At 37.9% G+C, this 72,089-nt stretch overlaps 1 protein-coding gene across 1 annotated transcript; it reads left to right on the forward strand.

The window, feature by feature from the left end:
- Positions 1–42,257: 42,257 nt before the first annotated feature.
- LOC102847477 (liprin-beta-1-like) lies at positions 42,258–57,394 on the forward strand. The gene is made up of 2 exons (XM_006889530.1): positions 42,258–42,273; positions 56,862–57,394. Exons 1-2 carry the CDS (start codon positions 42,258–42,260, stop codon positions 57,392–57,394), a joined length of 549 nt encoding a protein of 182 aa, XP_006889592.1.
- The last annotated feature ends 14,695 nt before the right edge of the window (positions 57,395–72,089 follow it).

Consider the following 72,089-nt stretch of genomic DNA (forward strand, 5'->3'; position numbering starts at 1 on the left):
GCAGTTGGTTTGAATCCACCAGCTGCTTCATGGGAGAAAGATGGGCAATCTGTCATGTGATTTAAAGCTTTGAAAACTTGTTGGAGGGTCAGCTATGAGCAACACTACACAATAACAAACAGGACATATTTTGTTGTTGTTGTTTGCCATTGAGTCACCTATAATTCATAGTGACGCTATGTACGGCAGCTCTAAAGCCTGCTCTGTCCTGAGCCAGTCTCACTGATTCCAACACATCTACCTCCATTGTCCCAGTTACTGTAATCAATACATCCCATCAGGGTCTTTCTCTTCTACACTGTCCCTCCATTTCAAGCATGATTTCCTTCTCCACAGATGGGGGTACCTACCGGCCACCTGCCCAAAGTATGAGACAGAGTAAGACAGACCTATTTGTTTTCTTGGTGGCCCATGGGTCAAGACTCTTTTCCAGGAGCACAACTAGAAGGCATCGATTCTTCTTCTATCATTCTTAGTCATTGTTCAGCTGTCTGATGCATAGGAAGTAATTGTGAAGACCATAGCATCTTAGTCTTTAGACTGACATCATTGCTTTTTAGGACTCTGGAGAGGGCCCTGACAGAAAATTTTTCCAGTGCAATTCATTTTTTGGACTTCCTGACTGTTGGTGCCAAGAGTATTGATTATGGAGCCAACCAAGCTGTTATCAACCTCAATATCTTCTCTGTCTATCATGGTACTGCCAACTGGCCCATTGGTGAGAATCTTTGTCTTTCCAATGGACATGTCATAATTCCTATAAAAGTCACAAACAATAACATCTTGATAGATATAACAAATTGTTATTCTGATTGATCACTTTATAATTAATTTTATTACAGTATATATATAAAAAGAAAACCATTTTGTGTTTTTCAAATAAATCTACCTCGATGGAATAAATTAGTATGTCACACACTTGAGAATTAAATTATTTTCATTTTAAAATTAGGTACATTTCAACTGATAACTACTAAGTAGTCTATTTTCCATACATATTCTTGAAATTTTTCCTTGTATAAAGTCATATATATGTAAAAGAGCTAATGAACTATTATTGATGCCTAAGGGTAGAAAAAGTGCAACGAGTTTAAATAAGAAACATTAAAACCTATCCTAGGCAATTTCTTCTAAAATGAAGGACTATACTAAGAGTAGCATATAATCACAAAGTTTTCAATCTAAAAATTAGTATTCCTGTGAGGTTCTGCAATCTAGTTTTGTTGATTTGATATTGGAATTCTGAGTACTAGGAGAAAATGTTAGAATAGGAACTTTTAAAACATACTGCTTTCCATTGCACCTTGAGAAGAAACAGTGTGATGGTGCTGGTGCTTCTCCAGGCAATGCATTTTGGTAAAAGGGAAGAAACAGCATGATTCTTGACAAGTCTAAGCATTCAGTTAAAAAGTAAACTTGTGTTATTTATTCCCACAGAAATTATTTTCTGATGATATATACTACAATACGCTGCCTTAGAAACTGGATAATGCATGGTTTATAGCTTCAGCAAAATGTAATAAAAAAAACAAACAAATACAACTATTTAAACTCCACTTTCACTGTTGCAGAACATATTAACTTCCCAGTAACATTTCAATCAAATTCTCTTTTCAACAAAATGTTTTCAACTCTAACGAAGAATTCTCAATGCAAAATCAAAATGTATAGGTGAAATACAAAATCAAATATGTTTATTATTAGAATTGTGCTTGAAGACAGCATATCACAACTTGTAGAAACAATGTGAAATAATTTTATATTATATTTTATCTCACAATATTGCAAACATCACATTCCTGTTGTGAGGTGTTGTCGGGTAGAGTACAGCTCACAAGGACCCTATGAAAAACAAACAGATCTGAATCCTATCCTATTCTGTGTCATCCTCATAATACCTAACACACTTGAGACCATTGCTGCAGTCATTGTCAATTCATTTTGTCCTGGGCATTCCTCTTTTTCACTGACCCTTAACCTTTCCAAACATGATGTCCCTTTCCAAGGAATATCCTCACTTAGCAACATGCTCAAAGTACGTGATACAAAGCTTTGCCATTCTTGCCTCCAAAAAGCACTCTAGCTTCACTTTTTCCAAGATGTATCTGTTCTTTTGGCAGTCCACAGGATATTCAGTTCTCTTTCCTAACACCACAAGTCAAGGACATCAGTTCTTCTGTCGTCATTATTATCCAGCTCTCAGATGCATAGCAAGTGGTGAGAAAGACCACCGCCTAAATTAAGTGCATCTTCATCTTTAAACTGACATCATTGCACCTCAGAAATTTGAAGAGATCCTAGACAAGCAGACTTTCCCAGTACGTCTCCTGATCCCCTTACTGCCAGTACCAAGGATATTGATTGTTGATCCAAATAAGACAAAGTTGTTGACAATTTCAATTTTTCTCTCTCCATCAATCATGATATCACTTATCAATCTGGTGAGAATTTTTGTCTTCTAGATGTAGAGATGTAATCCATATTGTAGGCTGTCATCACTGATCATCTTCAGCAAGCATTTCAAGTCCTCCTCACTTTCAGCAAGCAAGGTATTATTGATAAGTCTTCCTCAGATCCTAGTGCCATGTTTCACAGAATCTAGCTTCTTGATTGATTTTTTTGGGGGCTACAGAGTGAATAGGTATGGAGAAAGGCTACAATCCTGACACACTCTTTTCCTAATTTTATACCATGCAGTATTGTTGTGCTCAGAAAACAACTTGGAGTGGGTATTGGTTTTATATGAGCATAATTAAGTGTTCTGGGATTCCCATTCTTTACAATGTTAGCCATAATTTTTTATTATTCACACACTCAAGTGTTTTTTGCATATGCAGTGAAACACAAATAGACATTCTTCTACTGTTTTCTGCTTTTAGGCAGAATCCATCTGACATCAGCAATAATATCCCTGATCTCGTTGTTGCTGTTATGTGCTGTCAAGTTGTTCATAACTCATAGTGTGACCTATGTACATAGTGACCCTATGTACAAAAGCCCTAAATCCTGTTCTGTCCTGTGCCAACCTCACTGTCTCCGACACAACTACTCCCACTACCTAAATCATTGAATCAATCCAACTCACCAAGGATCTTCCTCTCCTTAGCCGCCCCTCACTCTCCCAAACATGATGTCCCTCTCCAAGGACTGATCCCTCCTTGCAACATGCCTAAAGTATGTCAGACAAAGCCTCAGAATCTTTGACTCCAAGGTGCAGCCCAGCTTCACCCTCTCCAAGACAAACCTATTTGTTCTCCTAGCAGTCTATGGTATATTCAACATTCTTCTCCAGCACCACAGCTCAAAGGTGTTGATTCTCTTTCTATCATCCCTAGTCACTGTCCAGTTCTCTGATGCATGACATGCAATTGCGAAGACTATAGCCATGATCAGGCATACCTTAGTCTCCAGCCTGATGTTGTTCTTCAGTACTTTGGAGAGGTTCCTGACAGCTGACTTTCCCAATGCAATTTGTCTCTTGATTTCCTGACTACTGGTACCAAGAGTGTTGACTCTGGAGCCAAGCAAACTAAAACTGTTAACTATCTCAATCTCTTGACCATCCATACTGACACTGCCAATTGGCCCAGTGGTGAGAATCTTTGTTTTCTTGATGTTGATCTTCAATCCATAATGAAGGCTGTAGTCCTTGACCTTCTGCAGCAAGCACTTCAGGTCCTACCCAGTTTGCACTTCTGGCAGGTCTCTGTCAATCAATGTATTGTTCTAGTCACTTTGAATTATCTTCAAAAATGTCTTGCTTATGTGTGATATTAATGATATTGTTTGATAATTTCCATAGTTTGTTGACTTGCTCTTTTTAATAATGAGAGCAAGTACGGATCTCTTCAGACAGGCAGCCGAGAAGCTATCCTCCAAATTTCCTGTCATTGGCTGGTGAATACATCTAGGACTGTTGTTATGTGCCATCGAGTCGCGTGTCACTCATACTGAACCTATGTACAAGAACCCTAAATGCCATTCAATCCTATGCCAACCTCACCATCTCAAATACATTCCTTCCCACCACTCCACTCACAGAATCAATCCATCTCATTGATCTAGAACTACATCTGCTATTTAAAACATGTTGGTGGTTATTTTATCAATTCCTAGGACCTTGCTTTTTTATTACATTGTAGATTCTCTTATTTTCCAGTTTGCTATATACTTATTATATGTCCAAATACAGCATTCTTCATTTATAGAACACAAATTTATCTCACAGTTATCAGTGTAAAACAAACTGCTAAAATGTTTTTAAAAATATGATTTATAAATTCTAGATAAAATAAATCCAATCTTAAATAAAATTATGTCAATTCCAAAAGAACAATTTACTTTTCAGTCTGTGAAACACCCTTGGATAAAATTTTGCCAACAAATAAGGTTCATACTCTGATTTATCCATAACAATTCAGTTGTTGTTGTTGTTGTTGTTGTTGTATGCCATCAATTCGTTTGTGATTTATAGAGGCCATATGTACAACAACTCTGAATCCTGCTCTATTCTGGGCTAAACTTACTGTCTCTAGCACACCTATCACCATTACCCCAGTCATTGAACCAATCCATCTAATCAAGGGTCTTCCTCTCCTGCGTTGTCTCTCCATCCTTCCAGGCATGATGTCCCTTTCAAAGGAATGGTCCCTCCTTGCAACATGCTCAAAGTATGTCAGAGAAAGCTTCAGAATCCTTGCCTCCAATGAGCAACCTGGTGTCACCCTCTTTAGAATGAACCTGTTTGTTTTCCTAACAGTCCATGGTATATTCAATACTCTTCTCCAGCACCACAGCTCAAAGGCATCAATTATCCTTCTATCAGCCCTAGTCATTGTCCAGCTTTCTGACACATAGCACGTAATTGCAAGGACCATAGACTGAATCAGGTGTACCTTAGTCTCCAGAGTGACATCATTGCACTTCAGTACTCTAGAAAGGTCCCTGACAGCAGACTTTCCCAAGGCAATTCATCTTTTAATTTGCTGGCTGCTGGTACCAAGAGTGTTGATTGTGGATCTAAGCAAACTAAAGCTGTTAACAATCTCAATCCTATCACCATCTATCATGATGTTGCCAGCTCAGTAAAGAAAAATAAATAAATTTTTAAAAATAAAAAAAAACCCAACCCCACCCACAAAATATATCCCAAAACAACAGATTTGAAAGATTATTTGAAATAAATTTTTAGAACCTACAAATTCAATAACCACTGAGCAAATTTCAATTCATAGCAACCCTGCATTAGATTTCTGAGGCTGTAACTCACAAGTGAAGGAGACTGCCTCTCTTTCTTCTGCCGAGCTGTTGATGGATTGGAACTTCCCTAGGCACAGTCTTTTGGTTAGCTTTGTAAAGACATATACCAATAGATCATGTTGCCTAATAGTTCATTTATTTTCTAGTAAACAATGAAAATATTTTTATAAGTACTTGTTTGCCTAACTTTAATTACCTTCTTCATTCTATTGATGAAATAAAGCACAGAGGTAAAGTTTCCCTGAAATCACTCTGTTGCTAAATGATGCAGTTAAGATTTGAACAATTCAGTGGTGCATAGTTCTTAGTGCGATGTGCTGCTAACAAGAAAGATACTGTGTCTTCTGCTGTTCCCATCAAGGTTTTACAGCTTCAGCAATAAAGCAGAGGGTCGCTATGAATTAGAGTCTATTCAATGGCTGTTAAGTTCGAAAGTGGATTGACTGATGGATGGATGGATGGATGAATGGATGGATGGATGGATGGACTGATTGATGATTTTAGGAAGAGGGAAAAGATCCTGATCCTTTTAGCCACTATGCATCATAGCTTTACTGGGAAGTTTGTGGGTGATTTTCAGTTCAGAACTCTATGTCAGAAGTTGTACCTTTATCTATCTTGGCAGATAAAAACGTGCTTCCTTTATTCAGGCAAAAATTATGTCAATTTTTCTGGCAACATTAAATGTTCACAAACTTGTGATCTAGAGTCTGTGGTAGGAAATACAATAAAAAGAAAACAAAATGTCTTTTATGGTGGCATAGTCTTTTGTGGTGGCTTCTTGTTCTGCTACCCAATGGTCATAGGTTCGAATCCACCAACTACTTTTCAGGATAAAAATGGGCAGTTTTTACTGGTAAAAATGTACAGATTTACAGTTTAGAAATTAGATAGAGGGTCACTCAAAATGTAAACCTATTTGATGGCATTGAATTGAGTCGAGATCATAATTGTAAAAATGTGAAAAATAATGGCATATGCTCAAGGAAACATTTAGCTCATGTAAACAACCAGGGATATCAAGAAGTTTGTGTCTTCTCTATTATTACAAAACCAGCTAGTAAGAAAGCCAAAGCAAAAAAATCTACCTATCGTGTTTTTTTCTTTTAAAAATTCTTGAACCTCCCTTAATCTCCTTAACATAACAGTACATCAGAGTTCCTGCCACATAATATTATATATATATATATACATATATCACTGCACTTCCTCATCATAGCTGAAACCCAGCCATCAAGTATTCAGAGTCAGAAAGTCAAAGGCACAGGAGTTTCCCCCTTCTGATCCCATGCCTCTTCTCCAACACCAAAGCTCAAAGGCATCAATTCTCCTTCTATCCTCCCTAGTCATTGTCCAACTCTCTGATGCATAACAAGTGATTGCAAAGACCATGGCTTGTATCAGATACACCTTAGTCTCCAGAGAGACACCATTGCTCTTCAGTACTTTATAGAGGTCCCTAACAGCAGACTTTGCAATCGCAATATGTCTTTTAATTTCCTGGCTGTTGGAGAAGAGTTTTGAGGGTACCATGGACTGCTAAGAAAACAAACAGATTCATCTTGGAGAGGGTTAAACCAGGCTGCTCCTTGGAGGCAAGGATTCTGAGGCTTCGTCTGACATACTTTAGTCATGTTGTAAGGAGGAGGCCATCATGCTTGGGAGGGAAGAGGGCAGGCACAGGAGGGGAAGCCCTCTAGGAGATGGATTGATTTGGTGACTGGGGTAATCAGGATGAGTGTGTCAGAAACAAAGAGATTGGCACAGGACAGAACAAAGTTTAGGGCTGTTGTACATAGGGTCACTATGAGTTGCAAGAGACTCGATGGCACTTAACAACAACAACAATAATCCCATGCCTTTGGGATTGCAGTGCAGCTTTTTTACTGCCATCCCTTGGGATCTCTAGTTTTGCCAACCCAAAGGCATGCCCTTCAAATCCACCTGAAGGAAAGATGGGTAATTTCTCCCAGGGGATTTACTGCCTCTGAAACTCTGCTGAAGGGTCCAACTATGAGTCAGTTTTGACTCCATGGTTCTACACAACAACAGCAGCAACTCTTTAGAGACCTCCAGACTTTTAATGTGCCATACATGCTCCAAAACTATTAAACAATAAAATATCCACTTTTTTTTTAGCACCTAGTCAGCAGCACCTCCTTTGGTAACATACTTTTTTTCTTCCAACTAATTTGAAGGTGTCCTGTTTCAGTGGTAGATAACAACCTGATAAGGTTTCATTGCAAAATTCGGTCACAGGGCAGGTCAATCTGAAAAAATAATGTTCACATAAATCCACCCTGGATCAAATTTTTTATTGCAGACATGAAAGTAAGCTAGAGTTTGGTTATAAATGAAAGAGCTATAGAAATGTAGCATACTCATAATCTTTCATTTCTGCCCTGGAGAAGCTGTAGACGTTGAAGGCAGGAAATAGAATATGATCAAACAGCTTTGCGTGTATGTGACTAAATTCATAAAAGCCATGAAAACCTACATCTAAATTATGACATAAGTATGCAATGTCCTGCCTGATAAATTGTTTTATTTCAGTACTCTTAAACAGAAATTCTGAACATTGACTAATGGACCGATAAATGCATAAGGAAGGGCTGAATAGTTGGTTCTATTAATCCATGCTCTATCCTTTGTAGGACTTACCCTCACATCTCTGAAATCCATATGAAGCAAAACGTATAATCTATTCTGAGGGATTCATTTGGGAAAGGAAAAGTGCTGTACTATGAGAAAAAGAAATCCTACACATTTTTATTATTGACTAACTCTTTAAAAATATTAATTAAATAACACAAGCCATAAAGGTGTTTCCATTAGTTGATTTCATTAATTAAAATTGTTTAAAAAATTCAAGATGGTTAACAATTTTGATATTTATGTCATTTAGTAGGTTTTAAAATGTCATTTATTGTGTTGAAAAGAATTATTTGAAAATATGAATTACAAAAAGAATGCCCAAGAACATTACCTCATAGTTAAAATTTTTAAAAGTTAGGGATTATATTACATACTGTAAAAAACAAAAAAAATAAACAAAACATAATCTCCTAATTTCATAAATGTAAAATTTTACATAAATGTAAAATTTTACAAGTAATTATGTGGGTAAAAATATGTGCTGGGTAGAAAGAATTCATATTGAAGATTTTAAATTTCAGTATTGACTTGAAAATATTTGCAAGTATCATTCATCTATTATTCTGCACTTTTATGGATTATAGACAGTAAAGGGAAAGATCTTCAAACTTACAATAGCAACCTAAGCTATTTTCAGTTATATCTTTTACATGAGTAAACAAAGCAGTTAGTAAATAGGCATGGAATTTTTATTTCCCTGCAAATGACCTGGTATTATTTGAGACAAAAATTCCATTTTATTGCAACCTTATAAACATGATGTTTAAAAAACTAGAGAAGCAGGTGCACAGCAAAGTGGGTAGGAGAAAGAGAGGGGAGAGAGAGGAAATTATGTAACAATGAATGAATATTTTTTTTTAAAGTGAACTGGAGGAGGAAGGAATGTGCAACAATGAATGAATGAAAATCCAATTTTTCTCTAAACTTTGGTTAAAAAACGCAATATTTAAAAAAAAATAAGAGAGGCATCGATGGTGCAATGGTGTAAACACTGAACTGCTGATTAAAGGTCAGTATCAGCACTCTCAAGTCAAAGAAGAGGCAAGTCTGTTGGCCTAGTGGTAAAAATCTGTGCTATCAACCAAAAAGCACACAATTCGAATCCACCAGCTGCTCTGTAGGAAAAAGATGGGCAATTAACTTCCTCAGGACTTACTGCCTCTAAAAGCCCACTGAGGGGTCAGTGATGAGTCAGCTCGACTCCACAACACATAGCAACAACAGTTAAGAGTTAAAGCCTTGGAACTATAGAATAGTTCTACTTTGCCCATTGTTATTGTTGATGATGTTGTAGTATGGCATTGAGTCGGAATGCACCCATAGCTGACCTTCCAGCAGCCTTTCAGAGGCAATTAAGTGCCTGGGAGGAGATAGCCCATCCTTCTCCTGATGAGTGCTTCTGGATTCAAACTGGGTGCTTTTGGGATTGCAGCATAATTTATTACTATTAGGCTACTGGAGACTAATTCAGAATTAATGCAATAGAAGTGGTTTTGTTTTTAATAAAATACTATAAAAATTAAACACTGGGCAACTGTTATCCTTTAAGAAAAAAACAAGAATATTACTTTAAGGAAGGAAATGAAAGGAGTGAACTAAAAATATTAATGTGTGATGAATTGATGATTTTTTCATAGTTAATATAGAAAGAAATCCTTAACACACATCCCGTTTTTAAAAAAAATATTTCATTTGCACCATTGGCTCTGTGGGAAGTATATGAGTAGTTCTCCCATTCCTTTTACAGCCTCGAAATCTACTGATGGGTCAGCTGTGAGTTCTGATTCAACAGCATTGGGAGACAAAGAGAGAATTCATTCTAATTTAGAAAAATATAAAGAAATAAGGGAATATACATGAAAGTATTATTCCGAAAGGAGAAAAAGTGAGTTTGCAAATTTACATTATGATAATGTAGATGTGTCATGTACACCCAACAGTAATAATACTTTCTTACCTTAATTTCTCTAAATACTTAGTTGTGATCAATAACAGATAATCAAGAATTGGTGAAATGTTGAACAACGTGGATTTAGAATTATGCTACATGACATATTGGAAGCAGGAGTGGCATCCACTTCCTAAACAACATGCTTCTGGAAACTCTATGAACTTAGAGAAACAATGATAGTTATAGAAAGTTTTCATATGTTCATAAGGTTGCTATGAGTCATGCTCGACTTGATGGCAGTCATCAACAACAGCAACACATAGCAACTATTTTATAGTCACTATATGGCCTAGTGGCAAGAAGCTGCCCTGCAATCCCAAAGGCATAACGTTCAAGGCCACCAGCTGCTCCACATTGAGCAATCTCCTCCCATGAGATTAACTGCCTCTGAAAACTCACCTGTCAGCTATGGGAAGTTCTGACTACTACAAACAAACAAACAAAAAATGAACTAAATAATTCAACTGACTTGGTTTTTTTCTTTAAAAAAAAAAAGTCTTTATTTTCAAAGAGAAAAAAACTGGGGGAGGGGTGGGCAGAGAGGAAAATGTACAACTATGAGCTAATAAGAAAAAAATTAAATGGGGAAAAAAGAAAAATATGTTCAAAATGAAGGAATTATTGTATAAATTTACATTTGGGTATAAATTCTTTTCTCATTCCAGAATGGTAATAAACAGTACATGTACCAATGACTCTGAATAACATTAAGCCAGAATGTTGTTATGTGCCCTCAAATCAGAAGTGACTCAAAGCTAACTTTCCACTGGGTTATCATCCAGGAGATAGCCCATCTTTGTCCTGCAGAACAGCTGGTCGATGTGTGAACCTTTGTCTTCAGGTTGGCAGTACAGCTCCTTACCTTTAGGCAATCAAAGCTCTCTTAATCAAAGATTCCTTGTGTTAAAATAGCTGTCAGCAAACTATGATCTGTGGGAAAAGCTAGTCCATCTTATTTTCTTGTAAATAACATTACTTACTGTCTATGACTAAATTTCCCCTAAAGGACAGAATTGATTAGTTGCAACTCTGTTTGGCTTACAAACCCTAAAACATGTATTATTGGGTCATTTACAGAAAAAGTTGGCTTACTGCTGCTATCATGGAAACTATATTACCTCAAAATGTGCGTGTAAAAGAATCTATTACCATGTGAAATTATATGAGAAATGGCATGGCTTCATGAAAACCACAATGTGAATCCAACATAAAATTTGAAAACTGCATGTTCTAACCAGCTCTATGACTTGGACTTTAAAAGTAGTTATGTATTCTTGTGAAGTCATGATCATTGTTCAGGTTTTAACCCGAGCAGTAGTCAATCTAGGAAGTTTACAGATTATAGAGCATTTCTGTTCCCCTTCTGAGTATGAAGAGTAAAGCTTATACCTGGAAGATATCTTTTTAAATTGCAGAGCATATTCCAAAACTATCCTTCAGAGGCCTTAGTTTTTCTCTGTGGGGTTTTTTTTTGTTTGTTTGGTTTTAATTTGTGTGTTTTTAAAAAAAAAAAAAAGAACCAGGAGGCAGTCGTCAGAACAGAGCAAGGAAACACTGCATGGTTCAAAATTGGGAAGGGCGTACGCCAGGGATGTGTCCTGTCTCCATACCGTTTCAACCTCTGTGTAGAACAGATCGTCCGGGAGGCTGGGTTCTATGATGAGAAATGTGGCATCAGGATTGGTGGAAGATCTATCAACAATCCACGTTTTGCAGATGACACAACCCTGCTTGCTGAAACTGAGGAGGACCTGAAGCGCTTGCTACTGAGGGTCAGGGACTGCAGCCTTCAATACGGATTGAGGCTCAATGTCAAAAAGATAAAGATTCTCACCACTGGACCAATTAGCAGCATCAGGATGGATGGTGAAGAGATTGAGATTGTTCAAAGCTTTAGTCTACTTGACTCCACAGTCAACACTTGGCACCAGCAGCCATGAAATTAAAAGACATATTGCCATGGGAAAGTCTGTTGTTAGGAACCTCTCTAAAGTACTGAAGAGCAACGGTGTGTCTCTGGAGACTATGTGTGTCTGGTACAGGCCATGGTCTTTGCAATCACTTGTTATGTGTCAGAGAGCTGGACAATGACCACAGTGGATAGAAGGAGAATTGATGCCTTTGAGCTTTGGTGTTGGAGAAGAGTGCTGATGGTACCATGGACTGCTAAGAAAACAAACAGATTCATCTTGGCGAGGGTTAAACTGGGCTGCTCCTCCTTGGAGACAAGGATTCTAGGGCTTCATCTAACATACTCCGGTCATGTTGTAAGGAGAGACCAGTTCTTCGACAAGGACATCATGCTTGGGAGGGTAGAGGGCAGGCACAGGAGGGGAAGGCCCTCTTGGAGATGGATTGTTCAGTGACTGGGGCAATTGGGATGAGTGTGTCAGAGACAATGAGATTGGCACAGGACAGAGCAGAATTTAGAGATGTTGTACATAAGGTCGCTATGAGTCGTAAGCGACTTGACAGCACATAACAACAACAACAACATAATTATGATCTTATGCCATAGGTATAGAAATTATGCTGAGTGAAATAAGTAAGTTACAAAAGAATACATATTTTATGAATGTGCTATCACAGGTAACTTTGGTGGCTCTTTCAAAACATTGGAGAAATTTTGGAGGTATTAATAATTAAATAGAAAATATTCAACTTTACTGCTCTCCTTTCTTTATAATACTATTAGGGATGACTCAGTGTAGCTCACAGAAAGATGTGCTTACACTCATTCAATACAGTTCAAAGGATAAAAGGCAAAGCCCTACAAAGAGCTGCAGGATTGATATAAACATAATTGATGTACACTGTTTCAACTGGGATTATAGTCTTTTCAAATGGCCAAATAACTAAATATGATTAATATAAACAAAGCTAATCTTGAAAGGCAGCAGTGCAGATAAGTCAGAAAGATGTGGAAGAAGGAAGATAAGTATACCCACATCTCACCATATGATTAAATGTCAAGAATAAGGTGGTTAGAAAGTAAACATCAGGCAAAAAGGGAGAATAACTATATCAGGTCACAAGGTGAAGAATTACTACGTCATTACGTAACTGCCAAATTATTCATCAAATCACATCATCAAATAACTACCAAATTGCATCATTAACTAATTATCAAACCTTTAAGAATCACAACCCAGCCAAGCTGATATATGACATTACCCATGATAGCCAGTTACTTTAACCTTGTACCTTGAAATTCTTTACTGCCAGATATATTTCTTTAATCTCTAAGCAGTCAAGTAGCAGATTTGTTACTTTTATAAATGTGAAATATCAGATAGAGAAATAGTCAAACATGAGGAATAGGTGTGTTAACATGGAAAGTATTCACAATGTATTCTGGAACAAAAATAGAATAATTTTCAGAATAAAAGCTTAATATGAATGTATCACGCGTGCGCACGGCAACACACACACACACACACACACACACACACACACATCCATATTCTTACAGTTGTAAGGATATAATCTAAAATATTAACAGCTACTCATCATGAAAAATAAAACTGGAAAGATAATGGACAAATTTAATGATTTACTTTATATTGCTTCCATGTTGTTAGAGACTTTTGCCCTTGAACATTACTCGTTCTGTACTTAAAAAACAAAACAAAAACCCCCAACCAAGCAAACCAAAAAACAACAAACCAACAAGCTAACAAAGTTATTAAGGGAAAGATTTAAAATTAGACATTAACTTTGGGAGGCCAAAAGGCAGGCCTGTTCAGCAGCTTTTTAATGTGCCTTGCTCTTTAAGACCTGGTTACAGCCTCCAGCAATTTACTTTATCTCATTGTCAGGCAGAGCACTGGGGACTGGAAAGACAGATAAGAAAGATATTGGTCTAGATGTAAGCAGTAATTAACTCATGACTTTATTTTAATTTCACTTAGAATGCCTTTTCTTATCAGATTATTCATCTTGACAACATAGTTCTAAGGGACAATTAATGATACTTTCAAGTATCATTATGTATGTCAAGAATTCTTAAGGGAATGAAGCAAGTCAATATTTAAATTATCTAGTCAAGCAGATATACAAACAATAGGTCAGGGGGTGTATCCCTGAGGTCTTACAGACAGATTTCATACAGTAAGGTTTTGTCAACCCAAAAGCACATGGCTCAAATGGACATTCTCCTTCCATGAGAATTTACTGCCTCAGAAGCCTCCTCATATGGCATTTTTTACCTTTGACTATCTGCTGCAAGGTCAGTCTGGCACTTTGAATCCACAAGCTGCTCCAAAGTAGAGAGAGGAACGATCTCTTTCCATAAGTATTTACAGCCTCAGAAACCCAATGGAGGGTCTGTATGAGTTGGAATGGACTCACTGGCTATGGTTTGGGTTTGATTATATAGCAAATATTTTAAATATATATAAGTATATATTTAAGTATGTATATATTACACACACACACACACACACACACACACTTTAGTCTTTTCTACATCTTATGTGAAAAAGAAGTAAAATTCCATGCAACCAAATGTGGCCTTGTCCTTGTCCTTATTTTGGGCATGTTGCTAGGGGGGACTGGTCCTTGGAGAGGGACATTATGTTTGGGAGAGTGGAGGGATGGCACAGGAGAGAAAGACCCTCGATGAGATGGATCTATTCTGTGAGTGGAGTGGTGGGAATGAATGTGTTTGAGACGGTGAGGTTGGCACAGGATAGAACAGGGTTTAGGGCTCTTGTACATAGGGTCAATATTAGTCACAAGCGACTCGATGGTACATAATAATAACAACTTGAATGTAGAGAGGATTTGACTGCGAATTTGTCTCATAATCTCAGCCTAGATAACTATGTTCAGATCCTCGGATTGAACGCTTATAATTGTTATATGCCATCAAGTCTCTCGCAACTCATGTTGTTGTTATCTGCCATCGAGTCGCTTGCGACTCATAGTAACCCTATACATAAGAGCCCTAAACCTTGTTCCATCCTGTGCCAACCTCACTGTCTCCCACTACCCCAATCACTAAATCAATCCATCTCATCAAGGGTCTTCCTCTCCTGAGCTGTCTCTCTACTCTCCCAAACATGATGTTCCTCTCCAAGGACTGGTACCTCCTTGCAACATGCTCAAAATATGTCAGATGAAGCTTCAGAATCCTTGCCTCCAAAGAGCAACCTGACCTCCTCTTCTCCAGGACAAAACTCTTTGTTCTCCTAGAAGTCCATGGTATATTCAACACTCTTCTCCAGCATCAATCCAAAGGCATCAATTCTCTATCATACCTAGTCACTGTCCAGTTCTCCGATGCACGACATGCAATTGCGAAGACTATAGCCATGATCAGGTGCACCTTAGTCTCCAGCCTGATGTTGTTGCTCTTCAGTACTTTGGAGAAGTTCCTGACAGCTGACTTTCCCAATGCAATTTGTCTCTTGATTTCCTGGCTACTGGTACCAAGAGTGTTGACTGTGGAACCAAGCAAACTAAAACTGTTAACTATCTCAATCTTTTCACCATCCATACTCATGCTGCCAATTGGCCCAGTGGTGAGAATCTTCGTTTTCTTGATGTTGAGCTTCAATCAGTATTGAAGGCTGCAGTCTTTGACCTTCTGCAGCAAGCATTTCAGGTCCTCCTCTGTTTCAGCAAATAGGGTTGTGTCATCTGCATAATGCAGATAGTTGATGAATCGTCCACCAATCCTGATGCCACATTCGTCCTCCTAAAGCCCAGCATCTTGGATAATCTGTTCTGAATACAGATTGAAAAGGTATGAAGACAGAATATATCTCTGGCACATACCCTTCCCAGTTTTGAACCATGCAGTGTCTCCTTGCTCTATTGTTCTGACTACTGCCTTTTGGTTCAAGTATAGGTTTCGTATAAGAAAAATCAAATGTTGTGGGATTTCCATTCTTCTCAGAGTAGGCCACAACTTGTGATCCACACAGTCAAAAGCCTTTGCATAGTCAATGAAGCCTAGATAGACAGTCCTCTGGTATTCTCTGCTTTCCGCCAAGATCCATCTAACATTAGCTGTAATATCCCTAATCCCTCAGGCTCTTCTAAATTCAGCCTGCACATCTGGCAGTTCTCTGCTGATATTCCAATCAGTCTTTCGATAATTTTCAGCAGAATCTTGCTTGTATATGATATTAATGATAATGTTCAATAATTTCCACACTTTGTCAAGTCAATTTTCTTTGGAATGGGAACAAATATCGATCTTTTCCAGCACTGCTGGACAGTTGGCCGGCTGGCTGTTCTCCAGATTTCTTGGTACAACTTAGTGAGCACATCCAGGGCAGAGTCTATTTGTCGAAATATGTCAATTGGCATGGCATCAACTCCTAGAGCCTTGTTTTTTTTGCAAATTCTTTCAGAGCAACCTGAACTACTTCCTTCATCACCATAGGGCTCATACGTTATTTCATTAAATTCTTCTGTGTAAGCCAATTCCTTCTGGGATAGTGACTGTATCCTTCTTCCATCTTCTTTTAATGCTTCTTGGATCATTTAACACTCTACCCAAAGCATTCTTAAATAATGCCATTCATGGCTTGAATTTGTTTTTCAACTCCTTCAGCTTAAGAAACAGTGAGTGAGTTCATCCCTTTTGATTGTCTGACTTCAGCTTTTTGCACATTTCATTATAGTATCTTGTTTTGTCGTCCTGAGCTGCCCTTTGAAATTTTCTGTTCAGCTCTTTAATTTCTTGGTTTCTTCCGTTAGCTTGATTTCACGCCACTTTAATGCAATATTCAGAGTCTCATCTGACATCCATCTTGGTCTTTTCTTCCTCTTTAGCCTTTATAATGGTCTTTTGCATTCTTCATGGATAATATTCTTGATATCCTCCCACACTTCATTTGATCTATGCTCATTGGTGCTCAAGGCCTCAAACCTGTTCCTGAGATGGTTTTGAAATTTGAGTGGGACAGACTCAAGTTCAAATTTTGGTTCCTGTGGAATTGATTTCCTTTTCTTCAACTTCAGCTTGAATATGCATATGAGTAGTTGGTGGTCTTCCCCACAATCAGCACCTGGCCTGGTTTTCACAGCTGATATTGAAGTTCTCCTGTAATTCTTTGTACATATGGAACTGATTTGATTCCTATGCATACTATCAGGTGAAATCCATGTGTATAGAGTGAGTTTGTATTTCTTACAAAAGGCATTAACAATGAATAAGAAGACTCAATATTGTGAAAATGGCAATACTACCAAAGGCAATTTACATGTTCAGTGCAATCCCAATACGAATAAATCATTGAATGTGCAGAATTCTGTCATTCTATCTCCAGCCTCATTTCTGTGACCAAGTCCATGTTTTCCAGCTACTAATCCTTCTTCCCTGTTCCCAACTTTTGCATTCCAGTTGCCCATTATTATCAATACATCTTGATTGCATGTTTGATTAACTTCTGATTGCAAAAGTTGGTAGAAATCTTCCATTTCCTCCTCTTTGGTTCTAGTTGTTGGTGCATATATTTCAATGATAGTGGTATTCACTGGACTTCCTTATTTGTGTATGGATAATATCTTGTCTCTCACCATATTGTATTTCATGATGGATCTGCTGTTGTTGTTGTTATGTGTCATCGAGTCGCCTGCAACTCATAGCGACCCTATGTACAACAGCCCTAAACTCCACTCTGTCCTGTGCCAATCGCACTGTCTCCAACACTCCCATCCCAATTATCCCAGTCACTGAATCAATCCACCTCATAGAGGGCCTTCCTCTCCTGCGCCGTCCCTCCACCCTCCCAAGCATGATGTCCCTCTCTAAGGACCGGTCTCTCCTCACAACATGTCCAAAGTATGTTAGATGGAGTCTCAGAATCCTTGCCTCCAAGGAGCCACCCGGTTTAACCCTTTCCAGGACAAATCTGTTTGTTTTCCTAGCAGTCCATGGTATTCTCAATACTCTTCTCCAGCACCACAGCTCAAAGGCATCAATTCTCCTTCTATCCTCCCTGGTCATTGTCCAACTCTCTGATGCATAACAAGTGATTGCAAAGACCATGGCCTAGAAATGACCTTTTTAACTATGAAAGTAACCATGTTTGGTACTGTAAATGGTTATGTGTAAGCATTTGTTAAACCATATGCTTAAGTGCTTATGATTCTAGACAAAGAGAGCGGTTCTGGTTTACACTGTGGCATCAGAAATGCTGTTATTACTGTTAGAGTGTGCCATGTCATTGACTCCAACTCTCAATTACACTGTATGTAAAAAGAGTGGAACTTCCTCAGAGGCCATCCAAGGCTATAAATGTGTGTAGAGTTAGAATACCTCATCATTCTCCACAAAGCTGCCAGTGGGTTTAAGGTCAACTCTTCAATGAACAGCGTAACGCTTAAGCCATCACCCAACCAGTGCTCATATAAAGGAGCTTGCCTTAGGCATAGTCAAAGAAGCTTTTTGCTGTGCAGTTATGGTTTCTTCCATTCAGTTCAGTGTGTGTGTGTGTGTGTGTGTGTGTGTGCGCGCGTGCATGTGTGTGTTTTCTTCATCTTTGTTCAGTAACCAAAACAAAGAATTGGAATTGAGCAGTAAATAAAGAGAAATTCTTTGTCTTTAAGGAGTATACACTTTAATAGGGATAGTGAGATAACAAAAATAATAACTAAAATTGAACAAACACAAAATCCTCTGTCAGCACAGATGTAGCATTGCACATGTTTAGAAGGAACCAAGGTATTTGTGGAACAGTGAACTAGTAGTCAGATTACAAACAAGTGGTTTTGCATCACAGTGTTGCCCTTTAAAAAAGTGTGACTTTAGATCAAGTCGTTAAATGCTTTAACCTCAATTTGCTCATCTAAAAACTAAACACAAAAATTGATCAGATCAGTTACTTCTTTAAAGGGTCATTTAGAGAATAAGAAGAGATAATAAGTATGGAACATATTTTTGAACTATTGAAAAAATTCTGGAGATTTGAGTGTATTTTCAAAGACAGGAAAATTCAAGACATAGTTTCTTAGGTAAGATAGCATTTGGCCTACATAACAAAGGCAGAGACAACAAAGAAAGAAAAGAATAGTGGGCTTGAGCAGGGGAGACTGAGTGAAATACCAACAAGACAAATCCCAAGAAATGTTTAGTGATTGGACATTCTTTCCACAAACTCACTCTAATAATATGTGTGAGATGTATGATTAAACATTAGGCTGGAAGGTTAGGAAAATACTGTAGTTCCTTGAAAGACAGACCCAGGAGTTGAGACCTTAAGATAATAAGGTATGTGAGTGATGTTTAGATAATAGAGATATATTAGTGACAGAGAAAATCTGTGGGATGGAGGAAGGTAAAAGCCTTCAAATGGTTCAATCTTCTAATAAGTTATTGAAACAGTTCAGGCAAGAAAAAGTAATTAAAATTAAATATATACCACTTTTACTTTAGTAACTCATTTTTAGGGATCTATTCTAAAAGTATACTGTTATATCTATATGAAAATGTATGTAAAGAAGATACAGTGTGACTCTCTGTAAGCAGTGATAGTGAAAAATGAAGGAAAATAGAAACTATGTCAATATTATGAAATAAATACTGAATTAACTATAGTGCACTCAGAGTGTGTTGTGGTATTCAACAAATAAAAGATTAAATTAACGGATCATAACGAAATATTTCCAAGGTATATTAAATTTAAAAAGGAGCTATGGTGCCCTAGTAAGGAACTGCATTGCCAGTCTGAAGGTACATGGTTCAAATTCACTAGATATTCCATGGGAGAAAGATGAGCATTCCCTCATACAATTACACTTCTGAAAACATGCTGGAGGGTCAGCTATGATTCCATAATGACTTGAGGGTGCATAACAATTAAATTAAAAGTACAAGGGAAAAAATCATAAAATAGATTCTGATAAGAATATGCTACATTAATAATGATTTTACTGAAAATAGTCACATTTCAATCCCTGAAACCTGTTGAAAATATGACGTCAAGTGGTAAAAGAAACTTTGAAAGTGTGATTTTTAGTAATGACCTTGATATGGAGAAATCATCCTGAATTATCCTGGTGCACTGAGTATAATCACAGCTTCCTTATAAGAGGAAGATAGAAGGTGAGAGAAGGAAGAACCGGGAGAAGGAACAATGGAAAAAAAAGTTGGAAAGGTGGGCTTTGAGGATGAAGGAGTCCTGAATGAAGGAATGTAGGCAATGACAATCTCCAAACTGGAAATAACAAAGAAAGATATTATTTCCTTAAGACCACAAAATAACCCTTTGTTGGACCAGAAATTTTATTTTAGACTTCTGACATCTAGAACCTGAAGAGAATAAATTTAGGTTGTATTAAGGTATGAATGGAGGGAGGTCTAGGTCCATAAGGAATTGTGCTACTTAATCCAAAGGTGGTTTGAAACCATCATCAGCTCTTCTGGAGAAAGAGGGACAATCTCCTCTTGTGTGATACACAATCTCCAAAAACCCACTGCAAGGTCAACTATAAGTGAGTTCCAACTTGACATCAAAGGCAGATGAGAGGGCAGAATTGGGGTAACAAACATGTGAATGAATAAAGTTAAAGCCAAACAGGTACAGAAAAACACTGACAGAAGTTCTGGAAAAAGGAGTTATTCTAAAATGTGAAAATTTTTTCACATTTAATTTTTATCACTAAACACGAATCTAGGTATTAGAGGGAAAACTAGACATAAAGTTTATTATGGTATTTAGCTACTAGTGATGGGAAACAGAGAATATATAAATAAAGAAATATTTTTCTTATCTAAAAAATCATGCTGAAGATTATCCAGAAATGACTGGAAAAGTACAATAACAGAGAACTACCAGAAATACAAGCTGGGTTCAGAAGAGGTCGTGGCACTAGAGACATATTGCCGATGCAAGATGGATCTTGGCAGAATGCAAAGAGTACCAGAGGAATGTCTGTGTTTCATTGACGAAGCAAAGGTATTTTTAACTGTATGGATCACAACAAATTGTGGCTAACCTTGAGGAAAAGGGGAATGCCAGAACACTTCATTATACTTATGTGAAACTTATACATGGACCAGGATGTGGCATCAGGATTGGAAAAACAACCCACATTATGCAGATGACACAACCTCATGTGCTGAAACTGAAGAGGACCTGAAGTGCTTGCTGCACAAGGTCAAGGACTATAGTCTTCAATATGGATTGAAGTTCAACATCAAGAAGACAAGATTGAGCTTGGTAACAGCTTCAGCTTACTTGGCTCCACAAAACAATAATCTTGGCAACAGCAGTCAGGAAATCAAAAACAAATTGCATTGGGAAAATCTACTATAAGGGACCTCTTCAGAGTACTGAAAAGCAATGATGTCAGTCTAGAGACTAATGTACACATCTAAATGAGGCCATGGTCTTCTCAATTACTTGCTATGCATCAGAAAGCTGGAAAATGACTAAGAATGACAGAAGAATCTACGCCTTTCAATTGTGGTGGTGGAGAGGAGTCTTGAACATAATGGACTTCTAGGAAAACAAGTAGGTCTTTGTTGGAGAACATGGAACCAATTTTTCTCCTTGGAGTCTAGGATTTTGAAGACGTCTCACATACTTTGGGCACATGAGCAAGAGAGACCAATTCTTGGAGAAGAACATCATTCTCAAAAGGATGGAGAGACAGTGCAGGAGAGGAAGACACTGAATGAGATGGATTGATAGAGTAACTGAGGCAATGGGGGTGGATGTGTCGAAACAGTGAGACTGGCTCCGGACGGGGCAGGGTTAAGAGCTGCTGTACACAGAGTCGTTTTGGATTGCAGGCTACTTGATGGCACAAAACCACATTACAGCAAAATAAGTTTTATTTAGACTCAGAACAGACTAACACTCTAGAATGTAATTAGGTATATAAATTATTGGATTGTATAAATTTTCCTTGTCCACAAATTCAGTACCTTAAAACAGAAATGCACCGTGTCAGTTTCCAAGGGTCAACCCTCAGCAAAGTCTTTAGTGGGGCCTCTGCTAAGGATCTCACCAGGCACTGATAGAGCTGCATCTCTTTCTAGAGCTCAGGTCCTGCTTCAAAGCTCATGTGGCCTTCAGTAGAACTTGTTTCTCATGATGCTGTTTCTTACTGGTTGTCAACTGAGGGCTGTCCTCAGACCCTAAAGGTAGCCAGCAATTCTGTGCCTTGTGGCTGTCTCAGTGGGCCATTTGAAACATAACAGTTTGCTTCCTCAAGCCCAGCAAGAGATTTCTCACTCCAGCTGGGAAAGATGAAGTCTTAGATCATAGGCTGTCTTCATGGGGATAGCTTATCATGTTTGTTATAGCCTACTGACTGAAAGCAAAGCACACGTTCCACCTGCATTACACAAGGATAGGACTCTTTGAAGTCACCTTAGAGTAGGTCCTTGACTGTGGTTTTGAAGTTATTCTTACTAGATGACACTCTGAGGGATCAAGCTATCTTCAAAGTTGATCATGGATGAGGCATCTATCAGGCAGTAATACAGCCCAAGTACTCTCTTAGTCCCATCTTTCTTTTTCTCTCCTCCTGCCATGTTGATCCTGAGAGCACTCCCTCACAAATTCTCTGCATGCAAATTTTCATCCAGTCGTGTTTCCTAGGAAATCAAGCCTGGAGCCTTGGCTGTGGCATGTTTTGAGTGATTAAAAAAAAACAATAAAAAAGATTACTAGTGCTGAGGCTTTTCAAGTAGGACAGGAGGGAGGGGGGAAGTGCTACTGAGGTTAGTTGTTTAGAAGAGTGGCTCAGGTTGAGGTCAGAAAATCAGGCTGGAACTGCTTAAGAGGCTAGCCAGGAGGAAAGGAGTTAGGGTATTAAGTACAATTAACATGCTTATTCATGTCACTCAATACTGATGTAAGCAAGAAGCAAAAACTAGAACTATACATTTGACACCTGAGTGTGATAGAAAAATCATTATTATTTTACTTACTCAAACTCTCACTGCCATCAATCAAGTTAAAACCAATGCATAGATAACCCTCTATCAGGTTTCCAAGATTGTAAATTGAGGGATTTGCCAATCTTTCTTCTGTAGGGCAGCTGCTAGATAGGATTAACAATGCTATGGACTATGGCAACAGAGTACCCTAATATTTTACTGTTGCTATTGTTGTGTCATTGAGTTGGAACCAAACCCTAGCCCACCCTCCAGTGGGTTTTTAGAGACAATAAATCCTAGGGGAGGCTACTTCTCATCCTTCTCCAGAGCTAGTAGGTTCTGACCACTTGTCTATGAGCTTGATGAAAATGAAGGGAAAGATGCGAATAAACATTTACTCAAAGAAAGAGAAATCCTGAACAACAAAGAAAGGATGTTTGTATTACTAATCAAAGGACAAAAATAAAGGAGATATAAATAACTTATTGTAAGTTTTTTAAAATTTCTGATTGTCTTAATCAAGTAACAGAGACAATTACTTTAGCATATCTATATTTTAACAAAAATTACTGTCTCCACATCTTTTTAGATATCTCTTTGAATGGGCATATGCTTTGCAAACAATACAAAGGCTGCTGACCCACTAAATAGGGCACCCTAACAGCAAACGGCACTTAAATAGAATTTTGAGTCCATAATGTTCACTCCTCTCAAACTCTACAGTGTATGCTGTTAAAGAAAAACTTTTTTCTCTGACAATGACAAGATGGAGAAAGCTCTGCAAAGGAAGGCTCAAGTGATTTATCAACAATGGGTTTCATTCAGAAGCAGAGAAATTTGACAGAAAAGATGTTTGAGACGTGGGATTTGAAGAATTTCATAAATTCTCCTTTCCACTTGAAGACAATCAAATAGCTTGCTTCTACCCTATTCCACAAGATAGTGTTGAGCTTTTCACTTTGACAGAGAGCAAAACTGCAATCTTCTTATGTGGGAGGTTTCTCGCTGAGTGCCACTAGCATCACAGAGTTCTCTCTCAAGTGGAAAGATGAAAGTTTTTGACAAATTTGATTAGGAAAAGTCAAACACATTCCTGGGACTTGAAGGTGAAATTATATTAACATTTTAATCAATTTTCCCCATGCACTACTAATATTAAGATTTCAGTCATTCAAGCGAAGTGAAAAAGTAACTCAAATGGATATTAATTACTTTCAACCTACTTCATTAGGCAGTGTCCATAAATCTGGGAGACAAATAAATTATTTACTCCTTAACTCAGTTTTGGAACATTGACAAAACAATCATAGAAACAGTCGGTCTTAATTTTACTAACTAATCTGTCTCTAGTAATTTTTATTTTAAATTTTATATATATATATATATATATACACACACACATATACATATATAACACATACACATATATAACATATATATATATTATTCCCTGTCATAATAACCCTATGAAACAGTAAAACAAACATAAATATTACTCTCATTTTGTACATGAAAAAACATGTTTAGTGATACTGAATGGTTTATCCAACAAGATCAGTAGTAAATGTTAAAGACAAAAATAAAACCTTAGTCTTGTCATTTATTTCACACACACACACACACACACACACACACGCTGTTGTTGTTAATACGCCATTGAGTCAGAACCAATTCATAGCTGATGCTTCAGTGAGTTATCAGAGGCTGTAAATTACATGATGGGAGGTTGCTCATCTTAATCCTCCTATGCAGCTGTTGATTTTAACTACTTGCTTTTAGGTTAGCAGCTAGGTTTCCTATCCACTAGGACACCAGAACTCCATATACATTTCTTCCTCTATAGTACCATTGTTATTTGAAATAAGATCCTCCCAAGTGAAGAGATATATATTTATTCCAATTCCAAACAAGGGTGACCCAGCAGAGTGCAGATATTACTGAACACTATCACTAATATTATACACAAACATAATCTTGCTGAAGATTATCCAAAAATGACTGGAACAGTGCATTGACAGAGAACTGCCAAAATTACAAGCTGTGTTTAGAAGAGGTCGTGAAACTAGCAATATAATTGCCAATGTCAGATGGATCCTGGCAGAAAGCAAAGAGTACCAGAGAAATGTCTGTGTTTCATTGACTATGCAAGGACATTTGATTCTGTGAATCACATTACTGTGGCTAACCTTGAACACAATGAAAATCCAACAATATTTTACTGTGCTTATGTGAAACCTATACTGGGACCAGGAAGCAGTCCTCAAAACAGAGCAAGGAAACACTGCATGGTTCAAAGTCAGGAAAGGAGTATGTTAGGAATTAATCCTGTCTCCATACCTTTTCAACCTATATGCATAACAGATCATTCAGGAGGCTGGGTTTTATGAGGAGGAATGTGGCATCAGAATTGGAGGAAGACTCACCAACAATCTATGTTATGCAGATGACCCAATCTTGCTTTCTGAAACTGAAGAAGACCTGAATCACTTGCTGCAGAAGATCAAGGACTATAGTCTTCATTATGGATTGAAGTTCAACATCAAGAAGGCAAAGATTCTCACCACTGGGCCAATAATCATCACCATAGTGGAGAAGAGATTAACGTTGTTAACAGCTTCAACTTGCTTAACCCCAAAGTCAACACTCTTGGTACTAGCAGTCAGGAAATCAAAAGATGAATTGCACTGGGAAAATCTGCTGTAAAGTACCTCTCCAGAGTACAGAGAAGTAATGGTGTCAGTCTAAAGATCAAGGTGTGCCTGTTATAGGTACTTGCTGTGCATCAGATGAATGGACAATGACAAAGGATAACAGAAGAATAATCAATGCCTTTGGGTTGTGGTTCTGGAGAAGAAGCTTGAACATACCATGGACCTCCAATAAAACAAATATGTCTGTCTTGGAGAGGGTGAGACTAAATTTCTCCTTGTAGACTAGGATTTTGAAACTCCACCTCACAGATTTTAGGTTCATGGCCAGGAGGGACTGGTCCTTGGAGAATGACATCATGCTCAGAAGGGTGGAAGGACAGTGCAGGAGAGGAAGACCCTAGATGAGATGAATTGATACAGTAACTGGGACAATGGGGGTGTGTCTGAGTCAGTGAGACTGGCTCAGGACAGGGCAGGCTTCAGAGCTGTTGTACATAGGGTGGCTATGAGTGACAGGGGACTCAACAGCACATAACAACAATATCCTAAGAGAAGAGCTAAGTATACTTCTCAGTTATCAGGAAATGTCAGACATTAAGTACCTATAGTCAAGATACTGTGGAAACATTTTTTAAAAATAAGCAGTTAGTATGTTATCTGATTTCAGCTTTACTGATTAAGAACTTATCCTCTGAATCTCTTTTTTAACATCTAAAACTTTTTAAAAATAGCAAATAAATGTAATTATCTGTGAAAGATGTAATATAGATGATGCTTAAATGTCTATTACTTGGTGAAAGCAGAAATGAAGTGTAAACAGGCACAAGGGCACTTTTGGGGAAAATGGGAAGTTTTAAAGCTGGATCATAGTGATGGTTGCACAATTCTCTGAACTTACTAAAATCATTGAATTGTGTATTTATAATAGTGAATTTTATGGTATGTAAATTATACTTCCACAAAGCTATAATATTAAAGAGATAGAGTAAGAAAGAATTGGGAAAGGCATACTAGTACTATTATGAATAAATATCAATACAATAATGTAAGTGCATCAATGTTGGAATTATAAGTAGGAAACAAGGCTACTTTGTACCTGAAGCTAAATGGAATGGGCACTGGAGCCCTAAAGAAAGGATAGAAAGGGAAAAGACAACATAATTAGCATTCTGTAGCATTTACCCTATTATATGGCACCATGACAAAATTAATCTCATTTGATCTCATAGACTCCATTTTATATTCACATGGCAAAAAGCAAGCATGGAAAGAGCAACTTAATGCCACTGAACCAGTCTTAGAGTTAGATGCTTCATCCTTAGAAAATAAGTTCTGCATCTCAAAGAAAACAACTATATCTACTGTATCGCACTATTGTTGTATTATAGCTAAATATCCACTCATCAAATAAATATGAATTGAGCAACTACTAGACACCAGAAATATTCTAACCATTTAATTCTTACATATGAACAAAATTTGATGTGATTTTAGCTTAATATGAATCTTTGTAGAACTGGCTAGCCTCTCAGAGCAAATTAATTCTCCCAATTCTTGATAGCATTTACCAATTTACAATCCCAGTAACCATCCTAGGTCTCTTGTTTAAGATAGCTTTGAGACTTCCAAGGGAGTGCATCAAAGAACAGCATCTGAGATACAGCTTTCTTATTTCTAACTGGGCAAAAAAGACCCCATATTTTAGCATATGAAGCTGACTAGCGCAGACATATCTGGTGAAGTGGGATCAATGTGTGTTGTCCTTTTTGTAAGAGTAATGTGAGAGTAATGCTATTTATCCCTAAATGTCTTTCAATATCTTTAGTGAGTCAAATCTTTCAGCATTGGTTTAATCTTTCTTCTAGTCTCAAATGCTAGCTACTGGCTTATGATAGATGTACTCTGACCTTAGTACCACTGTTCCATTATAATGAGCATGATTTTGAAGATCAGTGCAGTCACCTATAATTAGCTTTATACTAATTTATTAGGAGATAATTTCCAGGATATTATCAGTTTCCACTCAGTGAAACTTCCAGTGATCCATTCACTCCCAACAGACCTACAAACATGTCTGTTGATATGTTGTTAGGTGTTGTTGATTTAACTATTACTCATAGCGACCCTTTGAATGATATATCTGAATCCTGTCATATCTTGTGTCATCCTCACAATCTCTGAGACATTCAAGCCTAGTGCTGAAGTCACTGTATCAATCCACCTGGTTGAGGGTCTTTCTCTCTTTTACCATACCTCCATATTTCCAAGGTCTAACTCTCCAACTTTTGGCAACATGCCCAAAGTGAGATGAAGCTTTATCTTCCTTGTCTCCCACGAACATTCTGGCTGCACCATCTACAATAAATACCTGTTTGTTCTTTTGGCCGTCCAAGGGATATTCCATACTCTTCTACAACACCACAGTTCAAAGGCATAAATTATTCTGTCATCTTATTGTTCAACTCTCAGATGCGTAACAAGTGATGGGAAAGACCATGGTCTGAATCAAGTGCACCTCAGTCCTCAAACTAACATCATTGTTTCTCATTTAGAGAGGTCCCTGATTATAGACTTTACAAGTCCAGTATGTCTCCTGATTTCCTTACTGCTGGTACCGAGTGTATTTATTGTGGATCCAAGTAAGATGAAGTCATTGACAATTTCGGTCTTTTCTGTATCTATCATAATGTTGCCTATTGGTCCAGTGGTGAAAATTTTTGTTTTCTTGGTGTTGAGGTACAATCCATATTGAAGGCTATAGTGTTTAACTTTCTGATGCAAGTACTTCAAGTCCTCCTCACTTTCAGCAAGCAAGTTATTATTAAAGCAATGAAAGTTATTGATGAGTCTTCCTCCAATCCTAACAAATCTATACAATTTTAATTCCAGTATAATTTCTGCTGTGGCTGTATTATATCAGGTATTTTCTTATAATTTTATAATCTGCCTAGAGAGAGCATAAGTCCTTCCGAGTTAGTGTATTGATATTTCTTAAAAAAAAAATACAAATGAAACTTCCACTGAGTCAATTGTGACTCATAGCAAGCCTCCATTAAGTTTCCAGGGCAGTTAATTTTTACAGGACGAGAATGTCCAATTTTGTCCCGTGGAACAACTCGTGTCTTTGAACCACTGGCCATTCAATTGTGACACATATTACACCACTAGAATCCCCTTTTCCCCCTAACATTTACTCTGTTGAATATATTACTCGAAGAAACTTTTATAACATCACAGAAAAAAATCAATATACTGCATAAATATATATGCAAATCTAACTCTACAATGCAAACTTTATGATGATAAATAAACCAGCTCAAAAAGATTACTTGATTCTCAAGATTCCTAAATTTTTACCCAATTATGTCTACATTATAACTCAAATTTAAATTCTGCTTTTCCAAATAACATATTGCAAAATTGATGACTGAATTAAAAGTTAAGCAAAAGTGAATGAGCCAAATATATATCCCTTACAACAGCAAAACAGTTCACCTTTGAAATAAAATGCATGCTATTTGTTTTAGCATAATGCTTTCCTTGGCTGTTAAGAGAAATCTAGGGAGATAAAGCACCTCATTTATTGGAGAGCTTGGTAAACAGCAGTAGTACTTTCACAGTTCTTCATAGAAGCTTGGAGAAAACAGAGCACATAGCCAAATTACCCATCTAAATTTTATGATGCACATAATTCACAATTGTTACTAGTTTAGGTTTAGAAAATTGTTAAATGATATCCTTGATCTTATTTTTAAGCATGAAGAATCAATTTACACCTGGCAATGTATTTTTAGACCAAGCATATTTTTAAGACCAGGGCATTTATAATTTGATAATATTGACTGTTACCTACATCGGTTTAATTTAGTCCTGTAACTTGAACTGCCAAATTTCCCTGTGTTTGTTAAATATTAACTTGCACAAATGTATTTTTAAAATAGATATTGATAACTCCCAAAGTTGTGCAGGGGACTTTATTTTTAAAAATAAGAATATATTTTAAATTATTTATAGAATTAATTTACAAATTAAGCCAGATTCCCCCACAATCTGAATGACTCATAATTTATAAGTTATTTCTGTAGGGAAGTTGTTTGAAATCTACAAAATAGTAAAAAAAACTTGTAGTTTGTTGAACTTTTTCAGAAAGAAAAAGAACTGGATACTTTGGGCAAATAGAAGTTCTGATTATGAAAAAATGATCATATTGGGTATTTTTTATGATTATTCTTTTTGAAAGGAGCCTTGGTGGCATAGTACAGAAAATGCTTGGCTGCTATCAGAAAGTTCAGTCATTTGTATACTCAGTCACTCTGAGAAGCAGAGAGAAAGATGAGAAGTTTCCTTCTGTAAAGATTTACAGTTTCAGAAACCTAATGGAGGGTTGCCAAGAGGTGAATTAGAAGATAGCCATGGCAGCGAGTAGAGGATTTTTGTTTTACTCATTTTTTCATAGGTGTATTGGAATGCTTTGTTATGCGGTTAATATTTTTTCATTGAGTCAACAAATATTTCCTGAGTGTTTTCTTTGTGTTAGGTGTATAATTAAAATTAAATAGAACAAACAATTTAGAAGTGCTGCTCTCAAAAAAACAAAAAAAGATTCTTCACAAAGGAATACATTCAAATGGCCAACAAACACATAAAGAAGTGCTCAAAATCACTGACAACAGAGAAATAAAAATCAAAACAACAGTGAGATATCATCTCACCCCAGTAGCAGTAGCAAAGCTTAACAGAACAACAAGCAATAAATATTGGAGAGGATGTGTAGAGATTGGAACTCTCATACATTGCTGGTGGGATTATAAAATGGAAGCCAGTTTGATGTTTCCTCAAAAACCTGAAAATAGAAATCCCGTATGACCCAGCTATTCCACTGCTAGGAATATACGCAAGGAACTCCAAGGAAATGAGTACTGAGACAAAAATGGAGACATGTACACCTGTGTTCATTGCATCAAAATAACAATAAGAGAATTGAAATAGCTCAAATGCTCATCAACAAAGGAATGGATTGAGAAATTGTGGTACATTCACACAACAGATAACTACGCAGCAGAAAGTAATAGTGATTTTGTAAAATACTATTTACCATGGAAGAGTCTAGAGCTCATTATGCTGAGTGAAATAACTCAGAACAGTAAGGATAAACACTGCTTAAGATCAACCACTATTGTAAAAATAGAAGGATAACTGAGTAAGATGTGTATAAAAGTCCAAAAGGGGAAGGAGAAAGGAACAAGGAGATGGAAAAGGAAATGAGGAAACTAGGATAGCAGAGTTTGGTGGACAGTTAAGAGGTTTCTGAGGCTGTAAATCACACAAGAAGCAATTGACCATCTCTTTCGCACAGAATAGTTGATGAATTCCAACCATCAGAGAGCTTTTGTCTTCAGCTTAGCAGCACAGCTACTTGTGGACTATATTATCAAAGTTGCCTAAAAAAGAAGTATCCCAGACAGTGAAATAGTGCTATAGAAAAAAACAAAGCAGGCATAGAAGACAGGGACGGTCAGAGTGGTTGCAATTGAAATAGGTTGGTCAGAAAGACCTCATTGCAAAAGTGACAATTATACTTAAAGCAAGAACTGTTAATATTGTGACTGTTTGGGAGACAAAATATCCAGAGACAATGAGCTGTAATTTGCAAAAGCCCTGAAGCAGGAGTACATATGGTAGTTTGGTAGGTACTGTTGAGGTACTTAAAACTCACAGTGATACTACTTCCAATAGAATGAAACATTGCCTAGTTCTGCACAATCCTCAGAATCGATCCTGTCATTTCAAACTTTGTTGCAGTAGCTACTGTGTAGATTCATCTTGTTAAAGGCCTTTTTTTTTCTGACTCTGTAATTTTATAAGCATGATCCCCTTCTCCAGAGACTCAGCCTTCTAATAGCACACATTGTATGTGGTAATTGTTACTTGCCTTCCAGCTCACTATTCCCAGCAGTAGTCCTATGAACAACAGGTCAAAAACTCTAGCTATCCTGTTTCATAATCTCCTATATGCTTGAGCCCATTTTTACCACTTGACCATGATGAAGGTCTTCATCTCTTTCTATGACATTCTACTTTTCCCTACATAAAGTCTTTTTTTTAACAAAGCATTGTTCTTCCTTAAAATATGCCAAAAATATATGAGGCAGAGTTTTACCATCCTTGCCTTTCAGGAGCAACATGATTGTACTTTGTCTAAGACAGAATTGTTTGTTATTTTGGGTATAAGCAAAATATTCAGTTTAGTAGGAGACTAGTTTATATATAGTGAACAGAATTAGGGGCATGGAGAATGAAGAAGGAAAGTTATATAAGGGGGTGGGGGGAGAGTGTGTGTGTATATGTGGCAATTGAGGATCTTTCGTACCAACACAAAAATTTTAAGTTTTAATCTAAGTAAGATAGAAGGACAATAGCTAAGATAGAATGACTTTGAACAAAGGAGTGGAAGGAATTTATGTATATTTTAAAATAATTCTACTTGTTAGAAAATACTGTGTAAGTGTTGTTGTTGTTGTTGTTGTTGTTATGTGCCACCAAGTCACTTGCAACTCATAGTGACCCTACGTGCAAGAGCCCTAAATGCCATTCTATCCTGTACCAACCTCGCCGTCTCAAACACATTCATTCCCACCACTCCACTCACAGAATTGATCCATCTCATCGAGGGTCTTCCTCTCCTGCAGCGTCCCTCCATTCTCCCAAACATGATGTCCCCCTCCAAGGACCTGTCCCTCCTTGCAACATGCCCAAAGTATGTCAGACGAAGCTTCAGAATCCTTGACTCCAGGGAGCATTCTGGCTTCACCCTTCCGAGGACAACTGTTTGTTCTCCTAGCAGTCCATGGTATATTCAACACTCTTCTCCAGCACCACAACTCAAGGGAATCGATTCTCTTTCTATCATCCCTATTCACTGTCCAACTCTCTGATGCATAGCCCTTAATTGCAAAGACTATATAGCCTGGATCAGGCGAATCTTAGTCTCCAGCCTGACGTCATTGCTCTTCAGTATTCTTGAGAGGTCCCAGTGAAATTTGTCTCCTGATTTCCTGGCTGCTGTTACCAAGAGTGTTGACAGTGGAACCAAGTAGACTAAAACTGTTAACTATCTCAATCTCTTCACCATTCATACTGATGCTGCCAATTGGCCCAGTGTTGAAAATCTTTGCTTTCTTGATGTTGAGCTTCAATGCATATTGAAGACTGGAGTCCTTGACCTTCTTCAGCAAGTACTCCAGGTCCTACTCAGTTTCAGCAAGCAGGGTTGTGTCATCTGCATAACGCAGGTTGTTGACAATTCTTCCACCAATCCTGGTGCCACATTCCTCCTCTTACAGCCCAGCATACAGACTGAAAAGGTATGGAGACAAAATACATCCCTGATGGACCCCTTTCTTGATTTTGAACCATCTAGTGTCTCCCTGCTCTGTTCTGACAACTGCCTCTTGGTCCAAGTATAGATTTTGCATTAGCACAATTAAATGTTCTGGGATTCCCATTCTTCTCAGAATCAGCCATAGCTTGTTGTGATCCACACAGTCAAAAGCCTTTGCATAGTCAGTGAAGCACAGATAGACATTCTTCTGGTATTCTCTGCTTTCTGCCAAGACCCATCTAACATTAGCTATAATATCCCTAGTACCACGACCTCTTCTAAATCCAGCCTGCACATTTGGCAGTTCTCTGTTGACATATTGTTCCAAACGTTTTTGGATAATTTTCAGCAGAATCTTGCTTGTATGTGATTATCAATGCTATTGTTAGATAATTTTCACACTCTGTTGGGTCACCTTTCTTTGGAACAGGAAAAAATATCGATCTCTTCCAGTCAGTTGGGCAGCTGGCTGTCCTCCAGATTTCCTGGCACAATTTAGTGAGCACATCCAGGGTAGTGTCTGTTTGTTGAAATAAATCAATTGGTATGCTGTCAACTCCTGGAGCCTTGTTTTTTGTGTAAGGGCATGGGAGGGAAAAGTAACAAGTAAGGAAGTTATAAACACATCAAATAGCAGAGAGATGATAATAGTAGAGAAGAGGATTATAGCAATAAATTTAAGTAGTAGTTACAATATATTTTAAAAGCCGAGCCAAGAAAAATAACCTGTATATTACATCAAATAATAGGAGAAAGAGAGGAACAGAAATTAATAGATAATTTCTTAGCCTAAACAAAATGCCTCTGGAAACTCTATGAATTTTGCAAACTGACTATATTTATAGAAAGCCTTCAGGCCTTTTGTTCATAGGGTTGCTATGAGTCATGTTCAGTTCAACAGCAATCAACAACAACAAGCAACCAAAAAGTTGAGGAAAAGGAAAGATAAAGGAATTTTGGGGATCTAGTTCTGGGTAGAAGTAGTGGGAAATGTAAGAATTCATTTCAGGACTTGTTTAGTTTGAGGTTACTATTACTCAGTCAAACAGAGATATGCAATAGGCAGCATAGGCCATAAATTATACATCTTTGGCATTTTTTTTCGATAGATGGGAAGATAAACATACTAAAAATAATCTCATTGATATCATGTCATTACTGACTCCAGTGAATTTTCAGAAGTTGTAAATTGAACTAAAAGAGATTCCACATCCTTCTCCCATGAGCAGCTAGTAGATTAAAGATCTTTGTCTTTGGACTGGTAGCATAATTCCTTACCCACCAGGGCACCAGATTGCCATACATACACGTAGATGGTGTTTAAGGTCATAGCGTAGCAATAAGTGAGATCACTAAAGCAGCAAGTTTAAGTAAAGAACAAAAACAACCTAGGACTACAAGTTATAAGTTGAAACTATGAAGAACCATTAAAGTAAATAAGAAGAATAAATCATGAGCATAAATTTTGTCTCTCTATTTAAAACAACCTGTCCCACTCAGCATCAGGCAGTCAACACCACCTCACCACACTGCCATGAGCAAAAGGGAGAACATACTTCACGTGTTTACATGCCACCGATTTTACACTCTATGAGAATCACAGATCTATTAAGAGAATCACAGATCTACAAGATCCCATATTCTCAGTGACTAAATCATCCAGTTCATTCTCGGAAAATGTACCAAGTATCACAGTTCTTGCTCTCTATCTTTCTGTCCCTCTTTCTCTGTCTCTCTTGCATACACAAACACACACACTCTCTCCCCTCTCATGCACACACAGCTACATATTGTTTCTCTCTTTGATTGTTGTAGAGTCAGAATTGACTAATAGCTAGCTGATCCTCAACTGAATTTCTGAGGCTGTAGGTTGCTCAGAAAATTTCCTTTTTCTCCTGAGGTAGTTGGTGAATTTGAACCACCAGAGAGGCTCAGCCTTGTAGTTAACAGTACAACTCTATATAGATTGGAGACAAGGACCTCAACCTGTGGTCAGAAGAGAGAATTCACTCAGTTAGCAATTCTTTTCTATTCTATTCTTTCAACTAATTATTACTGAGAATCAAACATGAGCAAGACAGTGAACCAGCTGATAGCTTCAGCAGTCCTTTAGGAGTGCTCATTATATTTAAAATCCATTGTTTAACTTGTTTTTGTTATTGTTACATACCATCAACTTGACTATAACTCATCTGATCCAATGAACAATAGCTCTGAACTCTGTCCTCTCCTCCATTGACCCTCTACCATTGCAAGGATATTGTCCAACTCCAAGGATTGATCTCTCCTGGTAACATGTCCAAAATATGTGAGATGGAGTTTCAAAACCCTTGCCTAAAAGGAGCAAACTAATTTCACCCTGTTCAAGACAGACCTTGTCAATATATGATATGTTTAATACTCTTGTCCAGCAACACCATAACTCCAAAGCATCATTTCTTCTTCTGTCATCCTGTCATTGTCCAGTTCTCAGATGCATAGCAAGCAATTACAAACACCATGGCCTGGATCAGGCACACCTTAGTCTCTAGATTGACATCATGTGCTGTGCTATATATAGCCCCTTAAAATAATAACTACATTCTTTTTTTACTCCTTAGTATATGTCAAGCACTATGACATGTATCAAAGATAATAGAAATATTATATTCCACCCCATGTGTTCTTCTGCAATGTGACCTTGTCTATGATCAAGTGCAGCTTGTAATGAGAAGATTGTAGAGGAAATGACTCATGAGCCATTTGAGACTAGGTCTGAAAGCCCTGCATTTACTTCCTGGTTCGCTTGGAACACTTTCCCTCCAGACAGCGCATCTCAGAATGCCTCCTCTGGGAACCCAGCCAGCATGCTGTGAGATGTGCAAGATACACAGAGAGACCACAGATGACACAGTACAACCTGTACTTCTTGTAAGTCCCCCAATTAAATGTAAAAGTAAAGAATTCTCCATTTGATTTATAGACCCTCACTCATTTGATGTTCCCCAGCTATAAGAACCTTCCATACTGAAACCCTTAAGGTCCTTGATATGCCCTATTTTTCACGCATACAATATGTGAACTAATCAGCTAGTTTCAATTTTGCGCCACTAAATTTTAGAAGTGGTTTATGAAGCAGTCATAAATAAGTGGAGAATTTATGAATACTTTTGTCAAGTGATCTACTTAATCTTCAAAAGAAACATAACAGCCACGTATTATTATTCTCTCCCAATAAGCTGTGGGAACTGAGCCATAATTTAATAAATGGTAGCTAACAGGCAGTAGAATGTGAATTCAAACATAGATACAGAACCAGTATTCATAAAGGCAACACTAAAGTTTATATTATGTGTAAAAAAACCCTGCTAGACACTTAGTAAACACAAAATAAATACGTGAAATAATCTCTTCCTTTGTGATTTCTCGAAATCAAATAGTCAAGACCTGTATATGTGACAATCCCTTCCACCCTAAAATTCTTAATTCAACAACACGGCTAATGACACATTCATTCATTAATCAAGCACTCAATAAATAGCCACTAGGTACCTAGCCCTGTATTAATCAGAAAGCCAGCTGGTAATAGACAAAGGGAACAAAAAGCAGTGTAATGAAAGAAAAGACAGCTTTTATCAATCACCATTGGCACTTTATCCTTGGAGAAAGATCTCTACTACACTATGATAATAAAAGAAAAGACACAGTAGGGTTACATGTTTGTAAAGATTTTCAGCAGAGTAATTAATGACTCAAGCCCAGAAAAAAAAAAACCCAGATTCTAAATGATTACTTAAAATGCAGAAGAAAGGATTAAAGTATGCATATGTGTTCCTTGGTGGAAGGAAAAGGAAGAAGTTTGGGGAGAACAGAACATACAGAAGAACATTGATTTTGCGAGCGAGAAATTTAAAATTATGTGAAATGTATGGTACTCCAGTTATTATTCACAGCTAGGAGAGTGGTTTACATATACAGGTGTGAGGTTCTGCTATTTGGAGTTAAAAAAAAATGATGTACAAAATTTGCATAAGAAAGTCTAAGGAATAAAAGCTTCTAAGGAATAAAGAGGAATTTCTTTTTATCTATTCTCCCTGCCCCTCGAGTGCTGAGGGAAAAAGAAAGGCTTTCCTATTTTGAGAAATGGAGAACGATCTAACTGTTATACCTTTTCTCAATTTTGCACATCAGATATCTAACATTTAGTTTTCTAAATAAATTGGAAGAAAATAGCACAGGTATGTAGACTATGTTATCTGACAACTAAACCCTTGAGTATCATGGGACATCTTTATGTAGGTTGTAAACATGCCTTTATCTTCAATTTACAAAAAGCCTGAAATTAGTGAAGATAGGGAAGCATATGTGTGTTGTTTCTTTAAGTGTTGATAGGTAGCAGAAATGAGAGTTTGGTCCACTCGTGTTTTTAATTTTTTTTTAAAAAAATTTTAGCTTCATCTTTGGAAATATCATGCCAATTTTGCATAATGAAATTTATTTTAAGCATATTTTTCCCCAAAGAAACAAAAATACTCACAATGGATTCATTAAACTACATAGCTCCAAGACACTGTCTTTCTATTTAGCTGAGCATTTGGTTGCTAAAAATTAAACCTTCTTGGCTCATCTTTAACATCACTGCATTATTTCAAAATAAGACAGAAAATTTGTAAACAGTTTTAATTTAAAAAAAAAAAAATCTAAACTCCTAGCTGGTGAATGGTGCCAACCAGCATATGGAAGGATTGGTATTGAGTCTGTTTTTAATTGATCTGGTTTACAGCTACACTGAATGGTCCTATGGGGGAGTTTTATAACTCTTGGAATATGCCTAATATTTGTTATTGCTCTAATTTTCCTATCTACTAGTTTCCTCCACATATAACTCCAAGAAATAGGGAAAAAACCATGCAACAAGAATATTTATGTTTGTAACTATTACAAACATAAACATTATGTTAATAATTAACATACTAGCCTAGTGGCAAGAAATTGCACTGTAATCACAAAGCAGATGGTTCAAATCCACCAGCTGCTTTGTAGGAGAATGATGAGCAGTCTCCTCTTGTGAGATTAACTGCCTCTGAAAACCCACTGGAGGGTCCACTGTGAGTCAGTTCCAACTCTCTCTATGATATACAACAACATTATGTTAATAAAAAGTAATACTCAATATTATTGACTGAATATAACTAATGTCACCTTATTCAGAACATCCCCCCCCCCCGACTATCCTTTCAACATAACATACCTGACATTCATTAACCAAGAATTTTTAAAAGTCTCATCATATTCCAGGCTCTGGAAATCCAACATGAGAGAAGGTACAGTTTCTTCATGATAGGCAGGAGAACAAATAAGAATATTGACAAGGAGAGAGATAGTGATGTAAAATTGAAAAAGGAAATAATGGAAATGTACAAAAATAATGCACAAATATTAGAACAACTGAGAAGTTTTACCTGTGAAAGATGCCAGAAAATGCTTCCTAAAAAATGCTCTTTCAGCATGGAGTTTGCAAAGACAGGAAGCAGGAAGCGGGGAGGGGGAAGGAATGAGATACGAAATAGGCCAGCTTGCAGCTTCTGAAGGAAATGCCTACTGCTTAAGTATTTTACTCTATAATATAAATCAGAGGGCTGGACAATGACTAAGGATAATAGAAGAAGAATCGATGTCTTTGAGTTGTGGTGCTGGAGAAGAGTGTTGAACATATCATGCACTGTCAAGAGACCAAACTGCTCTGTCTTATAGAGGGCAAAACCAAGTGCTCCTTGGAGGCAAGGATTTTGAAGCTCCTTCTCACATAATTTGGGCATGTGGCCAGGAGGGAACCAGTCCTTGAAGAAAGACATCATACTTGGACGGGTGGAGGGGCAGTGCAGGAGAGGAAGATCCTAAATGAGATGGTTTGACACAGTAACTGACTCCAGATAGGGCAGTTTTCAAAGCTATTCTACATAGGGTAGCTATGACTCTCAGGTGAGTAGATGCACATATCAACAACAATTAGTATTACACAATACTGTATAGTTTACAGTATTATATATCATATACATGTAGTATATATATATATAGTTCATGGGATCACTCTGGGCCATTCTTGCCTGGATGGTATCTAATAACAGCAACAACAGTGGGATATGATATATAACATAAATTGTGTATAATTATGTATATTTTAGATATAGTCTACAACTACACATAAATTATATATCTAAACCAGAATCAAAGTACACTGCCACTGAGTTGATTCCAACTCATGGCAACCTTCCATCTAGTTTCTGAGGCTGTCAACCCTCAGGGAAGACTGCTTATCTTTCTCTTGAAGAGCAGCTGATGAATTTACAACGCTGATCCTTTCGGTTAGCAGTCCAACACAATCCACGCTATGCTACCAGTTCTTTAAATTGTATATAAGGTGCTATTACATATGATAGCATTTCTTGTGTGTATTAATTATAAATTTAAAATTATAGCTATATTATAAATATAAATAATACATTTTGATTTAAGTAACGCATAATATTCTATGTATATATTATTTTGTATTTTGCACATATTTATTTCATACAATAATATATTAATTACATATAAAATGATTGTTTGTTGTTGTTGTTGTTGTTGTTGTTGTTATGTGCCTTCGAGTCGTTTCCGACTCATAGCAACCCTATGCACAACAGTCCTAAACCCTGCTCTATCCTGAGCCAACTGCACCGCCTCTGACACACCCATCCCGATTACCCCAGTCACCGAATCAATCCATCTCATAGAGGGTCTTCCCCTCCTGTGCTGTCCCTCCACCCTCCCAAGCATGATGTCCCTCTCCAAGGACCCGTCCCTCCTGGCAACATGTCCAAAGTATGTCAGACGAAGCCCCAGAATCCTTGCCTCCAAGGAGTAGCTTGGTTTAATCCTCTCCAAGATGAATCTGTTTGTTTTCCTGGCAGTCCATGGTACATTCAGTACCCTTCTCCAGCACCACAGCTCAAAAGCATCCACTCTCCTTCTGTCCTCCCTAGTCATTGTCCAACTCTCTGATGCATAACAAGCGATTGCAAAGACCATGGCCTGTATCAAGCGCACCTTAGTCTCCAGAGAGACACTGTTGCTCCTGAGTACTTTAGAGAGGTCCCTAACAGCAGACTTACCCATCGCTATACGCTTTTTGATTTCCTGACTGCTGGTGCCAAGAGTGTTGACTGTGGAGCCGAGCAAACTGAAGCTGTGAACACTCTCAATCTCTTCGTCATCCATCCTGGCACTGACAATTGGTCCAGTGGTGAGAATCTTTGTCTTCTTGACATTGAGCCTCAGTCCATACTGAAGGCTGCAGTCCTTGACCCTTCACAGCAAGTGCATGAGGTCCTCCTCAGTTTCAGCAAGCAGGGTTGTGTCATCTGCATAACGCAGATTGTTAATAGATCTTCCACCAATCCTGATGCCACAATTCTCCTCAGAGAGCCCAGCCTCTCGGATAATCTGCTCTGCATACATGTTGAAACCTATATAAACCTATATAAAATGATATGTAATTCTTTCTAATACATGAATTTACATGTAATTACCTGAACACACATACAGACATATGTGTGTGTATCTGTGTGCATATAAAAATTAGCCATTTGAATCCACATAGAGAATATTCTTTATGATCCATCCATTTCTTTCTTTGACTCTTCATTTATTACCTGCCTATCAATTCTGTTTTTACATTTTGTTTTGTTTCCTAAATGTGCCTTCATAGTTGGTAATTTACTAACACCTAGGAAAACATATAAAGCAAAAAGAAATTATTATTTTAAGTTATTTACATTTAAATTGCAATTTTTTTAAAAAGAAATATTCTGTCATTGAAGAGCATGGTGGTAAAATAGTTTTAACCTTAAGCACGTGGCAGTTTGAACTCACTACTTTCTCCAAGGGAGAAAGATGTGACAGTTTCTTTCTGTACAGATTTATAACCTTAGACACCATGTGAAGTAGTACCATTCTGTCCTATAAGGTCACTGTGGGTTGGAATGTACACAAGGGCAATGGATTTGATTTGAGATTTGGGACCTTAACATGGGTTTGTAGCATAGGGTTAAAAATACTTACTTAAAATACTCTGGTGCCACCTGATGGTTTTTTTCCTATACTGCATGCTGATGATAAATGCATGACTTTGTCATTGTGTTGTAAATGTTATTTTAAATAATATTAAACCGGGTGGCTCCTTGGAGGCAAGGATTCTGAGGCTCCGTCTAACTTACTTTGGACTGTAGTGAGGAGAGACTGGTCCTTGGAGAGGGACAGCATGCTTGGGAGGGTGGAGGGACGGCGCAGGAGAGGAAGGCCCTCTATGAGGTGGATTGATTCAGTGACTGGGATAATTGGGATGGGAGTGTCAGAGACAGTGCGATTGGCACAGGACAGAGCGGAGTTTAGGGCTGTTGTACATAGGGTCGCTATGAGTCGCAGGCGACTCGACGGCACATAACAATAACAACATACTCTTATGTGAGAGAAGGATGAGCAATCTCCTCCTGTGTGATTAACAACCTCTGATAACTTGCTGTTTGGTTTCAATTCCATGGTACACATAAACAAAATGGGTACAACTACTTATTAGCCTTTTATTGAGAGATAAATGATTAATAATCACTGAGATAACAAAAACATGTACAGTAAATGGACATTTTAGACAACTTAGTTTCTAGAATATCAGCAATAATTTAAACAGACCAGGGCACTCAAATAGGCAGTCCTTCAAACAGAACAAGGAGATGCTGCATGTTATAAAGTCAGTAAAGATGCATTCAGGGTAATTTTCTTTCCTCATACTCATTTAATCTATATATTGAGCAAGTAATTCAACACCTCAGCAGCAAGATTGGAGGAAGACAACTCGCAATATTGAGATGACATAATTTTGCTTGTTGAAAAGTAAACAGAATTGAAAACAGATTGCATCTCAATTTGAAAAAAAAATAAAGATCCATACAGCTGAATCAGTAACTAAAATAATAATAAACTGGAAAAAAAAGATTAACAGTGTAAAGGATTTTTTTCCCTAAAATCAGCATTCATGGACACACCAGCCAAGAAATAAAAAATTAAATTGCCTTGGCCAAATCATCTGCAAAGATTTTCTTTAAAATGTTAAAATGCAAACATGGCATTTTGAAAATGGATCCAAGCCATTTTATATTTTCATTTGCCTGTGAAAACTAGGTGGTGAATAAAAAAGACCAAAGAAAAAGTCATGTCAATGAATTATGGTGTTGAAATATTGAATGGACTGTGGACTTCCAGGAAATCAAACAAATCTGTACAACCAGAATGATCTTTTGAAGCAAAGATGCAAAATTCCATCTCAAATACTTTGGACATATAGTGATCAGTCTTTGGATAAAAACATTGTAACTGGTAAAGAAGAACATCTGTAAAAAAAGGGAAACCCTTGTGGTGTTAAGGGTTTATTGTTCAAAATGTCTTTCCTCATCATTGAGTTTGACTTTACCATGTAGATGAGTGGGAAAATAGGACATGATGGCCTACCCACAAGGTAATTGGCTAGTCATATCACTAAATTGTGCAGATCCAAAGGCAAATTTTCAGAATCTCACCACAAAGAAGAAACAAGAGAATGCAGCACATGCTTCAGGGGCACAGAGATCCCAGGGCCTATGGGAGCAGTAGTCATAGCGGCCAGCAGCAGAGATCCAGAGACCTGACACAGGACAGAGCTGACATTGGGACTGTTATGCCACGGAACCAGAGCTAAGAGCTTTTTGCATAGTTTGTTGGAAGACTTGGAGGTATGGGGACAGGAGTTGTAATTGGCAAGACTAAGAGCTTTGTAACACTTGCCCAAAGCCATGAGGCTGAAGGCTGAGACACTTGTGAGCAAATTTCAGAAGCTGTCCTGACCAAATGATTGTATTCTGCTGTTGTTATTATTCTTGACAGCCATAAAGCCAAACATAACTCATAGTGACTCTATGAAGAAAAGACTCGAAGCTTTTCGATAACTATTGTTTCTCAAAGCTCAGAGTTTCCAGAAGCGTGTTATTTAGGAAATGGATGCCACTCCTGCTTCCAAACCTCCACCAAGCACTGTCCACCATGTGTAACTTTTGCCATTTGACACCCCAACGGCACAAGGTTCAGCATTACAGCAACCCCAGGTTGCCTCAGTACAGCATATTGACAGAAGAATGCTGTAAGACTCAGAAGAATGTTCCTCCAAAATATATTAACAACTGACTTTTAAATACAAAGCTCCCCTTGAGGTTTGTTGACTCTAAACAAGATTCTTAAATAAAAAACAACCAATATAGTATGTTGTTGGTGTTGTTGTATGCCACTGAGTCACCTGTGACCTATAGCGACCTTATGTACAGCAGCTCTGAACCCTTCCCTGAGTCATTCTCACTAAATCTGACACACCAACCTCCATTGCCCAGTCACTGTAGCAATTCATCTCACACTGAGTCTTCCTTTCCTGCACTATCCTTTCACTCTTCCAAGAATGATGTCCTTCTCCAAGGACTGGTCTCTCCTGGCCACATGCCCAAAGTATGTGAGATGGAGCTTCAAACACCTAGCCTCCAAGGGGAGAACCCTCTCCAACACTGAACTATTTGTTTTCTTGGCAGTCTATGGTTCAAGGCTAGGTGGTCCTTTGTCTCTAGTTAAACATCTTGCTTTTCAGCACAGTGGAGATCCCTGACAGCAGATATACCCAATGAAATTCATCTTTTGATTTCCTGACTGCTGGTGTTAAGAGCATTGACTGTGGAACTGAGAAAGTTGTAATTGCTAACAACCTCAATCTCTTCTCCATCTATCATGATGCTGCCAATTGCACCAGTGGTGAGTATCTTTGTATTCTTGATGTTGAGCTTCAATCCATATTGAAGTCTACAGTCCTTGACCTTCTGCAGCAAGCACCTCAGGTCATCTTCAGTTTAAGCAAGCAAAACTGTAACATCTACATATCATAGGTTGTTGTTTTGATCTCCTGGTTACTGGTACCAATAGTGCTGATTGCGGAGCCAAGAGAACTAAAGCTGTTAGCAATCTCAATCTCTTCACTATCTGTTATGATGTTGCCAATTGGCCCAGTGAGAATCTCTTTTTTTTTCCTTGATGTTGAGCTTCAATCCATATTGAAGGCTGCAGTCCTTGACCATCTGCAGCAAGTGTTTCAGGTCCGCCTCAGTTTCAACAAATCAGCTGCAGAACTCAGGTTGTTGATGAGTCTTCCTCCAATCTTGATATCCTCCTCATAGAGCCCAGCCTCCCGAATGATTTGTTCTGTATATAGATTGAAAAGGTATGGAGATAAGACATATTTCCTGGTGTACATCCTTCCCAACTTTGAAACATGCAGTGTTTCCTTGCTCTGTTCTGACTACTACATTCCGGTCCAACACTGGGATTTAGTCTTTAGAAGGTCTTATTCATCAATTTTTTCTTCAGATTGTATATTTCTGGCTGCATATGGAAGTCTCTTTATACTATATACTGTATACTAGGGCTTCTAAGCTTGATAGAGTTTGTCTCTGATGAACTCTATGGCTTTGGGATTTACTCCCATATCTCTTATCAAACTTGGGGTTATTTTTGTGTATGGTGTGAGATATGGATCCTGTTTTAGCTTTCTGCAGGTAGCAGTCTAATTTTGCCAGCACCATTTGTTGAAGAGGTTGTCATTTCCCCATTTGATATGTTTTATTTCCATGTTGAATATCAATTGACCATAGATAGCTAGCTCTATTTTTGGGTTCTCAATTCTGTTTCACTGATCTATGTGCCTTACAATGTACCAGTACGTACCATGCTGTTTTTGTTACTACAGGTGTGTAGTAGGTTTTGAAGTCAGGGAATGCTATACCACCCACTTCATTTTTGTCTCTCAGAAGTTATTTTGCTTATCTGGGGTATTTTGCGTCTCCAAATAAACTTGACAATTTTGCTTTCCATCTCCTTGAAAAATAAATTTGTCATCTGTATTGGGATTGCATTGTATATGTAGACATATGTAGACTGTTTTTGGTAGGATTGTCATTTTCACAATATAGAGGAAATTAAGTCTATCATATCAGAACACTATAAAAAAACTTTACTCTGATAAATCTGAAAATCTAGAGGAAATGGGCAAATTACTTGAAACTCATGCTCTACCCAGACTGATAAGGACAGATCTGTTGTTCTTGTTGTTATATGCCGTCGAGTCGCTTGCGACTCATAGCGACCCTATGTACAATAGCCCTAAACTCCGCTCTGTCCTGTGCCAATCGCACTGTCTCTGACACTCCCATCCCAATTATCCCAGTCACTGAATCAATCCACCTCATAGAGGGCCTTCCTCTCCTGCGCTGTCCCTCCACCCTCCCAAGCATGATGTCCTTCTCCAAGGACCTGTCTCTCCTCACAACATGTCCAAAGTATGTTAGACGGAGCCTCAGAATCCTTGCCTCCAAGGAGCCACCCGGTTTAACCCTTTCCAGGACAAATCTGTTTGTTTTCCTAGAACACTTAAACAGACCCATCAGAAAAGAAGAAATTGAAAAGGTCATAAAAAGATTTCCCCATAAGAAAACTCCTGGACAAATGGCTTCACAGCTAAATTCTACCAAACATTCAGACAGGATCTATCTACTCAAACTAATCCAAAAAACTAAAAAAAGAAGGAACATTCCCAGAGTTATTCTATAATGCAATCATAACCCTAATACCAAAATCAAGCAAAGATATTACCAAGAAAGAAAACTACAGACCAAAATTTCTCATGAATATGGATGCAAAAATCTTTAACAAAATCCTAGCCAATAGGAATCCAAACGCACATAAAAATAAACAATTTACCATGACCAAGTGGGATTCATAACAGGTGTACTAGGATGATTCAACATAAGAAAAACAATCAATATAATTCACCAAAATAACAAAATAAATAAGAAGAACCATATGATCTTAGCAATTGATGCAGAAAAGGCACCTCTTCCTGATTAAGATGCTCAGCAAAATGGAAATAAAAGGGAGTTTCCTCACCATAGTGAAAAGTATATATACAAAACCAAGAGCCAATATCATTCTCAATGGAGAAAGAATAAAAGCATTTTTCTTGTAAACAGGGACCAGGCAAGGATGTCCACTGTCAATTCTATTCAATAGTGTACTGGAAGTGCTTGCTAGGGAAATACAACAAGGGAAGGAAATAAAAGGCATCCAGATGGGCAGAGATCTCCATACCTTTACAACCTGTATGCAGAACAGATTATTCATGAGGCTGGTCTGTATGAAGAGAAATGTGGTATCAGGATTGGTAGAAGATTCATCAACAATCTGCATTACGCAGATGTCACAACCCTGCTTGCTGAAACTGAGGAGGACCTGAAGCACTTGCAGCAGAAGGTCAAGGACTTTAGTCTTCAATATGGATTGAGGCTCAATATAAAAAAGACAAAGATTTTCACCACTGGGCCAACTGGCAGCATCAAGAACGACGGGGAAGAGATTGAGATTGTTCATAGCTTTAGTTTGCTTGGCTCCACAGTCAACACACTTGGCACCAGCAGCCAGGAAATGAAAAGACACATTGTAATGGAAAAGTCTGCTGTTAGGGACCTTTCCAGGGTACTGAAGAGCAATGGTGTCACTCTGGAGACTAAGGTGCGCCTGATACAGACCTCTGCAATCACTTATTATGCATCAGAGAGCTGGACAATGACTAGGGAGGATAGAAGAAGAATTGAGCTGTGGTGTTGGAAAAGAGTTTTGAATATACTATGGACTGCTAAGAAAACTAACAGGTTCATTGTAGAGAGGGTTAAACCAGGCTGCTCCTTGGAGGCAAAGATTCTGAAGCTTTGTCTGACATACTTTGGACATGCTGCAAGGAGGGACCAGTCCTTAGAGAAGGACATCATGCTTGGGAGGGTGGAGGTACAGCTCAAGAGAGGAAGAAACTCTATTAGGTGGATTGATTCAGTGACTGGGGTAATGGGGTATGTTGGAGACAGTGAAATTGGTACAGGATAGAGTTTAGGGCTGCTTTACATAAGATTGCAGGCAACTCAACGGCACATAACAATATGCAGATGATATGATAGTGTACATAGAAAATCCCAAAGACTCAACAGAAAACCTGTTAGAGCTAGTAAACCAATTTAGTAGAGTGTGACAGGATATAAGATCAATATCCAAAAAAATGAAGGATTCCTCTACAATAACAAAGAGAACTCAGAAAAGGAAACCAAGAAAACAATACCATTTACAAAAGCCAACCACAAATTGAGATACTTGGGAGTGAACTTAACTAGAGATACAAAAGACCTATAGAAGAAAACCTACAGAACATTTCTGCAAGACACAAAGACCTAAAGAAACTGAAAAACATGATGTGTTCATGGATAGGAAGATTTAATATTGTGAAAATGACAATACAATCTTCAGATGCCTTTAGTAGATGTAGAAATTGTATCTGCAATATTTATCATTATTTGTGTCAGTCCAAAAAGTCTCATTTTTGTGATCAGCTAATTTGGTTTATTTCTTTAAGAGAAAATTTACTAAGGAAGTAAATTTTGAGCATAACAATTACAGTATATTTTTCATTCTTAAAGTATGGGTAGATTTCCAAGAGTTCCACATAGCAATGGTGTACACTGTTGTGAAAGAAGTAGGTAATTTAACTTCACTGTAGAAATTCTATGGCGTGTAGAAGTGAATCAGTAGATACTACCCTGTGTCTCAAAGTTTCTAATAGCAACTCCCTCTATTTATGAGAAGCTAAATTATTAACCATTTAAAAATAATCTAGTTTAGCTCCCTTGTTATTAGTTATCTTAGAGTAAGCTCTAACTTTTGAGAATGTTATGTATGATCTAATTAAGCATTGTCTAGTCCTGTATTATCGTCACAGTCTTTGCTTATGTTTGAGTCCATTGTTGGAGACGTCATTCCATCTTTCGCTCCTAGCCATTCCTTCACTGGATAAGTTTACTATAGAGGAAAGCAACTGAATAAAGTTCAGCAAGACTGATAATTAATTGATAGGAAACTATCTTTGAGGAATTCAGTAAAATAGTAGGTTTGATATGTATGCTTAGTAAGTAACTATGAAACAAGACAGCGCATCTATGTTGAATAATCTATGACTCTACCAGTGTTAGCCACCAGTCACACCTCCAAGTTCCTGATAACGTGGGGCTTGTGTGCTGCTATGGTGCTTGCCACCGGTATCCAAACAGGAGTATGCTGTACAGCTTTCAGCAGAGCTTCCAGATCAGATGATGTTCTTGCTGTTATTTGCCATAAAGTCACCTGTAACTCATAGCAACCCTATCTACAAAAGCTCTGAACCCTGCAATATTCTGAGCCAGTCTCACTGTCTCCAGCAATCCTATGCCCATTAACCTAGTTACTGTGTTGGTTTATCTTGTCCAGGGTCTTCCTCTCCTGCAATGTCCCTCCATGTATCCAAGCATGATGTCCTTATCCAACAACTGATCCCTCCTGGCCTCATGTTCAAAGTATGTGAGCGGGAGCTTAAAGTCGTTACCTCCAAGGAGAAATTTAGTTTCACCCTCTCCAATACAGATGTGTTTGTTCTGTTGGCAGCCCATGATATTACTCTTCTCCAGAACCATAACTCAAAGGCATTGATTTTTCTTGTGTAATCCTTAATCATTGTCCAGCTCTCTGGTGCATAGTAAGTAATTGCAAGGACCATGGCCTACATCAGGTGTAACTTAGTCCTTAGACTGAAATTTTTGCTCTCTTTAGCACTTTGGAAACGTCCCTGACAGCAGACTTTCCCAATACAATTCATCTTTTGATTTCCTAACTGCAGAGAATTGGAAGCAGGAGTGGCACCCACTTCCATAAATAGCTTGCCTTGGGAAACCCTACAAACATGGAGAAGGATGAAAGTCACACAACTGTCGAGGACTTTCATTCATAGCATCACTATGAGTCGCCTATGATTCGACGGCACTTAACACAACAACAACAGTGCAAAGAATGTTGATAGTGAACCTAAGCAAGCTGAAATTGTTAACAATCTCAATCTCCAATCTCTGCTGCATCTATCATGGTGCTGCTAACTGACCCAGTGGTGACAATATATGTCTTCTTGATGTTGAGATTCAATCCAGATAGATTAAGAAACATTGAACTCAGATTAGGAAAAATGTTATACTGATTTACTTATGAAAACTTGTTGTTGTTGTTATGTGCCGTCGAGTCGCTGTGACTCATAGCAACCCTATGTACAACAGCCCTAAACCCTGCTCTGTCCTGTGCCAACTTCACTGTCTCTGACACATCCACCTCGACTACCCCAGTCACTGAATCAATCCATCTACTAGAGGGCCATCCTCTCCTGCCCTGTCCCTCCACCCTCCCAAGCATGATGTCCTTCTCCAAGGGCTGGTCCCTCTTTGCAACATGTCCAAAGTATGTCAGATGAAGCATAGAGGGTGAGGGACAGGAATCTTTACAAGAGAAAAAGCAGGCCAACACAAAGGGTCCTCAGAAATCTCTGCCCAAGTAAACGACAACAAAACAACGTATGAAAACTAGTCAGTTAAAATCCTATAGATCACCACAGAATATTATCTGATATAGTACTTATGACTACAATCAGGATGAGTCCCCTAAGTTTAAAGATATTAAAATACACAATGACTATAACAATCAACTAAATCACACCAATGATTGTGAAGATGGTCGAGGACAAAGTAATGCTTTGCTCTGTTATTCATGGTAGTTACTATGAATCAGAGACAAGTGAATACAGACTATCAATAGCATAACAATCTGTTAGACTAATTCATGAATTAAAAAGTTTTGGCTTTCCTGTGGAGTCATCTGCCACCGATTCAATTCAACTGTTATAGTGTATTAAATAATTGTATTTCGAAAAATTAAAAGAATTTATAGTTGGAAAACACGTCTTAGAGATTCATCACTATCCTACAGAAGACAACAAAAGTGTAGTGATTGCTTGTTCAGGAAATTGTCAAGAGAATAAAGAGTCTATGTAGTTAATTATTTTGAGATTTGTCTTTTCCATTGTTGAAAAAATGATGAAACTTACATTTCAAAGGAAGAAAGAGCAAACTGGTTTCATTTAATAGGCAACAATATCAAAAGCAGAATCCAGTTCACCTGGAACTTCCATGTCCATCATCTATCCAGTCTTTTTCTAATTATGTTACATACTTCATGGAAACTTCTAAAAACTCAATTCTGACCCTCCAATAGAGATATATGAAGCTTTGTTATCATTTGAATATTTAACCCACTTCAATTGTTGTTGTTGTTAGATGCCTTCAAGTCGAGTACAACCCTTAGCGACCCTATAAACAAAAGATCTGAACCTTGTTCTATCCTGTACCATCCTCACTTCAAAGTTATACTTTATAAAAGTTACTATCTATCAGCAATATTTACATCAATTCCTTGTAAAAATTTAGGGAAAAAATTGTTCACTATAAAGTTATTTGTTGTTCTAGGGAGCCATGATTTCAACAATGCCTTCCATGGATTTTTTTTTTTTTCTTTAGTACCTTTCATTCCTAAGTGACCAGTGTCTCTTAAGTTTACTGGTAGTATTTCCCAAGCAAAGGTGATGTGTCCTGTAGAAGTGATGTATAGATTGTTTACCAAGGATTTCAGCACTGCCTTAAGCTCTGGTCTCCTTTACCTGCAGGGTGGGGATTTCTGAGGACCCTTTGTGGTGGCCTGCTTCTTCGCCTGTAAAGATTCCTGTCCCTCACCCTCCTCGCGTCCCCACGATTTCTGGTCTTGTTGACTGCAGCTTTCAATATGGATTGAGGCTCAATATCAAGAAGACAAAGATTCTCACCACTGGGCCAATTAGCAGCATCAGGATGGATGGTGAAGAGATTGAGATTGTTCACAGTTTTAGTTTGTTTGGCTCCACAGCCAACATTCTTGGCACCAGAGGCCAGGAAAATAAAATATATATTGTGATGGGAAAGTTGGCTGTTAGGGACCTCTCCAAAGTACTGAAGAGCAATGGTGTCACTCTGGTGACTAAGGTGCATCTGATACAGACCATGGTCTTTGCAATCAATTGTTATGCATCAGAGAGTTGGGCAATGACTAGGGAATGTAGAAGGAGAATTGATGCCTTTGAGCTGTGGTGCTGGAGAAGAATATTGAATGCACCATGTACTGCTAAGAAAACTAACAGGTTCATCGTAGAGAGGGTTAAACCAGGCTGCTCCTTTGATGCAAGGATTCTGAATCTTTATCTGACATACTTTGGACATGTTGCAAGGAGGGATCAGTCCTTGGAGAGGGACATCATGCTTGGGAGGGTGGAGGGACAGCGCAGGAGGGGAAGACCCTCTTTTAGGTGGATTAAGTCAGTGACTGGGGTAATGGGGGTATGTGTGTCAGAGACAGTGAGATTGGCACAGGACAGAGCAGGGTTTAGGGCTTTTGTACTAGGGTTGCTATAAATCACAAGCGACTCGATGGCACATAACAACCACCACCACCATTTATTCTTGTTATTGTTATATCTCCTCAACTGGTCCCAGGCCCTTAAAGGTGAAGACAGAGAGATTTTGTTTCACATTCTTTTGGCATTTTATCAGGAGGGACATAATAATTGGTAAGATTGAGGATCATTTTTTTTTAAAAAAGGACAACCCTGAAGAAGATGTTTTTGATCCAGAGGTTGCAAAAAGTGTTCAAGCAAAATATAATTATGAGGATGGGTCAAGATAAGGTCATATATCTTTCTGTTGTACTATTGTTGGGACCAATTTCATAATACCTGACAACAACGATGGAATCTGGGGTTTCTTTTTCTTTGATTATACTGTCCTCCTTGGGGATCTCAATTACTTTCTCCTCAAATATATAACTCACTTCAACCTAAATTGCTGTCAAATACTATTTCTGATCTCTCATTGAAGTCTACCATTACATTTTCAACTCACCATTGTTTAACATTTCTGCCCTAATCTCAGACTTAAAAGATTAGCATTGAAACCCTCATCTTGTTTTCCAAAATATATGTTGGCTTCTCTGTTACTTTTAAAATCTCGTGATCATTATTGACTTCCTCTTACAGATACCCCTCTTAAATAAAAATTAAATCATTTATTGTTTATTGTTCTCCTAAATAACATTTACTGTTTTCCCTAAAAAATACTGGCTTTGTAAGTGTGTTTAAGTGTCAACAAGACCTCCTGGGGGTATATATTTAAGCTGAGCCCTTAGTCTCCATTTTAGAACTGGATGACACAGCAGGACTTTGTAAGAGGAGTATTCTTATCTTATTCTTGATTGTCAGTCCCTGTGGAATGTTGGGTTGTTTTCTTTGATTTAAGCCTCTTGTTTAGTGTCAACAAGACCTCCTGGAGGGCCAGAGGCCTGTGGCCCTCTGGCCTCATATTACTATGTTTTGTAAGAACATTCTTCTAAATCGTACAGTACTCTTTTCTCAATTTGCTGTACTGAGGTAACCTGGATTTGCTGTGATGCTGATCCTTGTGCCATTAGGATGTAATATGCAATAACGGTTCCCCATGGCGGAGAGTGTTTGGTGGAACTCCCAGTTTAAGACAGGTTTGGAAGCAGGAGTGACATCCATTTCCTAAACGACATCCCTCTGGAAACTCTATGAACTTGGAGAAATGATAATACAGAAAGGCATCAGGTCTTTTGTTCATAGGGTCTGTATGAGTCATGCACAACTCGATGGCAATCAACAACAACAGCAGATGTTTTTCATAGATTCCACTGTATATCTCCATTAATTGGTTTTCCAGCCTTTGTGGTTCCCCCCCCCCCTCATTTTATGTTATTCCTGTGTATTCTTCTTGTAAAAATCTTACTGATATATTATTTGGATTGTTTTGGTCTTCGAATTGTTTTGGTCTTATGTTTAAACTCTTGGGCTCAAAGCAAAGCCAACAAAGAGAACCAATGGCATCAAGCAACCACATAGGACAAAGTAGAATTGCCCCATAGAGAAGGCAAGGCTGTCGCCTTTGCAGAAGATTGCTGCATCTTTATCCCATGGAGCAACTGGTGAGTCCAAACAAGAGGCCTTTTAGCTGTTAAAAGTGCCTTTAACAATGGTTCCACCAAGACTCATTTAAACTCCAATGACAGAAAAATTCAATTATCTGCTTATCCTAGCATTCAAGGCCTCCTGCATTCTAGTCCTAATCTAAATTCTTAACTCTAGTAATTATTCTTTAATGCCAATGATATACAACTAGTTAATAATGATCATGGAAATAGCCAACACATTCTAAAGGTCTACTGTAACTTGACCTTGACAGGCATTCATTATACATTTCCTCGTTTAGTCTTTACGCGTCACTTGGCAATGTGTCTTTCTATTATATATAAAAATCACTAGACATCAGAGCAATCCCAACAGCTGCAAATCACAAGATCAAACCCCCTAAACTTCACTAGTGGGCTTGAGTTCATGATTTCCCATGAAATAGGTTTATCAACTATGTAAATAATTCTTATTTTTATAGCTAGAAAAAGATTGGGCCATCATTTGAAATTGAGGCAACCATTATGTGAAAAGTTGGCACGTTCAATTCCAGCAGTAGCTCCTGAGAGAGAGTTGGCAGTCTGCTCTCATAAAGATTACAATCCAGTAAACCCTGTTACATGGGCCACTGTGAATCAAAATCATCTCCACAGTACCTGACAGCAACAACATGCTATCATCCAATATTCTTCAATTTTTTTTACATTTTATCTCTCCCTTTCCTCATCTTTCATCCCCAAACTTAATTTTATAGTACTTCCTTTTTTTCCATGTCTCTAATTTTTCCCCCATCAAAACGAGCCCATCTGTCATATTCCTCTCTGAGTTTACTTTCCCCATCAAAACTTCCCTACCAACTTGCATCAAAATCACCTCTCCCTCCCGCTAAGTCAGTAGTCTCCAACTTTGGCTGCACATCGGAATCACCTGCGGAGATTTGATATAATTGGTCTAGGAAACCACCTGGGCATCGAGAGTTTTAACTCTCCCAAGGTGACTCCAAATGCACAGACAAGACTGAACAGCACTGCTCTAAGATCTTCAGGGTGTTTCTGACACTACAACTCTTTTGACAAAATTCCAGGCTGGCGTGATTTAGTGACAGCTTTGGGAATCTGCTATTTTTTTTTTCTAAATGAAGGTGTTGAATATGATGAGTGATCTTCAGATATTTTTGGTAAAATGTGTAGAAACTTTTGGAAACACATAAAACTGTTAAAAAATAAGAAAACAGAAACAAAAAATAAGGAAACAGAATAATTTTTTGCATGATATAGAGGAAAACAACAAATCTCACTAAGTTGCTTCCTTCCACCATTACATCTCTGGAGCCCCTACATGAAACCTCTAAGACACTTATTATCAAAATCTATTTGCACTGGACTAGGTAAGTCATTTTTACCTGTAAAAGTCTGAGATTCTGTGGTATCATGGGTAAATTAAAGAAGAAATCTCTTTATATTATCTATTTTGTTGGACAATTTCTCAATAATGTGTTATTTAGCTAATAGAGCAGCTGTTTCTTAGGGAATCATATTCATCCAACAATTAGGAATTATATTTTAGCAGGTACTAAACAGCTGATATTAATATATCAAACTCACACAACCACCTCTAAGGACAAATATTAGTATAACCCTTCCTGGTGAAGATACCGAGTGTTGAAGGGTTAAGTGACTCACCTGAAGCTGTGGTCCAATTTAGTAGCACATACCCAACTCCTAATCCAGAGTTTATTCTATTTCTTATAAATATTTTATGAACCTCTACATTACCTGTCTCTACTGGCATGAAAACATTTCTACTAATGAGTAGCACCGAGCTGTCTCTAAGCTACTAGAAACCAAAGTTCAGCTAGAACTTAGTACCACAGACATACACACATTTCTAGAGTTCAGCAGAGAAACGCACATGCACACACAAGTTTTGTATTCACATAAGATAAAATGTTCTAATACTTTTTAAGAAAATGGAAACAATAAAATAACATTCTTTGCAACAAAATTGTGACATCTTGCAACTATCATGTGAAAGAGAAAAGAATAAATCAATCAATCAGAAAATCTCTTATTTCCAAACTAATCAAATAGTCACAGAAGTGAGAAAATAAGGAAAGAAACCATCTGACGTGGGTGCCTTGGTTTATACGAAGACTCAGCTGGCCGCAATTCATTTTTTTATTTCCATTTTACTTCTCTTTTTCCAACAGATCATTTTCCCTACTATATGAGGATCAGTTCAGAGGTCTGCCATATTAAACTGTCACAGGAATACAAGAGGATAAAAGATGCCCAATAGTATGAGACTCAGAGGTGAATAATCCATCAGGAGAAGTGCCATCACTAAGTCAAGATAGGAATGCACCGTGTAGACAGATATCCATCCAGGGAGCCTGAATCCTCTCAGCTTCATATATCTTATTACTCATGCCAATAGGCTCTAAAATTTGAAAAGCATTTAATGCCCTAGAAATTATAGGTGAATTCTCTTTCTAACATCAACATTTAAATAAATTAGGCATAACACTGAAATAGAACAACATATATTCTCTGAAAGACTTTACTTTGATATTAAAATCCTACTGCTCCAATGAAAGCCACATCTGTTCTCAGCCTTAAGTAACTAAAAAATAGTAAACACATTATACTTTGGCCCTGTATATTTAAATTTACATGCAGCACATAACATTGCTTCAAATTTAGTATATTGCTAATAATATCACTTTAATTCTGTATTTAGAAAACATAACTTGCATTAGTTTTAATAAAAACCTGCATTAACTATAATTGGCATCAAGCTTAATCGAGGAAAGCTCTTCGACTGACTGGCACTTCTATATTTTAGAAGGAAAATATGTGGAGTCCATAGATGGTGTAAAGAGTTAATATACTTAATTGCTAATAGAAAGTGACTGATTTTTGTCCACCCAGAGATTGACACTTCAGAAGAAAGTCCTGGTGATGTCCTTCTAAACAATCAATCATTAAAACTCAATGGAATGTAGTTATATTCTGACACACATGTATATTTAAATTCACAAATACTACATAATATTCCTGCAAACATATAAAAATCAATTCAAGAGGAATTAGTTATATGTTAGCATGCTTTAGGAGCCCTGGTGGTATAGTACCATAGCTCTAGTAGTATACTATGTTGTCTATTGTGCTTCTAGCCAAGGGGTCAATGGTTTGAATCTAGCAGCTGCTGTGCAGGAAAAAGATAGCAGTAGAAGATAGGCAGTCACTTCTCAATTTAACTGTTAGACTACTAACTGAAAGGCTGTCAGCAGTTCAAATCCAACAGATACTCCAAAGAGAAAAGATGGGGTGTTTCCTCTCAGCAAGATAAATAGCCATGGATACTTGATAGAGTGTCTCCATGAGTCAGACATAACCTGATAGCAATGGGAAGTGAAAAAACAATATTTGGACATAGCACATTTATTGTATAACTTCCTTTGTCTCTCTTCCTAGAAATTTACTTCAGAAATGTGTGATGTGTAGGTGAGCAATCTAGGCCATAGTTATTTGAAGCTAGGGCATATGTTGGACCTAGAATGCAGTAACCTGTAGGTGATTGCCACTGAATTTGCCCTCTAAGAATGCATTTATGCCAGATGGTGGAAATTCAACCACAATAAATACATCTCCTTGAAAGGTTGAATGTGAAATGTGCAAATAGATACAGTCAGTTCACCACCGCAGAAGTAAAGGCAGTTGAAGCAAAATGACTGAATGAATCAGAAAATTGGACAAGTTATTTCTGAAATGTATGTTTTATTCAGATGGATACATATGCTTTGATATGTGTAGAAAGGCAAGTGAGGCATAATGGCAAAGCTCAGGAGGAAGAAAGGATCAGCTGACCTTTCTAGAGATAGCACAAGGGCTATTACCTGAGCAATGTTGGATCCTGCACAACTCCCTATGACAGGAAAATGAGGTTGAAGTTTTATTCTGAATGGAGGGCCAGAATAGACAGTGTCTGAAGCTACATCCTATTCTTACTTATCAAATTTCCTTGCATATGCTGAGCTTATCTCTGTTAAAAAAAAGGAACAAACCAAAATAAAACCCCATGAGACTCTATACCAAATCTATTGCTTCACCATCTTAGCATCAAAAGAGCCATCCAGGTCTTGAGGATAAACAACTTTGAACCAAACTGTCTGCGGAGACGACCATCTGACGAGAATAGCTTCGCCCCCTCAGAGGTTCAGCAGTGGACCAATCACCGTGTGATGGAGTGGCTGCGCTCAGTGGACCTGGCCGAGTACGCCCCCAATCTCAGAGGCAGTGGTGTCCACGGGGGCCTCATGGTTCTGGAACCTCGTTTTAATGTAGAAACAATGGCTCAGTTATTGAACATTCCACCAAATAAGACTTTGTTGCGGAGACATTTGGCCACTCATTTCAACCTTCTGATTGGTGCAGAGGCCCAACAGCAGAAGCGCGATGCCATGGAGTTACCAGATTATGTCCTTTTCACAGCTACCGCCAAAGTGAAGCCAAAGGAATTAACCTTCAGCAATTTTGGGAATCTGAGAAAAAAGAAACAGGAAGATGGTGAAGAATATGTTTGTCCAATGGAATTGGGACAGACTTCAGGAAATTGATCCCAACTTTAAATGAACATCATAAATGGGTTTAAATATTACTGGATTTGGGGACCAATTGCTCTACTTAGCAATATTTCTTTTTCAAATTTTTCTCAATAAAACCACAGTTAACAAATACCACTCTTCTACTTAATAACTCTGTGATCTTAGATACATCTCTAGATCCTCAACTGTGCAAGAGATGATATTGTCGTTCATAGAGTTTTGTGAGGAGCTCTGGTGGCTTAGTGGCAAGAAGCTGCACTGCAATCCTGAAGACACGCAGTTTGAGGCCTCCAGCTGCTCCTCAGAAGAAAGATGGGCCATCTCCCCACACACAATTAAATGACTATAAAATTCACTCGGAGTCAACTATGCGGCCCATTCCAACTTCATGGTACACAACAACAACAACAACGAGTTTTGTGAGAATTAAATGAAATCATTTATGTAACCCTGTAGAACAGGCTGCTAATAAACACTAAGGAATGGCTGTTGTTGTTGTTATGTGTCATTGAAATGCTTGTGACTCATATCTCTGAACTCTGTCCTACCCTGATCCAATATCACTATTATTTAAATAGTAAACTAAATTAAAGACTATATTCCAGTTTAAAACAGCATTGTCTGCTCTAAATGGGTGATTAATCATGGTGTGAAATAGTGGAAAACACCCTGAGTGTATTTTCATTGCTATTATTTCATTGAAATACAAAGGTGAAAATACAGCTCTCAAATGATACCAATTAGGCACATTAGTTCATTACAATTAATTTGGAATATAAGATTTGGCAAAGAAAATATGCTTAGCCAAATTATTTGCAAATCCTCCTGTAACCTAGACAAGACTTCCAAGCTATTCATAAAATTCCTGGCCCCAGGATATTCACAGGAGCTATTCATCAAATAATTCAAACAGCTGATAAAGAGGTGGCCGAAACAGAAATGATTGAATTTCTCTCTAAGGAGCCAGAGTGAATCTCTGGCAAAAAACAAGAAGCTATTATGTCATGTCCAATTTATTTGGTCTAGTGATTCAAAGAAGACTGTTACATCCATTGCCATCATTTCTCTTTCTAAAGTCCTAATGTTCATTAGGAAATGTCCTTAGCTACTCTAAAGATTTCATGTTCATTACCTACATTAGATTGAATAAACTAGACATGGTCTAGCAGAGTGATAAAGCAATATTAGCAAACAGATTCTGGACATTAGTGTCTTAAAGGAGCTCTCAGGGCTGCAATCCATGGCCCTGGACCCTTCCCTACCCAGCACTACCGGCACCACACTGGAATTCCTCCCTGCTTCTATTTGAACTCAAGGGTGGTTGGTTTTTAGAAGTAAGAGGATTAATAGGCCCAGAAGCAGATGCTTTCTTACAGTAAGTACTATTGTATTATCCAATTGTGCTTTATGCGTGGTTGATAGCAATCACTCCCCAAAGAGAAATTTCTTAAATACCTCTCTATTTTAAGAACCACATTTTGGTAATTTTATTAAGTTAGAAATTAAACACTTGCTGGCTAAAGTGCATCACTGACTGTGAACAAAACTGTGCTTAGAGGCCCTTTAAAAAGTGGATAGTCTCTGCGTTCTTCAACTTTATTTTCCCCCAGCTAAATAAAAAGTAAAAATGGTAAATTCCTGGAGTGTTTCTAACTTGTCTGGTCACACAGAAAATAGACCCAAATCCTAGTCAAAAGAATTTTATCTGTAAAAAACCTGAAGAACTCCAAGGTTACATTTTAGGTCCTCAAAACTGTGCTTACAGAACACATCAATAAAAATTCATAATAAAATGATGCTGAGTTTTTCTACATCCTTTTATAACAGACAGAATATTCTCAGAGTTTTCTTTATGTATCTGTGCAGGGAGTGGGACATTGAATCTAGAAATCCTGGTAAACCTAGCTTATTTTATCTGTGGCTTAATTCTAAAGAAATGCAAGCACCTATGGTGAGTGATTCTTGCATCTTTCAAAATTTTGCCAATAGAATGCACAGGAGGAACCAAAAGAAGATGGAATCTAAAAAATCCCTATACCAAAAATAATTGGTCAACATCAAACATTTCAGTAGACTATGTGATAGAATGCTCTGGTGGCCTAGTGGCAAGAAGCTGCACTGCAACCCCAAAGGCACGTGGTTCGAGGCCACCAGCTGCTCCATGGAGAAGTATGGGCAGTCTCCTCCTGTCCAATTAACTGCCTCTGAAAACTCACTGGAGGGTTAGCAATGGGTCAGTTCTGACTCTAAAGTGCACAGTAAAATGTGATGGTCAATATTGTGTATCAAGATAATCCACAATATAATACAACTGTCTTATGTGTTATAAACTCTAACCTCTGCAATGTTAATGCATAGTCAATAAAGCACAAACAGAAGTTCTTCTGATATCCCCTTCTTGAAGCCAAGATCCATTTGACACTAGCAATGATAACTCTGGTACCAGAGCATCTCTTAAACCCTGCTTGAACTTCTGACAGTTCTCTGTCAATGTACTGTCCTATCTGGTTTTGGATGCTCTTCAGCAATATTTTACTTGCATGTGATATTAACAATAGTGTCTGATAATCCCCACATTCTGTTGGATCACCTGTCTTGGGAATAGGAACAAATATGGATCTCTTCCAGGCAGTTGGCCAGGTACATGTCTTCCAAATTTCCTGGCTCAAACTGGTAAACATGTCTAGGCCTGCATCTGAGACTTGATTCAGTAGCCAAATCTGTAAGTTCTTTGTATCTATTTAGGAAGCCTATGTAACTTTCCTTGCTATATGACATTGATAGGTAGATAGATAAGTAGATAGATAGATAGATAGATAGATAGATAGATAGATAGATAGATAGATATAGATAGTACACACAAACACGTACCTACTTACACATATATGCATATAGATACATCCTATATCCTTGGGAGACTTTATAAGACTGCCCTAGGAATTTAAGACCACCAACAGATTAAGTCCTATTAAGACATTTCTACATAGATATACAACTAAGCTGAAAAATTAGTATTTCAAGCCTACATTGAGGTACTATGGAAGACAGGCTTGTAAATGTGCTTCCAAAAGGTCACAGTCTCGAGGTAGGTATGTTTTGTATGCATGAGGATGTCATTAGTTAGAGTCAGCTCCCATAGCAACTAAGAGCAATAGCAACTACACAGATAAATATTTTATCTATTTGTAATAACTATCACAACATCGATTCTCTCTTTCTATGAAAACAAAAGACAAATTGTTTCAGGAAAGTCCACTGTCAGGGATCTTTCAAGAATGCTAAAGAGCAATGACATCAGTCTAGAGACTAAGGTGCTATTTATTATTCTGGCCACAGTCCTCTCAATTGCCTGCTGTGCATCTGAAAGCTGAATGAGTAGGGATGACAAAAGAACAGTAGTTACCTTTGAATTGTGATGCTACAGAAGTGTATTGACCATACCATGGATTGGAAAGGGAACAAGCATGTCTGTAACAGACAGGGTGAAACCAGGTTACCACCACATGGAGGCAAGGATTTGGAATTTCTATCTCACATACTTTGGGCATGTTGCCAGAAGAAGCCAGTACCTAGAGAAGAACATCAGGTTTGAAAGGTTAGAGGGTTAGTGCAAGAGAGGAAGACCCTGGATGTCATGGATTGACACTGTGATAGGTTGTTAATAAGTTTAGGATTATTCAAACACATAGTATAGCTCTAACAATTGACATCCTGATTTTCAGCCTACAAAGCTGATTGAACCATCTAATTAACATTTGCTTGGCCCTCAGAATCCTGTTTCAATTTTTTTATAGTCATGCAGAATACCTTAAGCTGGCTGTTTTCTAGGGTGGAAATGCATCTTTCCTGAATTAGCATCTGTCCTTCCTCAGTCAAATATAAACTGTGCCCCAAGATATATGTTAACTAGAAACTGTATTAAAACTAATATAAGTAGCCTGAAGCTGTATTTTTCTTAGTTATTTGTAAACTGCACTTTAAAATGTCTGTTAACCAGAGAAGGAAATGCATCTTCCCTCAGTTAGCATTTTGAATGTATTTTTCTCAGCCATATGTGAACTGTACTTCAAGTTATCTGTTTACTAGGAACAATATGTAAATTATTCTTTTGAGTGTAAGTCCCTGTAGCATTGAACTAGCAATAGTAACATGTTAAGTAGATAATTTCTATAGATAAGTTTGAAAACCAATAACCATCCTTATATAGGTAGGTAGTTTTTCAGAGAATTCTTTCTCTTTTCCAAAATCTGCAAAAAAAAAGTGGTTTGGATATTGCAATCCATCTGTCTATGACTATAGAAAGATCTCCTTGTATTCACTAAAAACAGGAAAAGGGTACAGGTGTGTCAGAGAAGGTGAGGTAGACTCAAGATAGGGCAAGCTTCAGAGCTATTATTCATATTGTCGATATGAGTAATAGTCATAGCACACAATAACTTTGAGAAACAATAGTTACTGGAAGGCTGGCTTCAGGTCTTTGGTTCATAGGGTTGCTATGAGTTGTGCTCGACTTGACAGTAATCAACAATAATAACAAAACAGGATAATATTTATCTCCAGAATATATATATGTATGTATGTGTGTATATATATATATATATATATATATATATATATATATATCCCCAGAATTTATGTCTCTCTGGGTTTCATTGACTATGCAAGGGCATTTGTGTGGATCACAACAAACTATGGCTGACTTTGAGAAGAATGGTAATCCCAGAACACTTGATTGTGCTTATGTGAAACCTATACTTGGTCCAAGATGCAGTCACAGAACAGAGCAAGGAAACACTGCATGTTTCAAAATTGGGAAAAGTGTACAACAGGGATATATATGTCCTATAAACAAAATTTTCCAATGTATATGCAGAACTGATTTTCTGGAAGGCTGGACTATCTGAGGAGAAATATGGCATCAGGATTGGAGGAAGATTCATCTACAATCTGTGTTATAAAGATGGCACAACCCTGCTTGCTGAAACTGAGAAGGACCTGAAACAATTGCTGCAAAAGGGCAAGAATTACCACCTTAAATGTGGATTGAAGCTCAGCATCAAGAAAACAAAGATTCTCACCACTGGGCCAACTGGCAGCATCATGATAGATGATGAAGAGATTGAGATTGTTAACAACTTCCTTTTGCTTGCCCCAACAATTAAAACTCTTGGTATCATCAGTTAGGAAATCAAAAGAATCGCACTGGGAAAGTCGGCTGTCAGAGACCTCTCCAAAGTACTGAATAGTAATGATGTCATTATATATATGTGTGTGTGTTTATATATGTGTATATATGTATATATATGTGTGCATGTATATATATATATATATATACACACACACACACACACACACATCAAGAAGACAAAAATTCTCACCACTGGACCGATCGATTGGCAGCACCATGATAGAGGGAGAAGAGATTGAGGTTGTTAACAATTCCAGCTTGCTTGGCTCCACAATTAGCACTCTTAACACCAGCAGTCAAGAAATCAAAAGACAAATTCCATTGGAAAAGTCTGCTGTCAGAGACCCCTCCAAAGTACTGAAGAACAGTGATATCAGTCTGGAAACTAAGATGTGCCTGATTCAGGCCAAGGCCTTTGTAATTACTTGCTATGCTTCAGAAAGCTGGACAATGACTAGGGATGATAGAAGGAGAATTGATGCTTTTAAGCTGTGGTGATAGAGAAGAGTAAAGTACTTTGAATGGCTAGAAGAACAAAGAGGTCTGTCCTAGAGAGGGTGAAACTAGGCTGCTCCTTGGAGGCAAGGATTCAGAAGCTTCATCTAACATACTTTGGACATGTTGCAAAGAGGTACCAGTCTTTGGAGAGCAACATCATGCTTGGGAGGATGGAGGGACAGACCAAGAAAGGAAGATGCTTAATGAGATGGATGGATTTAGTGACTGGGCTAATGGGGGTAGTGTGTCAAAGACAAGAAGACTGGCACCGAAGAACAGGGTATAGAGCTGCTGTAAATAGTGTCACTATGAGTTGCAAGCAACTTGGTGGCACATAAGAACAACTAGATAGATAGATAGATAGATAGATAGATAGATAGATAGATAGATAGATAGACACACATAATATTGTTGTTATGTGTCGTTGAGTCCCCTGTGTTGACATCTATGTCTCCCTGATGTTGAACACATATATATATTTATTTAGTTGAGTATGACTATATATATATATATATACGCACACACATACTGTTTGTGCTTGTTAATGTGCCATCTAATCAGAACCAATTAATAGCTGATGCTCCAATAAGATTTTTAGAAGGAAAATCTATAAATCACATAGAAATAGATTGCCCATATAATTTCTGTGAAGCAACTGGTGGATCAGAAATATTTGCCTTTGGGTTAACAGTGTATCTCCTTACCACTAATCCACCAGAAATCCCTACTGTATGTTTGGAGTTGTTATTGCTGTAGTTGTTAAGTCAAGATGACTACTACTCATATTGATCTATGCACAATTGCTCTGAACTGCACTATCCTGAGCTGATCTCACTGTCTCCAATACTCATATCGTCCTTTCCCTAGTTACTGTACCAATTCATCTCATCTGGGCTCTCCTCTCCTGTGCTGTCCCTCCACCCATCCAAGCATCATATCCATCTGCAATGACTAGTCCCTCCTGGCAATATGCTCAAAGTATGCTAATAAGCACATGAAGAAATGTTCAAAATACCTAGCTCTAAGGGAGATGCAAATTAAAACAACTATGAGATATCATCTCACCCTAGTCAGAATAGCAAAATTTAACAGAACAGCAAGCAATAAATGCTGGCGAGGTTGTGGAGAAAACTAGAACCTTTATTCACTGTTGGTGGGAGTATAAAATGGTGCAATCACTGTGGAAAATGGTATGGCGCTTTCTCAAAAAGTTGCAAATAGAGATACCATTTGACCCAGCAATTCCACTACTGGGAATACACCCACCCTAAAGAGACCATAACTGACATCCAAGCAGATACATGCACACCCATGTTTATTGTGGCTTTGTTCACAATAGCAAGGAGTTGGAAACAACCTAAGTGCCCATCAAAAAATGAATGGATAGAGTAGCTCTAGTATATTCACACAGTGGAATACTATGCTGCATTGAAAAAAAGGAACTCATGCAATATTATTCAAAATGGGTGACTCTGGAGGACATTATACTGAGTGAAGTATCTCAGTCACAAAAGGACAAATACTGCATGGTGCTACTGTTGTAAAACAGGAATGACCTTGGAGTTGGGGAGAGACTGAGAAAGATAGGTTCAATAATGTATACTGTATCGAAACAGATGAGGGAGAAAGCTGTTTAAAATGGATATGTGATTAGGTATTTTGTCATTACAGTAGTCTAGAGTGAAGGCTACATGGTGGAGTGGACCTGGGGGAGGGTTTGTAAAACAATGAAAGAAATTTTCTTTTACTTTTCCAAGAGGGTAGTGTACTAGGGGGGAGGGTTGGGAGGGGAAAAAAGTGTAACAATAAATGAATGGAAATCCAAAGTCTCTAATTTTTTACTAAAATTAATAGTAAATTTAAATAAAATTTTAAAAAAGAATCTTTGTCTTCTTGATGTTGAGCTTAAATCCATATTGAAGGGTACAGTCCTTGACATTTAGTAGCAAATACTTAAGGTCCTCTTCAGTTTTGGCAAGCAAAGTTGTGTAATCTGCATAACATAGGTTGTTAATGAGTCTTCCTCCTATCCTGATGCCACATTGCTTCGTATGAAGTCCAGCCTCCTAAATGATCTGTTCTGCATATAGATTGAAAAAGTATGGAGACAGGACACATACCTGATGTATTCCTTTCCTGATTTTGAAGCACACAGTGTTTTCTTGCTTTTTTTCTTTCAACTGCTTCCTGGTCCAAGTATAGTTTTCACATGAACACAAATGTTCTGGGATTCCCATTATTCTCAAGGTTTGTCACAATTTCCTGTCACCTGCCCAGTCAAGTGCCTTTGCATAGTCAATAAAACACAAACTGTCAGCCAAGATCCATTTGACATTAGCTAGGATGTCCCTAGTGCCACAACTTCTTCTAAATTCTGCTTATATTTCTGGTACTTCTCTACCTATGTATGGTTACAAATGATTTTTTAAAAATCTTCAGCAAGATTTTTGCTTGCATATGATATTATCTGTTAATTTCTACACCCTATCACCTTTTCTAAAATGGGAATAAATATGGATTTCTTCCAGTCAGTTGGCCAGATAGTTGTCCTCCAGATTCCTTGTCACAACCTAGTGAACATGTCCAGGGCAGCATCTGTTTGTTGAAATATATCAACTGGTATTCTATCAATTCTTGGGGCTTTGTTTTTACCAATTCCTTTAAGGCAGCTTGGATTTCCTCCTTCATCATTATTGCCTTTTATGTTGTTTCATGAAGTTATTGTGCCAGCCGATTCTCTTTGGTACAGTGACTCTGTGTACTCCTTCAATCTTATTTTGATGCTTCCTGGATCATTCAAAATTCTGCTCATAGCACCCTTAAGTATTGCAACTCAAGGCTTGAATTTGTTCTTCTGTTTCTTCAGCTTAAGAAAGGCCGAGTTTATCCCTTTTGATTTTCCAACTTCAGCTCTTCATATTTCATATTAATACTTTCCTTTGTCTTCCTGAGCTGTCCTTTGAAATCTTTTGTTCAGCTCTTAAATTCCAGATTTCTTCTCTTTGCTTTGGTTTCTCAGCACTCTAGTGCAGTATTCAGAAGCTCTTCTGACATCTATTGTGTTCCTTTCTTCCTCAATATCTATCAACAGACAAAATTGTTGAAATGCTCAGTGGTTTTACCTGACTGTCTAAATATATTTTATATTTACCTTGTAAGGAAAACATATTTCATAGTATGTTTATGTAAGGACGACTAGAATGATGATGTACTTCAGGAAAGAAAAAGAGATACAGAGATAATGTTCATTAAAACCAATACAGGTGAAAGAGAAAAGCCAAGATCTTTAAAATAAGCATATCCTTTGTATACTTTCCCTTTTCTTGATTTTTATTTCTTGGTAACTTCTACCAGAATTACTATTGATGAAAATCTATGTCAATAAAATGATGAATGAGTTAATAGCTAAGTGATGTGATTAATATATTTGTCTCTAATAATTTTATGTTTTGTTGTAATTTGTTCTATTTATTCTGTTCTGTTTTGTGCTGTTCCATTCCATTCCATTCTATTCTATGGACTTCAGTTTGTTCTGACTTATAGCAACTGTCTAAGTCAACTTTGACTCACAGTGACCCTCTAATCAACAGATCTGAAACTCACTGTGTTTTGTACTATTATCATAATCTCTGATATAGTCAAGCCCATTGTTGGGAGTCTTTCTATCTCTGACCTTTGACCTTTCCCAGGATGGCATTCTTTTACAAGGACTGGCCATTCCCAACATTGCACCCAAAGTATGGAAGATTCAATATCCTTGCCTCTAAGGACATGCTGACTGTACTTCCTCTAAGATAAACTTATTTATTTGGAAATCTAAGGAGTATGAAGCCCATGCTCTTATCCAACATCACAACTCATTTTAATCAATGCTTACATCATCCTTAGTCACTGTCCAACTTTCAGAGGCATTGAAAGCAGTTGAAAAAACCATGGCTTGGATCAGACAAACCTTATTCTTTAATCTGACATCTTTGCTTTTTAGCATTTTGGAAAGGTTCTTCTCCTCCCTCCCCCACGCCAGCGCTTCATGATGTTTTAATTTTTTCCATCAAATGTTTTAATTTTTAATAATAATTATCTCGGAGGGGGAGTGAGCTGGTGGGGAGGGGTGTGAATCACAACTTATGGTTCACATTGACAAGTTGTGATTCACACAGTCAAATGCCTTTGCATAGTCAACAAAGGATACACATACACATACTTTTGGTATTCTCTGTGTTCTGCCAAAATCCATCTGTATAGTGTGAGTGAGGATTTTTTTACTAATCTATCCATTGCATCAGACCTGACCACAAGGCTAAGTGGGAATGTGTAAGTAAAATAAATCTTTGAGGCTCCACCCACCACTTTTAGCACTCCTCAGGGAATGGTCTCAAGTTACCTCAACTAGGGTCACATGGTTCGCCATTGATCAGCAACTCTACATCACCAAGAGCTGTGAGGTCAACATAAGAGGAGAGAAAGCTGACACTGAGACTGTGAGGAGGCCATAGAAAGACAGAAGCCTTGGAAAGGTGCTGATTAATGGAGCCAGGCAGAGCCAGATGGAGCCAGAGCCAGAGGTTTGCTTGTTATATGATTAAAGAAAGAACCGATTTGGGATTGATATGAAAAGAAACTTGCAAGACAATTTAGGAAACCAGAGCCTTCCCTTCATCCTTTTCACTATCCTCCTTCCCTCTCTATCCTCCTGCCTCTCTATTGTTTTTCTCTCTATCCTCTTTTTTCTTTCTTTCTTTCTTTCTTTCTTTCTTTCTTTCTTTCTTTCTTTCTTTCTTTCTTTTCTTTCTCTCTTCTTCCTTTATTTTATTGTTCTTTCTCCTTTCTATAGTCTTCTTTTCTATCTTCCATACGTTCTATCCTCCTATTTCTCTATCCTCCTTTCTTTCTATGCTTCTTTACTATCCCCTTTTTTTTCTCTCCTTTTTTACTATCCTCCTTACTCTCTTGCCTCCCCTTCCTTTTCTTTTTTTCTCAGCCTCTGATAAGCTGACCATACCATCCACAGAGTGGATCATGTCATTGGAGTAAATTTTCATCCTAGAAGTGTTACTGCTGGTTAAAATTTTGACATAATGTGTGAGGGTAGCAGAGGTCTCTACCATAGATGGAGGTACAAAATAACACAAAAATCTAGATACAATTTAACAAATTCCAAGTGTGGTCTAGGTATCAATTTAGAGTAATTGGAAACTCTGGTTTCTCTAAGGACTTAATAGTAGACGTTTATAGGAAAGATCGAAACCAAGACAAAATACTGAGAGGAGCCCCTCATATAGCCACAAAAACAGGAGGAAGCCCTTGCTTTCCATATTGCTGTTGTTGTTAGGTGCCGTCGAGTTGTAGACAACTCATTGTGACCCTAGGAACGAAAGTCCTGAGCACTGTTCATAGAGTTTCTGGAGGCAAGCCATTTCAGATGTGGATGCCACGCCTACTTCCAAGCTTGTTTTAATCAGGGAGCTCCACCAAACACTGTCCACCATGGGTAACCAGTATCTCATTTGGCACATCAGTGTCACAGTGCTTAGCATCAGAGCAACCACCAGTTATCTCTGGACAGCAATGCACAGACCAGTCCTCTATCACTTAGAAGAATATCTGACAAAAAAAAATTTAAACTAGGCCACTCTACTGCTCACCACTCCAAGCCAACAGCTTCTGTAGAACCAGCTCCTGTAGATGACTTTCAAACTGGTCCAGGGCCATGCCACCTACCCTCATGGGTTTTTCAATAGAGGCCTTATCATAAACGCCTCCCTTTTTGATAGAACCATCAAGGTATCTGTACTGACAAGAAGCAATCAAGTTCTAAAATTTTCAAAATGCTGAAGTGATAGCCAGTACCAGACAAAACAATTTTCACCATTTTTAGATGATGGGCCATCTATAAACCTACTACTGATCAAAATCTTTGTTTCTCCTTCCAATATATTGGACATTTAGTGGGATGGGATTGGGAAATCCGTTCAAAATAGCCTCTAGTGCTGCTGGTTTTCCTCGTAGTTTACATTACTAGTAAAACCTCTCTCCCCCCCCCTTTTTTTTTTCCCTGAAACCTGAGGTGCCCATATGATTAGAAGAATTTACTCTAGGAGTTTGAATCTTAGCTTCAGAGTAACTCACCTGGGATGTTAGGTGGTGTGGTGTCAAGAGTTCCGCTTTCAAAATGCCTTTCTTATCCCCTAATACCCCGAGACTCCACCAGCGAAAAGGCATGGCCTAAATGGCCACATTCAGTTCTTCTGGGTCTTGGTCTGTGTCACAGTAATCTGAGAAAAGAGGGCTGCGCCTGGGGTCTGGGTAGGCATACTCCATTTCTGTTTGCCTAGGACAACGTCCTAACCTGAGCCAGGTGCTCTTCCTGCTATGCATCATGTTTGTCAAGCTAATATCACCAACAGCTGAGGGAGCTTCCAGAATCCTTCCAGCAAATTGTGAAGCAAAGAAGAAGGGAGGTACGTTTAGGCCTGGGGGTGGGCTTTGGAGAGAAGGAACCGTTAACATTGAAAATGATGGAGTGGCACAACAAATGTTTGGGACATTTTTAACCTGGGGGTTTTGGGGTAGTTAGTTTGGTACTAATTACTGGGATGGTTAGAATTCTAAGTTAAACAGGTGAAAACAAAGATAGTAGTCTTTTTTTTCGGTTCAGTCAACAAATCTAATTACTAGAGAGGATTGAAGGAAGGCCTTTGAGTTCCTCGCCTATGGCATAAAATGAGTATGTATAGAAGATCAATTGCTCAGAATTCTTCTCAGAAACACTTTCTTTCTGTCTCTCATTCTTTCCTACACTTTTTCTGTCCTCCTTTCTCTCTATGCTACTCCCAATCTATCCCCCTTTCTTTCTATCGGCCGTTATTCATCCTCTATCCTTTCTATGCTCCTTTTGTGTATCCTTCTTTCTTCCTATCCTCCATTCTTTCCATCCTCCTTTTTATCCTCGTTTCTAACAATATATCTTTTTTCTATCCTCCTTACTTTCTCCCTTCCTTTCATTCTATCCCCCTTTTTTCTATCCTCCTTTTTTACTACCCTCCTTTCTTTCTATGCTTTTTCACCATCCTCCTTTCATTCTATCCTTTTTTACTATCACTTGTTTTTATATCTTCCTTATATATTCAGGTAGGATAGACTCAAGGTCAAATTTTGGTTCTTGTTAATTTGATTTTATTTTCTTTAGCTTCAGTTTGAATGTGGTATCAGACTTGGAGGAAGAAGATTCATCAACAATTTGTGTTATGCAGATGACACAACCTAAAACTTCAGCTCTTGCTGAAGAAGCTGGAGGGTCAGAGAAGAAAAGAAAGGACCTCCACAGAATGGATGGACGAAAGGACTGTAACGGGCAAAAGTATATTAGAGATGCGGAAGATGGTGCAGGGTAGCGCCAACATCAGATCTGGTTTTCACAGGGTCACTAGGAATCTTAGCCAGATCAACAATACCCAATATAAATTTTCAACAAAGGGTTCCTGACAGTACACAGTTGACACACATACATGTTGGAAGCTTGTCTTGACTCAGAGTCTGCTTGAAAGAAAGACTTTATGATCTATTTCTGGAAAAGCACCCACTGACGGCTATATGGAGCAGAGTTGTAATTTAGCGCACGTGAGTTCACCGTGAGTTCACCATGAGTTCCAATTGTTTTGACCACAACTGTTGTGTATTTTATTTTCTTTTTCTTGTTTGTTTGCTTATGAACAAAGGGATTTTTGTTAGTTCCTTTGTGGTAACAGATAGGCAGCATGAAATAAAATAAAAATTCAAAGAACATTATCACTATCTCTAGATATTTAGATCACTTTACTGCCACAGAAACACTTTTTATTGTCCACACTCTTGCATAAGTCTCATGCCTCACATTATGTTTTCAAGACTTGTCTCCTCCCTAATTTGTTTCTCTTAAATGAACACTTATTTCGTTACCACAACTCAAGACACCTCTCAATTTATATTTCCAAAGAATTAATGTCAGTTCCATGCAAACGATCCACTAGAATTACATTTCTCAAGCAAAAAACCCATCACAATTAGTGTTTCATCAATAAATTATCTCTCTTTCACCTACCACAGTCAGAAGCATAGTTTTTTAATTTCCTTTTTACAGTATTTTTTATTTTTTATTACGTAAGAAACGGAACACAATTGTGAAAATGTCATGAAATCAGAGTCCCTCACAAATTTTAAAAGAGTTTCTGTATATCCGGACAAATACCCTTGGACACTAGGCAAAGCCTACGTACTACGGAAGCTCATGTGACTCCCTGGAAAGCAAGAACAGGAACAACCTTTACCAACACAAAGATGGTACATCCAGCATCTGACAGCCTTCCTACTTTCTAGAAGCTGCCAACACAAAGGTACACAGTTCGCATCAACCAGCTAATCTGTGGGAGAAACAGAGGTTGTCTCCCACCAGGGCCTCTGAAAACCCACCCAAGCTGAACGGAACACAACAGCAACAACTTACAAATGCGTGTAAACACTGCCACCATGTGTCTACTTTCACGTACTACAGTCACTGCACAATTTCATAAATTGCAGTCCCTTAATCATAGTGTCTTTACGGTTACATACCTTCCAATTAATACACATTCTCTGTGAACTTTCTTACATCATTCACAGCCTTATCTTCAACCCCAATTACTGAAATTATCCTTTGATTTTCACTTGAGTGATTTAATGAAAACTCTAGTGTTACAGTTTCCTTATTTCTTTGCCTGCAACCTTTTTTTTCATCTCTAGTCCAATGCAGTGATACAATCAGAGCATATTTGACAATATCTGCTTCAAAACTGTCCTACCTCTTCAATCCTAGACTCTGATTCTCCAGCGTCCATGATTCCCCCCCCTTGTATTCATTGTCGCATATTCTCTCCCTCTTCCTTTTCCCTCTCCCTGCCCACCCTGCAATGCTTCCTTTGTTTTTAAACATATAATTCATAATCATATATTCCTTTTGAAAAGTTCTTCCCCTCATCTGTTCTAATGCAGTGTTCATTATCTACC

This window comes from Elephantulus edwardii, unplaced genomic scaffold (assembly GCF_000299155.1).
Source record: "Elephantulus edwardii isolate Elephantulus edwardi_28Jun2011 unplaced genomic scaffold, EleEdw1.0 scaffold00078, whole genome shotgun sequence".
Classification (NCBI taxonomy): Eukaryota; Metazoa; Chordata; class Mammalia; order Macroscelidea; family Macroscelididae; genus Elephantulus; species Elephantulus edwardii.